We start from the raw sequence: 70,039 nt of genomic DNA on the forward strand, positions 1-70,039 counted from the left end.
GCCAAGCAAAGGGGGAGAAGAGCTATCCAGACAGGAGGATGAACCCTTAGGAGACATGGCAATGGGAATAAAGGATCAGTAACACAAGGCATGACTGCAGAAGGGGTGAGACTGGAGAGTTTTGTAACCATCTCAGGGACATTAGCTTCAACCTAAGTGAAATAGGAAGTCCTTGCTGGGTTTTAACCATTGATAGGTAGTGACAGGATCAGAATAAATTTTTAAAAATCTACACCAGAGGCATCACCAATGGAGACAGGGATAATGGTTTGGAGATTATTGGACTAATCTTGGTTAGAGAAAGTGAGTGCATGGGTTGTGGCAATGGGGATGGAGAAGAATGGATATATATGAGACATAATTAGGAGGTAAACTCAATTAAGTGTATATTGGGAGGACTTGGGGAATGAGGAAAATGGGCCATCTCAGATTTCTGGTTGGATCAACAGGATGAATGGTGGTGCCATTCACTGGGAAAAGGGCAGGTTTACAGAACATAAAGTCAGATTAGAATTTATGGGTGTGAAGTGACTGAGTGAGGATGTTCAGCACATGTCTGGCCATATTGGCTAGAAAACTGGAAGAGGGTTTGGGATGGGAAACCATCTGCGTCCATATGGTAAGATGCCATAGGCAGCATTCCTTCTTTCCTCCCGACCTTCGTTCAACATCTGGTTAGGATATACTATATGCTGGATGTTGGGGATACAGCCAGCAGTGAACAAGAAGACTGGGTTTCTGCCCTCAACCAGTTCACCATTTACCTTTCTCTACTTGTTCTTAATCTGTAAACTGAAGACAATGAGATTAAGTGAAATGAGGTGATGTGACGACACCTGCTCTTCCAATTTTTATATTTGTTTCTCGTCCCCAGAGCGGGAAGAGAAGGTACCTCGGTTACTTTTACTTTCGTATCCTTCCCCGCTAGGCTCTTCCGCGCAGGCGCCTTGGAAGGCCCTGGGTGGGGGTGGGGCGGGCCCTAACCTGGGTCTTCTTCCCCGGGGCCAGGACCCGGCCGCGGGAAGGAGCGGGCTGCCCGTGACGTCATCAAACTGCGCAGCCCGCAGGGCGGGACCCGAGCGCGACAGCGCGGCCGGCGGACCTGGCTGGCTTGTGGGGGAAACGAAACTGAGGGAGGAGGCGGCGGCTCTGGCAGCGGCAGGGCCAGGCCTGGTGGAGGAGGCGGCGGCAACGGCGGCCTGACCCCCCCGCTCTCCGCTCCCAGGCAGCTCACCCTCTCCCCTCAGCGTGAGTGCCGACGCGCGGCCCGGGGGGAGCGAGCGGGCGGGCGCGCGGGCTCAGCACCCCTCTCCCCTCCACCGCCGCCTCGGCCACGCACCGGCGGTGGTGACCCTCGCCGCCCCTTCTCTCTCCCCTCCTCCTCTCCACCCTCCCCCGCTCCCCACCCGCTCTTCCAGCTCCCGCAGCCCGAGCTGCCGCTGACAAACGTTTCTGCGCACACATTCACACACGTTGTTTTCAAATGAAAAGACTGGCTCGGAGAGATGGGAGCTCATCTCCTCCCTCAGTGGATAGGGGTGGCAGTGCGAAACCGACACCCCGGGAGAGAAGACTGGAGAGGGGATTTGAACCCGTCCCTTGGGGGAGCAGCAGGTAGAACCAGGCCTCTTGCCTTCCACGCAGAAGTTCCCTGCCTGGGCACATTCTTCTGGCCTGTGTCGGTCACTGGAGCAGGGCACTGGTTAAGGTGTGCGGCCTTCCCCTCTCAGGCCTCGGTTTTTTTCCAGTGGAAAATGAGAGCGCTGGAGTAGATGATTTGGAAGGCCCAAATCTAAGATGGTTTGGGGAGGAGCATCAGTGTCTCCTGCCTTTCACACAACTATGTATTCTTTTTTTGCACCCACCGCGACGCAGTCCACGTTGAATTCCCGTTGCTTACCATCTCTCAGAGTCGCTAATAATCAGATGGCCCTTTTACTTTTGTTATGGGCCTTTGGGGGCATTTAAGACGCTGGTTTAAAGTGAAACGTGGTCTTGCTTTCTCTTTGTTCAGTGTCTCCCGTTTTTCTTCCCTGGGATAACCCCTGCCTGTGCCTAGTAAAAGGCTGCTTCCTTAAAGAGGATAAGATTATGCATTGGGTTGATGGGCTCATCCTTGAGCTGGAGAGAAGTGAAACATGTGATTCAGGGTTTTGTGAGATTGAAGGGATCAGTGATATCTGCATTTCATTGCTTTCTTCCTGCTGTGATTCATGTTAAAAGACCATTTTGTGCCTCTGCACCTCCCCTTCCTCAAGGAATTGCAGCCCAGCTGGTCACCCACCTGTTGGCTCCTATGTTTTGAGTTCTTTCTCTTTTCTGAGTCTTAACAGACAGTCAGTGGTGTGTATACCACACTGTATTCACTACTACTCTTGCTTGCTCTTTGACTTGATCATTCCTTAAAGTTTCTAGATGTAATAATCACTCCATTCCATCGCGTTTTTCCCCCCCTCATGCTTACCTCCTGTGCCTTCCTGTGCCTACACATGGGCATGGGTGATGGTGATGTGGTGCCTGATTGTTTCCATCCTCTTTTCACGGAGGTGTGTTCGTGTTCTTAAAATTATTTTTGTACCTGAGTCCTATGACGTGGCTACTTCTGGTTTCAGTAATTTTCCTACTCTTCTGTATCCTCAGCCCTGAGTCAACTACTGTTTCCATTCCTTACTCATTAAAAACTTTCCCAATTCTTCCATGCTTTCAAATATCCCGAAATAAACCAAAGCCAGTATTTTTATCATATTATGTAATCCGTTAATTGTCTTGCTAAAATAATAATGGTGATGGAGCAGTCATTCTGGGGTGGTCCCTTCACCTTCTGGAATGGTTGATACTCATTAGGTCCAGTTTACACTGTTGTCATGCATGGCTAGTGTTGCATGAAAAGTATAGAATGATAAGTTCCCAAGGCTTTTTTTTTTTTTTTTTTTTTTTTTTCTCTCCTCCTTGTGGCCTGTGGAGTTGATCCATGACTTTTTGGTATCTGACACCCTTTCCCTGAGGCCTCTGGGTCTGTAAGCACCACACATTATCCAGTAAAATTAACTGCTATTATTGAAGACGAGCTTGGCTAGCATCCTTCCTGGACTTCAATTTGAGGAAGAGGCTATTCAAGTGCTGGCACTGGAAGCTATTTAGAATTGCCAAATCCCATTCCATTGATGACTTTTACCTTGGAATCCCTGCTCTGATCCTAGTGGCTCTGACAAGGGCAGCTGACTCTCTGGATTTATGGTTGCAGTAACAATGAGGAGGAGAAATGATCCAGAATGCACTGCCCCTATCAAGAAACAGAAGAAAAGAGTTGCAGAGCTTGCCCTGAACCTCAGCTCTACGTCTGATGACGAACCTCCCTCTTCTGTCAATCACGCAGCAAAAGGTATGCTTGCCCATGTGATGTGAGGCCACTGGCCATCTGGTTATTTGAATCCCTGGTGCCTGAATTGGGCAGAACACAGTCCACTGCCCCTTGAGGGAAATTAGGCAAGTTCTACAGAGAGTTGTTTGCTATAGCTTCTCTTGCTTCTGCCATTCTTCTACTAGGAACGGGCAACTTGTTTTAAATAAAAAAATTGGAATTTTGACAGTAGTGCCTTAGTTCTGCTGCTGGCCTTTCAGCAGGTGGCACTCTTTTGCTGCCTTAAACCTGTTGGAAGTAGTGGTGAGCATTGAGTGCCCTGTGCTCTTAATTGCTGTTAATGATCCTGGGGCTCTTTCACAGGGGATGGGCTCTTTGCTGCAGTGATCTGGCCTAATTCCCCTCAGGTTTTTGTATTCTGTTTTCTCAATTCCCTCAGCATGTGTGACCAGAAACACCTAAATGAATCGGAGCATCCTGTGCTCACTATTGACGTTAAACTCAAAAGATTTCACTGATCTGGTTGAAACTGATGTTTGCTTTGCCTGTTTTTTAGGGTTATGGACATTCACAGTTTCCATAGGTAACTTTCTGTGAGAAATTGTAAGGTGCCTACGAGCTTGCCTCAGATACCAAGCAATTAGAAGTAGTTCCACTTACATTTACCTTGACTTGCCAGCTGTATTTCCTAGGGCTACTGTAACAAATTACCACAAACTGGGTGGCTTAAGACAACAAATTTATTCTCCATAGTTCTGGAGGCTCCATGTCTGAAATCAAGGCGTCGGCAGGGCTGTGCTCCCTCCTAAGTCTCTTGGGAAGGATCCTTCCTTGCCTCTTCTAGCTTCTAGTAGTTGCTGGCAGTCCTTGGTGTTCTTGGCTTATAGCAGCATAACTCCAGTCTGCCTCTGACTTCCCTCTGTGTGTGTCTGTGTGCAAATTTTCCTTTATAACGACATCAGTCATTGGATCAGGGCCCACCCTAATCTAGTATGACCTCATTTTAATTTGATTGCATCTGCAAAGACCATATTTCCAAATCTCACATTTCCCAGGTGCTGAGTGGATATAGCTTTTTGGAGGGACGCTAGTCAGTCCAGTATACCAGCCATCTTGGATTTTGGATCCTTTGCTGGATCACTGGTAAATTAGAATGAAATTTGGTGACAGATTGGTGACTGAAAGGGTGTGAAGCATCCTTTGAGAGTGGTAGGAAATACAGTTTACAAGTGGTAGACTAATGGAAGGACAGTTACTCATCAGTTGTACTGAGAAGCTGGTTCCGAGAGGAGAAGCTTGACTGGCAGTAGAGCTGAATGAAGCGTTTGGTGCAGCTGTGGTCCCGGTTGAATAAGAGACTCATAACCTTGTGTGTGGAGATATGTTTGCCTTTAAAGTTGTCATAGTAGCTTCCATTCCAGGTAGCTGAGAAAGGCTGTATGTAGTTGAGGTTACTAAGTGGGAAGGCAAAAACATGCTGGGTGCGTTGGTTCTAGGGATTGTTGAAGAAAGGCAGTTTTGCTTTTCACCTGGGGTTTGAGCAGCTTGGTGAAAGTAGAGTCTCCTTAGGTAGAACTGTGGGTTATTGGGAGAGATGGCCTACAAGAGAAGAAGGGAAAGCACATCTGTGCTTTCACAATTTCTCAAATGCTTTTCACGTTTCTCAGATGTGCTCAGGTGCCGGCAGTATTTAGGTCTAAGCGGTTCTCGGGGGACACATCTCTTTGAGGTAAGGAGAGGGCAACGCCCAGGTAGAGGAAGGTACATGGTTAAGGATCTTATAAGGGAACCCGTCTGATTTAAATTTCAAGCTTTTAAAATGGACTGAATTGAGATGACCCAACTCCCCCCTGCATCCCCCTTAATTGCACCAAATAGCTTTAACCTTTTCTGGAAGTAGCGCCATATGATTCAGTTAGGATTGACTATTGCTGTTGTGTGTACAGAATGGAAGTCTAGATGTGGCCAGTACCTTGTATGTGTCTGGCAGTAGGCCATTTGGTCCTTTTCATTTTTCAGGAAATGAGGTGGGAGGCAGAGGCAAAGAAACATTGTGAGATTTCCCTGGTTTAGCTTATTTTAAGAAGGGGCAGCTCCACGTCACAAAAACTGAGGGCTGGAGTCTGGTGTCTTCATCAGCAAGATTGCTTTCTGTGCTGCCCCCACCCCACCTCCCGCATGGAATAAATGCTTAATAGATATTCACTGAATAGAATTGACAGAAGTACCAGTAGCATCTTTTCCAAGAAGCTTAAAATGCTTCACCCCTTTCATTTTGCCTGTCCTCCTCCATTCTGTAGAAGATCATTTCACTAAGTACTTAGCATTTATATCACTTCTGTTCTGTATTGGCTTTTCTTAGGTGTCCCCTGGACGGTGTGCCCTGGTAGTTTACTGTCTCTCCAGAAACTACATTTGCTGGGGTTTATATACAGCTTTCCTAGTGAGGTCATTGCATTAAAGCAAACGTGTTTCCTTTTGCTTCAACCACTTGTACCCGAACATACTGTTGAACAGATGACTGAAAAATGCTCTTTAGGGAGTACAAATAGAAAAACAAAAAATAGTAGTTACTGTTTTTGTCTTTCTGTGCTTTCTTGTGCTTTCTGTCTTTATTTGTGCTTTGTCTGCTACTTCAGTGCAATGACTCATTAATAGATCTATTTAGTTTAATCAGTGTGTTTATTTTACTTTATTGACAAGGTAACTGCGTTGCCTGGTCAGAGATTGACATTTGACCAGAGTAAAGGAGAAAAGGGATGTTATTGTAATGGCCACTCTGGCATCATGTGTTCTTTTGAGTTTTGTTTTGTTAAGTTTATTCATTTTTGAAAGAGGGAGAGAGACAGAGTGTGAGCAGGGGAGGGACAGAGAGAGACTGAGACACAGAATCCAAAGCCGGCTCCAGGCTCTGAGCTGTCAGCACAGAGCCTGACGTGGGGCTCGAACTCCCTAACCGCGAGATCATGACCTGAGCTGAAGAGCTGAAGACGGACGCTCAACCAGCTGAGCCACCCAGGTGCCCCTCTTTTGAGTATTTTAAGAGGACTTTGAAGGATTTTTAAGCCTAAATAAACTCTTGGAAATTTGCTATTAAGTAACAACCTTTTGAAGTAAGAAGAGGCAGGTGGAGGTCATTTTGTTCTTTTTAGTTGTTTCTCTCAGGGAAAATGCGGTCTAGGCTCCAAGACAGTTTCCTTTTCTCTTTAGCTGTGTGTGTATCCAGTGCGGGCTCCTGGCCCTCCCACAGTGTGTTGCTCTGGATGTTGCCAGGCCCTTTTGCTGGCACCACGCTAGTAGCGTCTTCCCCTCCACCAGGTTTAATTCTTCCCTAAATAGACTATTTTCCCTGAAACACCATCGCTTTCCTGTCAGCCCAGATTCATGACCTTAATCAAAAACTTCCTTTATCGGTATCTGCTTAAATTGCTCTAACGAGTTACCATTTGTCTGGCATGAAGGAGAAATTGAGTCTTTAAACAGGAATGAGTGTATTCCAAAGCAGTTGTTAGGCAGGATGTGATATTTATTAAAATCCATAATTTATTCTTCTGTATCTGTGTGCTGCTCACCTTGGCCGTTAGTGGTTGGAACTGCCTCTCTATATGTGTTGTCACTCTCATTTTTAATCTTGGCTTGTTTGCCCTACTGTTCTATTGCCATGTAAAAAATTCTGCCCTACTGTTGTATTGCTATGTGAAAAATTTTGAACTTTTCTTCTTTAAAATGACTTAAGAGTAATGATTTCTATCAGGTAGAGAAGAATTCTTAAATGAAAACTCTAAATAATGTTTTGGGTTCTCTGCTAGGTTTTAGAAGGGGAGCTCCTGGGGAGGTAAATGGGAGTGCCACCCAGCTTTGGCAAGTTCTTAATGAAACTAATCATTTTAATAGACTGACCTTATTACTCCTGTTAATTTATATCTTCATTACAAAATTGCCCAGTGTTTGCTAAATTCTTATCAGTCTTGGGAGGCTAAATCTCCTCTTCAGTTACTGCTGCAGCAATGACAGTTGTCTCCTTTTCATCTGAAAAGAGTGGCCCCAAAGGCCCAGGGGTAAAATGGGTAGTGACTGTGGCAGTCTGTGGACATCAGGATTAATCCAGGCAACTTTATCTTAAATCATGGCAGGCTAAGAATTGGCTCCAAATACTGCATGAAATAAAAGAAATAAGGCTTATCCAAGACACTTCTTGATCTCACAAATGCCTGGTAAGGTGATATTTTAGCTCCCGTTAACCTCACTCTCAGAACCATGTAGACAGCTGCATGCTAGGTAACGCCTAAGGAAGAGGAATGGAGTGGAAAGGTAATTTGTGCCAGAATCTGGCGCTGGTAGTTTGCACCAGAGTCACCACTGATTTGCCTGATAAGCCTTCCACTCAAATTTGGTTCTCCCTGTCATTTTGGTCCAAGAATGTTACGAAGACAAAAAAGACAAAAGATTTCTCTTTGAGATTTGAGGGTGGTGTGTGCCCTGCATGCCCAGGAATGATATTCGTACCATTGATGAGTGACCACAGATGGGTCCTCAAGCAAACCTGAGAGCCTGCAACTCTAACTGGAGCTAGACCAAGGGCACACTCTCCTTTGGTGAGGATACCAGGTTTTCCTAACTTGTCGTAGGTAGGCCTATGAATCCCCAGAGAGCTGGTGAAAGGAGTAGTAACTGATTTAACATTGTAGCCTCTGGTTAGTCAGGACCCTGAGTCCCTGGGCTACACAGAAAGAAACTTAAGGGCTGTGCTTAGGGACCTGCCCACATACCACCTCTTTCTGTGTCATTTGGTACAGGTTGAAGGCATGGAAACAATTGAGTAAAGAGAATTTCACCTTTGGAAGCACAATTCTTTAGTATGTGGGCACTGTGCTGTAGAGTGTATCTGTTTCCTCTGTATGTGAGAGAATAGATGAGAAACCCAGGGTTAGTCTTGAGCCACTTGAGAGGTCTTCCTCTTTAGATCTGCTGCCCTCTGAAGATTGGTCTGAAAAGGAACTGGCTTTTTCTCAAGGTGTGGAATGGTACTTTATTTCTTTATAGCTTTATTTGTTTTTTTTAACTCAAATGTATTCTTTTTTTTTTTTTTTTTTTTTGAGAGAGAGAGTGTGTGTGTGCAAGTGAGGGAGGGGCAGAGGCGGGGCTTGGCGGGGAGAGAGAGAGAGAGAGAGAGAGAAAATATCCCACGAGAGGAGGAGAGAGAGAGAGGCAGGACTTTTTTTTTTTTTTTTTTTTTTTTTTTTATTATTACCCAAAGCGGGGTTCGTGTTCACCTCAAGCAGGGCTCATGCTCACCCGATGTGGGACTCGAACTCACGAACTGTGAGATCATGACCTGAGCCGAAGTCAGATGCTTAACAACTGAGCCACCCAGCCGCCCTCTAATGAATATATTCTTATTTCTCACACAAAATGTAGACAAGTGCAAAACAGAAAATAAATATAACCTCACCTCACAGTTTCCATGGTTACTCATTGTTCTGGGTCTTTCCCTTCTGAGTGGCATTCTCTGGCACTCTGTGACATGTGCTGCATTGGTCTGTGTAAGCAAGTCAGTTCCTTTTTGAGAGAATTAGAGAAACCTTAAGAGGAAAGGGTAGATTTGATAACCTCTCATACAGGACGTTCTCAACCAAAATTTCTCCTTGCTGACTGCTTAGGAACCAGAATGTTGGTTTTAAGTTTATTCTATTTTTTTCGAACATGTTCATAGGACTTTTCTTTATTTTGCAAAATGCTATATCCTTGAAAGAAAAGAAATGCATATTTAGTTATCTGATTTTTATTTATTATTATTAAATTTTTTTTTTCATGGACCAATCTCAGTTATTTATTTAAGCCATCCCCTGCCATAAGCAAAGGGACTCAAGATCAGTGTACCAGTCATCATCTGATACAAGTAAGGAAGGTGGGCTTAAGGTCCTATATCCTTTTCTGGTCCTTGTGCTGAGTCATGGTCTAAACCAGTGCTGTGGTCCCCACGGGGCAGTGGTCCAGGTTCTCTTTATTCATCTTCATAGCTAGTGGGAAGTGAATTCATGTGAGAGTTATGGAATAGAGTATGATTACCATCTCCCCACGGAAAGGGCTTGGACCTGATGTGGAAATGGGGGTAGGTGATGAACTCCCAATCTCTCGTGTTCTCCATGAGATGACTTCAGGAAGATGTTCAGCATGCTCACTTCCACAATGGGGAGCCCTACAGAGTGGGTGAGGGCCTTACACGTGCAGGCTGAGCCCTCTTTGCCATGTGTGCCATCTGACATGGACCACCCCAGTTGTGCCCTGGACCAACCCAGTGGCCTAGAAACCTGTACCCAGCTGCTGCCACCATTTTCAACCAGGACCTTAGCTATCTGATTTTTAAACTTTGAGGGTAGAGTTATTACTTTCGGGGAGTGCCCCGTTATATATAGCATGGACCTTTTATAGAACAGGTTCTGAACCAGAGTGGTTGTCTGATCAATTAAACAATACCAGTGTTTTGTTTTCTGACAGATCTGACACATGTCCTATTTCAGCCTACTGGTGGGAGCGGTGGGGGAATAGGCTTTGTTAATAGTCCAAGGAAGGCCCAATTCTCTGTTAAGGTATAGGCATTTCACACTCATGCTTAAACTTTTTGTTCTTACTTAACCTTTTTTAAACAAAAGTTTAAAGACTTAATTTAAAAAATTTTTATGGCATTAGGTCATAAAGCAGCTTTTTTAAAAACCATCTTTGTCAGAGTTTTAACGGTAAAACAAAGTTAAATGTACCTAAGTGAGACATGAAGCCATTCTTGGCAATACTGTACATTTTGTCCCGTGGGTATTACTATTTTCAAGTTTTCTCCTCTATATGAAACTATTGAAGGGAAAATTTATGTTGCAATTTCTAGATTACTTTGTACATGTCTCATTCTATAGACAAATGTATTCGTAGTTAATACATTAAGACCATAAATCAAGGCTTAAAATTTTTTTTTAAATTCACTGCGGTGAGTACTTAATTTTTGTTAAATGGAAAGATTCAGTCCAGGTGTTGGAGATGGGATGTGGAGTGTGACACAGTTCTTGCTCTCTGGGAGTGACCCTGTCCTAGTATTTGTGATGAGTGCTGGGCTGATAGTGCTGCTGCTGCTGGGGCGCGGTGGGAGGGAGAATCAGGCCTGGGGTGCTGGAGGAAGGCTTGGCTCTTCTCAAATGTTCACCCTTAGTGAGTTTGTGTTCTCATGGGGAAGTGGGCGGATCAGTGCAGATAGGCTTTAGAATTATGACGTCATTGCAAGTTACGAATACCTGAATAGTAACCATCTTGGGTTTTTGAAGAATTGTTTTACCCGAGTGCCTTTCCTTAACAAGTAGCCAGGCTTTGACTCCGCATCTCTTCTCCGGGACTTCCTTTCTTCCTTAAGAGAATTGTGTCAGTCACTTTCTTTTTCACATTTATTTTAAATTTTAATAGGTAATATATTCACATGGTTCATAAATCAAAAATATAAAAAGATAGTATAAACTCCAGTGATATAAAATGTAAATCAAATGTCATGTCTTTCACTTGTTCCAAGTAATCATTTTGGCATTCTGTCTCCATGCCTCAACTCCGCATATGTGGATAATCACTTTTATTGGTCTTTTTGTACATCTTTCCTTCCAAAAGCTCTTTGTGCAATTACAAGAAATATAAATATATATTCTTATTTTCTCTTTAGTATAGACTTAGGATGCCATGTGTCATGCATATGGTCTAGCTCTTCTGTTACTCATTTGACAGTATGTCCTGGTGATCTGTTCATTTCAGTACATAGAGCAGAGACTCCCAAGTGTTTTTTTTTTTTTTTTTTTTGATTCTCGGCACCCTCAGTGTTCCCTTAACTTTTTTCACCATGCTCCTAGACCAAAAGAAATACCTAAAAGTTTGTGTTATTAATATTTAGGTCTAAGTAACAAGCATTTCTAGTGTAACAACTAGTACATGTTTGAAAGCATAATACATGTAAACTGGAAAAAAAAATTGTATTTTATTCTTAAATAAGTACAGTTACTTATTAATGAAATGTGTATACCGTTGAGCACTGTACAGCATCTCAAGCCTTGGGATGAGATTAGACACCACCACCCTCATTTTCTGTCTTGCATTCTTCCTGGCTTGCAATTTATACCATTTTCAATGGGAATATGCAGAAATCGATAAGTTTTTGAGATACGGTCCATTTCCAAATTTGGTTGGGTTTGTCTGAGAAACTATCTGAATAAAATTACATCAGGTTGAAATCGCTTTCAATTTAAGAAATTCATGTATCTATAAAAGAGAGGGTAAGAGCCAGACAGACATAGTGAATAGAGTGTGAGTCATCCCACTTTGAGCCAGGATACAGGTAACCGACCACTTCTGGCAGCTGCTAAGGTGGGTCTTATTTGGAGTCCTTTGGTAACGAGGTGGTTGACCATGAAGATAATGGTTTAGCTTATTTAGGCCACCAGCTTCCTCCTGAAGCATTTAGGTGTAGCTCCTCTGCTGTTTGCCTTAGTTGATGCTGCTGCATAAGCACCTTTCCTCTTCCCTGTCCTTCCTTTCTTTTCCCCCTTCCTGCTCTTTTTCCTTCTTCCCACCCTTCTCTTTTCCCTTGCTCTTCTTCTACCTCTTCTCTGGGGCAGTGCTGTAGATCTGCCCTCTTACCTATATGTTTGAAGGACTGTGAAAACAGAGGAAACCAGGAGATTAAGCAATCAGAAACTGTTAGTCCCATGATAAAATTGTTGAAAATGGAGCTAGGTATCAGTGTTTGGAAGTTGATGTTCAAATAATAAATAAAATTTCAATAAATACATTTTATATTTGACAGTGTACTTCCAAACACTGGTTTCATTTAACTTTCATACAACCCCATGAGGTAGGTATTATCATCTCAGTTTTGTGGGGGAGAAATTGAAAGGATGGGAAAGGACACCTGTTATTTCTGAGCTCCCGTCGTGTGTCAAGTACTATTAGGAACTTTGAGTGACTTGCTCACGTTAACATAGTAAGAGGTAGAGAATACGTTTGACCCTGGGTCATTTAATGGACTTTATGTGTGTGATGCATAAACTGAACACTAGTTGAATAAATGAAACCTGGACTTCTAGAGGATACTTCGTGCCATAAGCTCACCTAAACAGTTTCTTTTCTTCTTTTCCAGCATCTACCACGAGCCTAAGTGGGTCCGACAGTGAGACTGAGGGGAAGCAACACAGCTCTGACTCTTTTGACGATGCGTTCAAAGCAGACTCCCTTGTGGAGGGAACTTCTTCTCGCTATTCCATGTATAATAGTGTCTCCCAGAAGCTTATGGTATGTCAGTGCTCGGGTTGGGTTTCTAAAGCTCCACCAGCAGAGTAAGAGAAGGGAAATTGTATTGGTATGAAAAGAAGAAAAGCTAGGGCATGAGTTTTTCCTCTGCTTTTCAGCCACTGAAATTTAGTAGAGAGAGCGTGGCCCCCTTCTTAATAGAACTATCTGTCACATTTGAATCATCCATGGTAAGTGGCTGCACAAGCCTGCTTCTTCTGTCCAGAGCTGGATCACTCTTTAGTCTCCCTAGTAATGAAAGCTTATTGTAAGTACATGTGAACATACTTCCCTACACATAGATGTATATGGATGGGTAAAGAGGCTTCATGCTGTGAATTTTTGCTCTAGTGAGTAATCTCAAGAGAAATGACTAAAATCCTGCTCACTCTCAGATGCCTAAAATAAGTGGGAGAACAGTCTTTTATATTATTTCGAAAGAAGGTCCGGTTCTCCTTCCCAATTTCTATACTCCATTGATATATCAGAAGAAGGAAAGTGACCAGGAAGACCTGCTTGCTTTCCTTACCAAACGTTAGTGCACAAAGGTTAGGGAAATTCAAGTTTGCTTTCTGACTAGAAATATTAATATTATAGTTAACCCCTCCATTTTCTTTTGGATTCATTTAAGAGTAAGAACTGCAACTTCTGAAGTCATAGTCCGGATTCTAGTCTGGGGGGGCCACAAACTTTGGGGAAGTGGACAGTGGGGAGGTTTGTAGCTCAGTCAGCCTTTTTGACCTGGGGAGAGATTTGTGGCTGCTAAAGGAATTCTGTCCAGTTCTTGAGTTGGTAATGCTCCTTCCAAAGGGAATATAGACCCTCAAGGAGGAACTATGTTTTCTTAGGACTGGAGTTCTTTTATTAGATAAGGGTGCTTGGGTTTGGGATTTGGGTTTCTGATTTTGGGGGCATATAACTGGGCCCAATGACTCAGGGGATTAGTGTGAGCTTATGGACAATGGTGACATTTAAAAAACATTCCTGTCCAGTATCTTATGGTACCTTCCATACCTCAGTGTTACATGAAGTGATTTTTCAGTTAATATCTTGATTAAGTGGGCTCCTGCAAGCCCTCATTGTCTTTACCTGGTAAGGCTGTTTGAGTGGCTGAGAGTAAGGTAGAGTTGCTGCTTGAAGCATTTCCATTTTAAATTACGTTCTCTTTATCAACTCTACTCTAGAGCTACGTTTCAGTTAATCAGACAAATTAGCTGGAAGGGTAGTTGTGCAAATGTCCAATGAGATTTGTTAAGTGCTCTTGGTGCTTTTAATTACAGCTATGAGGTTCCTTCTCATTTCTCCAGCTTCTGGTTGCCCTAGACTTTCACCTCCAGAATAGACAGCCACTGGACCCACAGTTAAACTGCAGTTACTTTTTGTGCTTATTTTCTTCATTAGGCCTTTCCTAAAGGAAAACTTCAGGCCTTACTAAAAAAAAACTCATGTTTTTTCAGAGCTTAGCACAATGTCTGACACGTGATAGGGGCTAAGTAAATGTCTGTTTATAGAAGTGCTCCCTTATTATCTGTTTATTTATATAAATGCTCTATCTTATTTCTTTTTCAGGCCAAGATGGGCTTCAGGGAAGGTGAAGGATTGGGTAAATACAGCCAGGGTCGGAAGGACATCGTTGAGGCCTCTAATCAAAAAGGTCGAAGAGGCCTGGGTCTGACCCTGCAAGGTTTTGATCAAGAGCTGAATGTGGACTGGCGAGATGAGCCAGAGGTAACTGGTGAGGGAAGGAGGAGACAGGAAAGCCAATTTGTATACATGGCCTTAAGTAGCCATATTAACAAATTAGAAGTCTCCAGAGGCAGTGGGGATTGGAACTGGTTTTTTTTACATGGACTTGTACTGGGGATGTCCATAATGGAAACAGAAGAGATATACTGAGGGAGATATGATAGGATGTGGGTTTGTTTTCTATTAAGGACCGGTGGGTAGAAGATGCTGGAAGACAGAGTTTGACTTCACAAAGAGCTTAAAAAAATTGTTTTTAACGTTTATTTTTTGAGAGAGAGAGAGAGAGAGAGACGGAGACAGAGACAGTGAGTGGGGAGGGGCAGAGAGAGAGGGAGACACAGAATCCAAAGCAAGTTCCAGGCTTTGAGCTGTCAGCACAGAGCCCTACGCGGGGCTTGAACTCACAAGCTGTGAGATTATGACCTGAGCCGAAGTCAGATGCTTAATCGACTTGAGCCACCCACGCGCTCCCACAAAGAACTTTAGTAAATAGGTATACCTTTCCACTAGTGGTTAAGGTACCTCATGAGATAGTGAGGTCCCTCTCTCTGCTGAAAGGATTCAGAGGCGCTGAATGAGGACCCGTTTACCCGTTGTGTGAGTGACTGGATTAGATGCCCTCTAAGGTCTTGCACCTCTATGGGTTTATGACACCCCATCTCTACCTATGTAGGTGTTTGTTTATACTCCATAAGTTACTGTTTGGTCTGCTTATCTGGTTGGGTACCAGTTGTTCTAACCCCAACTACCAAAAGGGACTCCTGTCCTTTTTCATGGCACAGCTGATGTTGAGATTTTATTTTTATTCATTTATTTATGTCCTATCGTATTTCACAGAGGATTTGAAGTAGATGTGATAAAAGCAACTAAAAATAATGATGAAATATTACCATTACGGAGTTGAAACTAGAGAAAATAGAACACAAATGTCTAGTCTTCTACCTAGTTGCTGTAGTTGAGCTTCACATGTGGCTCTGAACTCTGGAGAATTGATATTTTGTCTCCCTGATATTCCAGTTCAGGAAAGAACTCTCGTGAATGCACATGATAAAAGCCTAATAAGGCTTCAGAATAAGATGCTGACAAGTCAGGAGCTAATGGTTTCTGGAGGTGGTCCTGCTGTGTTGCCTTGTAGTTGTGAGGAGACGAGACCAGCAGAATAGCAGATGACGCAGTGCAGAATAGGGTAAATATTTGTAATTGGGTGCTAGATAGAGGTTTTTACCTCAGAAATACTTGGTGCTTTCCATGTCTTCATTTGTATGAAAACCAGTAAAGAGTCTTGATTTGATTCTCTTAGTGGGGCAGAATTAGAACTAACTTAACTCAGAATCTCAAATTTGCCTGTAAGATCTCTGTTTTTAATGGACACAGGCTATTGAAATTCCTTTCTGAGGCAAGGCTGTCCTAATTATCACTTACTGTGATTCAGTTTTTCTCTTAAAAGAGATGCCCTATTGTTTAAGAGTTTGGCCTATTAGTTGGTGTCCACTTCTTTAAGGTAGATGAGTCTGGGTTGCCTTGGGGGTGACTGTCCGATCCTGGAGTCGCTGCAGAGAAAGTGCTGGGTGCCTGCTGCAGCCCAGGAATGTGGAATGCAAGGTTTGACCCTTCGGACAAAGTCCTCTTTGCGGTCCATTTTTGCCCTTAATGTTCGCACTTCTGTGGGGAGATTGAGTCTGCTTATTTTCTCCAAAAGGACATGCCAAGTGTATGTGAGTTTTCTTCCCCCTAGAGTTTATAATGTATAACCATTTACAAATGGATTTGACCGGGGTGGGGGGAGGGGGGGAAGCCATGATTCACTGCCAGATTCATTGACAAAAGGCTTCAGTAACTTTTCTTTGAAACTTTCTCTCTCTAGTTGATGGTTGGCTTGCTCTCATGACCTTGCATTGCGTTACTATTTTATGCTTTTCAGAGCATGGAATATTGCCTTTAATCACATTGCTTCAGTTTGCAGTGGTGAGTCTCTTCTCCACACTTGCTTGGGAGGCAGTGTGTAGTGTTGCCACGCAGGTTAGCCACCTGTTTAGGTTTTATAATCCAGTGAATGTAGTCCTGGTTGGACATTAGAATCATTTGGGGACAGCTAAAAAATGTACTTAGAACCAGATTCTGCCTCAGACTGATAGAATTATATACTCTGAGGGTGGAGCCTAGCTATCGGTAGTTTTTAAAAGGACCGCAGGGGGGTGCCTGGCTGGCTCAGTCAGCGGAGCACGCGACTCTCGATCTTGGGTTGTGAGTTCAAGCCCGACGTGGGGTGAAGAGATTACTTAAAAATAAATAAAATCTTAAAACAAAACAAAACAGGACTGAAGATATTTCTAATGTATAATGTAATTGAAAAATTAAGAGAATACACCATTGAGGAGCCAGTTTCGGCTTTGGAATGAATAGGTGAAGAATCTTATTTGTTCATAACACTTTGAAAGGCATCAGGAGGTGAGACACATTGCCATTGGGTCTTCCTGGTATAATTACCTTTTCATAGACTTATATCCTATGTGTGCTTCCCTGTGTCCCTACTGCTCTGATTGTAGGCCCCTTGGGTCAAGGACCATGTCTTTTTAACTGCATTCTGAGTACTTAGCCCATAGTATGTATTTTTGAAATAACATTGGAACAAATAAAAGAAACTTTGAAGTTTTGGGAAGTTTCTAGAGATTCAAACTAGAATTGTTGCTGGCCTTCAGAAGTTAAACTTTAGCATCATGGCTCTCAATTCTCATGTCTGACCACTGCATTTGGTCTCAGCTTTCTGAAGGGACCCTTCCTAGTCTTGTCTGAGTCCCTTTTGATTGTTTTGGGGGAAACCCTAATGAGTTGGGGCATAGCCCTAAGGGGTTGTTTTACTTGACTTACTTGCCTCTTTTTTGTTTGTAGCCCAGTGCCTGTGAGCAGGTGTCATGGTTTCCAGAATGTACCACTGAAATTCCTGACACTCAGGAAATGAGTGATTGGATGGTTGTGGGAAAGGTAGGATTTCAGGAAAATACACCCTGAATTATTGGCACTTATCTCCTGACTTTTCTCCTTGAGTCTAGTATGTATACTCATGGTTTAAGAAAAATGTAAATCTGCCATTCTGGCAAGAGTAAAGCTGTGTCAAGATGGTGTGTCAAGGGCTTTACAGATATTCTCCTAGGAGATGTGACAAGGTTTTTTTCTCCTAGTCATTTAACTTGCAAGGCAGCACAAAATGCATAACTTCTGTCTTCCTCATGGATGCTTTTTAGAGTAGCTGATTATACATTTGTGTATATTCTGGTCACTGCTGGGCACTGTTCCAGGTAGATGAAAAGACACCGTCCCTGTCCTCAGAAAATAATGAGGGAGTTGTTACAGAGGGAATTTGTTTAATCTCCTTCTGGAAAATTGTAAGAATAAAGTAGATAGCCACCAAATCAGTATGGTCTGGAGAACAGTTCTCAAAGTGTAGGGCCCCCTGGGGATCTCCAAGACCCTTTCAGGGGCTCTGCAGGGTCACGGTTATTTTCATAATGGTACTGGAAAGTTACTTGTCTTTTCACTCATTCTCTCATAAGTGTCCAGTGGAGTCTTCCAGAGGCTGCACCACAACCAATTGAATGTAAATGTAGAGAGGAGAATCTAGCCAGATATTAAGAGATTTGTAAAAATGGAAAATAGTGCCACTCATTAAAAGTTTTTTGGGGAAATATAGTTACTTTTCATAAAAAATGTTATGTTAACACAATGTATTGCTTTTTTACACTGAATGACATTTTAGCATTTTCTCAGTTTTAATTTCTAATAACGTTGATACGTATATATCCCCCACATAACCAAAAGCTCTTTGGGGTCCTCAGTGATTTTGAAGTGTGTAAAACCTGAGAACACCCAAGTCTGAGCATCGTTGGTTTAGAGGTAGCCTCACTCAGACCTGAGGTTGGATTTGACACCCATGTGAAGGTCTCTTGAACCCTTGTCTTCTCTGATGCTACCAGCTCCTACCTGGTGCCTGGTGTCCTACCTTTGTACTCATCATCGATCAGGAGGCTTCCTGGTTGAAGGAAGAACAGGCTTCTGTCATTTAGGGTGGTCCCCATCCGTCTGCCTCCATGCTCTGGGGGCAGACAGCTTGAACGTTTCCTTCCTGTTTGCTTTTCTCAGCCTCAGCGTTCATGAGTCTTATATCCATATGGTGCTCTAGTCAGAGCACCCAGGGGGCTGCTTCATCTCACAGCCATCTGGAGTGTAGCCAGAGGGATTTAAGGTTTTCTCTTTCCCTTCCCCCAGGGATTGATGTTCCTTGGCAGACACTCAAGCCCCTTCTTGCTCTACTCACTTGGAACCCTCGTTTCTCCATTCATTCCCCTAAATGCAGTCACACGTGGTCGTTATTGATTGTTTTCTTCTTTCTGTAGAGAAAGATGATTATTGAAGATGAGACAGAGTTTTGTGGGGAAGAGCTGCTTCACAGTGTGTTGCAGTGTAAGGTAAGGCCTGTGGCTAGAGCTGGGGTTGAAAACCTTGTGTGAGGGGATGTTCTGGGCTCTTCCAGTTCTTTTGAATTGGTTGTGGGGCTGAAGTTTAGCTGAGGTTTTTCCTGGAGATCAGATGTGTGTCTTGCTACATTTCTCTGAGATAGTATCCTTTTTCCTGGTTCCCTGCAGTAGTGCGCTGTCCCTGTGGTCCCTGGTTCCCTGCAGTAGTGCGCTGTCCCTGCCGGGAAAGGATTCACTTAACAACTCAGTGGGTCCGTTCTTTACCATCAGACCTGAATTCAAATCCTTGTTTTTCAGGTTTTTTTTTGTTGTGTGACCTTGGGCCAGTTGCTTTAGCTGCTCTGAGTTTGAGTTTCCCCATCTATAAAATGGGGAGAGAATACTTTCCAGGATTGTTATGAGAATTAAATGAAATAATCCACGTGAAGCTCATGACACGCTGGGTGAATGTTAGTCTCTCCTTGATACTTTTGGAGTGATTTTGTGTCAGGAAGTACATTGCCTGGGGCAGAATGAGCCAGGGAACCTCTGAGGAAGAAATGGGTTGGAGAAGAAGTAATACCTCAGACCAGCCTCACTGAACTTATGTTTTTTGCCGGCAGAGGGTTGGGAATATCCTTAAGGTGACTGGAACTCCGGTGAAATGAGGCTTTTTGTTCCCCAGGGAAAAAATTGGGAGAAGGAAGAAGGGGTCTCCGTTGTGTATTAGGTGCCATCAGAAAACACTGGTCTTGGTTTGTTTGCCCTCTCTGAGTGAGCTCAACATCAGAATTCTGGTCCCTGGAAAGTTGCTGTTGGAGTGGAGAAACAGATATGCTCTAAGGATTTGTGATGCCAACAGGTGGCTTTCTGCATAACCACAGGTGCCATTTATTAACCACTTACCATGCAGGGATGTGCTTACATTTTCTCTTTTCCACTTAATAGGTGAGATAGTGGAGGGTCAGAGTGATTGGGCAACTTGTCTGGGGTCACACAACCGGTCGTTTCAGAGCCGAGATGCAGCAGTATTCTACCTCCTCAGAGGGCTGAGTTGGGCTCCTCTAGCACTTGAGTCCCCTGTCCCATCCTGGAGGGTGATGCTCACCTCGAGGTTCTGATTGTCTCTGGGCAGAGTGTGTTTGATGTCCTGGATGGGGAGGAGATGCGGCGAGCTCGGACCCGGGCTAATCCCTACGAAATGATCCGTGGAGTCTTCTTCCTAAACAGGTTTGCGGACGTTCCCCTCCCCTGCCCTGATATGTACTGTTGCACATTTCATCTGAGCCTCAGCTTTCCATACATCTGGTGTACTGAGTTGCACTTTTCTGTCTTTGTTGCAGGGCGGCAATGAAGATGGCTAACATGGATTTTGTGTTTGATCGCATGTTTACAAATCCGCGGGACTCTTGTGGGGTGAGAACAAGATTCTGTGTGTGAATTTATAGCTTAAGCTTCAGCGGCCCAGAAATTGCCATTCGTGCAATGCTAAGAGAGTATTCCTGCTATGTGGTAGAGATAGATTTTGCTTGGAGCTCCTCAAATTGGGTCCCTCAGTGCTTCCTCTGGTCCCAGGGATGCTCCACAAGGCAGTTGTGCCTAGGGCTTCAGGCCCAGAGTTCCAGCCCCCAACTCTGCAGATCCTCCTGCCCACCCCAAGTGGAGGAGGGCAGGGCTTGCAGCAGTGGCAAAGGGACATTTCTGGGCAAAGTCGGCAGTTGTGCTACCTACAGGCCTAGGGAGCAGGGAGGTGAGGCTATGAGATAGGGCGTGGGCATCCGGTAAACATGTATTTATCCTACTATGTGCCAGGTACCAGGAATATAATTTTAAATGAGATAGATGTGATCCCTTCCCCCGTGGCACTTAGGTTCCGGATGTTCTGGTGGATTTGAGAACTGGTAAGGGTGCAGGGTTGAGATGCTTGTAAAGCCTTTCTGGGCTCATTGGTGTGTGGAGGGCAGCTGCGGCCAGGGAGCTTTAGACTGCTGCCTTCCTACCATGGATGAGGTGGAGTGGTAAGGGTGAGTATGTAGTCCTTACAGTGAGCTTATTTTCCAAATTCAAATTTGTGATATTGTCTGACTTCAGTGCTGTTGCTGGTATGAGAAGGGAGTGCTCTGGCAAATGTGATGTGAGTGTTGAATGAAATGTGGGCATCTGGGTCCTTTCACTGGTCTATTTAAAATCAGTATCACGTCTGAAAATCTAGGCTGTGTTTTTCAGTGAGGGGTCGCGGGGGGCAGGAAGTACAGAACGTCCATCGCAAGTAGTGTCACTTAAGTTCATCCCTTCTTTGGGGCTCGGCTGCCTCATCTCTGGAATTAGTCCTACTAACCTGCCAGAGGGTTGGACCAAAGGCCCTTAAGATTTGTTCCAGATCTAAGATCTGTGATTTCAGATGTGGCCACTTTCCCTTTCTGCCTTTCTGAACCAGCTTTGCGTGGGATCATAATTATTAGATTTTGGCCCTTCTCAAGAAAGTGGTAGAGCAGAATGATTTTCTACTTTGCTACATCTCATTTATCTGAACCCAGACACACAATAATTATAGAGAAAGAAAAAAGGAAATTTCATTCTGGCATTTCCTTTAGGGTTTCAAAGCATTTTTGCCCGGTCCTAGAAAGTTAGTTCTCTTTGACAGTGAAGGGTCAGCAGCCAGCTGTTCCCAAACCTGTTTCTGCTTCACACTCTGTCCTTCCAATAGGCCCCATGATTATCCACCTGCTAAAGGAACTTATCTTCCAAGTTTTTTAGTGTTTCAGCTCCACCTCCCTTACTGCTTCCCTCAATGCTGGCAAAACTGGCATGTAGACCCCTCCAGCCTGTAGTCATTTCTCTCTCCCAGGTCTCCCTCCCTGTTTGCCGGGACCAGCAGGCAGCACAAAAGGGCTCTTGGAATTAGCATCTTGAGAAAATTAGGTTGATATAATGTTGGTTTAATTTTCTGAGTTCCAAATGATTTCCTTTAAACCCCTGCCTGGCAGAGGAGCTCTGTCAAGCTGATGGGAAGTCACAGCATCATTTTGGGCTTTTGAATGTAAACGCCTCCAGCAGCTGGTATCTGGTTATTGTCTTTTGCTGTCAGGAAAATGAAGTAGGCGCCAGGGTTGTACCATTCAGGTCAAGGGTGGAGATGTTAGTTACATAGGAAAAGGCAACTGTGTTTGTAACGCTTCAGGCAGCTTCTTGACCTGAATTGATTGTTAGTGGCCACGGAGAATTGCCCTTTCTGAGATGTTTCTCTACACTCTGCTATAAAAAGGGATTTTTCTCCAGCCCCTAGTGTTTTCTTCCCTCTTTTCATCTCTGTTTTCCCCTGAGGACCAGAGTGATAGCCAAGCCCAGTAGTCTTGGTGTGTTTTTCAGGCGAGCAGAGACACTCCAGAGCAATCCCCAGCAGAGATGGGAGTGGCTGAAGGTCCAGACACACACTGGGTTTGCTAGAATCTCAGTGGCTCTGGGATCACACAAACTTTAGAATAAGAGCATGGAGAACTTGAAGCTTAGATAGGTGTGAGGAGGTTCGAGGTGGGAAGCAGAGGGGACTGTGAATTTTTTTATTGGGTTTCTGGTTCTGTGGGTTGTGGTAAAAGGAGAAAAGAGACTAGGGAAACAAATTGTAAATATGAATTGGAAGAGATAAGGGAAAGAAGAGAGTTTAAGATTCTTTGGGTATATGCTAGCACGTTATGTGCAGGCTCTGTGTGCCTGGGGGTATTGCTGAGGTAGTAAACATTGTGTAGCCTCAGGAGACAAAAATTGAATGTAGATCTTTAAGTTTCAGTGCTATCTTAGAGGAAATTAGATAGCACTTATAAAGTGCCTACTGAGTGTGGAGTACTGCACTAGGCATTGGAAAAGGAAAAAGATGGGAAAAGACAAGAGTTTTGACTCCAAGGAAGTTGATCAGTTGAATGTTGTGTCATCTTACATTTAGTATTTACAGTTTATAAAGATCTTTGACATACGATACTTTAATCCTACAACAGCCTTGAGAAATTAGTTACATTAATCCCAGTTTACAGTTGAGGGAATGTGAGCTTAGAGGCATAAATCTTATGCTTGCCCTTAACTGCGCAGCCAGTAAGTGGCAGAGGTGAGAACTCCAGCTGTCCTTTCTATGAAAAGACCTTCTGGCCATGACCTGTGAGGTCTTGAAATCACAGATGGAGATCATACTTAAGTGCTCTTTTTGGAGGTGAGATTCTTTCACTGATTCATTTTCCTTCCTCTGCCTGGTCTTCCTTTGGGCCAGTGGCTCACCTGGAGAGCCTAGGGCCTAGGGCTAGGGCATAGCCAGTGATGAGAAACATTGTTTTTCCTCTTTCCAGTGTGTGCAGGCCTTAAACTTGTGACCCCTGCCTCATTACCACTGGGCTGCCTAGAAAATGCTACATAATGTTCTCAGCAAATGCCATTAGGCCTTTTTTGTATGTGTGCAAGTGAATATAATCCAAAAATATGAATAATTGACGGCTCAGAAAGGAAGAATACTGAGGCCGATTGGTGGGAAAGAAGAGAAGGAACTGATACATCTCAGCATGCCTGGGTAGGCTTGTCTTAGGATGATGAAGTTTATTTTTAGCTAAAGTCCAGAGACGACTTCAACTGTTTTGGTTAAGCAGGATAGCTATCATCAGAGGCTAGGCCCTTTTCACCCAGAAAGTGACTAGATTGTGAACATTAGTATTTTCCATTTCTTTCTTACAGCTCTTTCCCTGAAAGCTTTCTGATCTTTATCTAGCAGTTACAGAACTCTGGATAAGTACTCAGCCAAGACAAACCTATGGAGAGGGAAGGCTGAGCTGCCTAAGCTCCTTCTAGCTGGATGTTCCTCAGGGTCCTCTAGTTACCTGCTCTAGAGCTCAACCTCTTGTTGTCACCAGTGTGCAGGTGGTATATCCCCTCTGCCTTGGAGCCAGGTCGGAACAAGTAGAATTCACCCTCCAGGGCCAGGTGTGTAAAAGATAAACACAATATGGGCCAGTGCTGGTTCAGCGTAAATTTCAGATTAAGGGTTAAAAGCTACTGGAGGGTTAAAAACTATAATCCAGTAAAAATTCAAATACTTGTTGTAATTTAGTTATTCCTAAGGTGTGGGTGGGTACCCTGGGGGCTGCCTGGAAGCTCCACGCCAGTGTCTCCTTCCCCCTCTGCCTTGTCAGCCTCCAGCTCTGCACTGCCCTGTACTCCTGGCTAGCAGAGGGGCAAAGGCAGGAGAAGAAGGGAGTGCATAAAAGGAGGAGACTCAAAGCACTGTGATATATTGGACTGGATCTTGGAACAAAACAAGGACTCTAGTGAAATATGAATCAAGTTGAATTTAGTTAATAGCAGTGTACCAGTGTTGGTTTCTTAATTTTGACAGATTTTGTAAGATGCTAACAAAATTGGAATCTGGACGAAGAGTATATGAGAACTCTGTCTTTGCAACTTTTTTGTAAATCTAAAATTATTCCAAGATAAAAAGTTAATTGGAAAAAAATAGGGAGAACCAAGAAGGAAGGGGAGAAGGGAAGCAAAGGCTATGGTTTGGAAAGGTAGGCCCTGTGACCAGGAGGGAGACATGTTAAAGCCTCTCAGACTTTGTTTTTGTTTGTTTTCTTAATGTTTTTTATTTATGGTTGAGAGAGAGAGAGAGAGGCAAAGAGAGAGGGAGACACAATCTGAAGCAGGCTTCAGGCTCTGAGCTGTCAGCACAGAACCCGACACGGGGCTCGAACTCACAAGCTGTGAGATCATGACCTGAGCCGAAGTCAGACACTCAACCGACTAAGCCACCCAGGAACCCTGACCTCTCAGACTTTGGATAGGAAGACCGGAGTCCAGCAGTCAGGCCAACTGGATTCTGATTGAGCTTTGTTGCACACAGGCTATGAACAGGTTGCTTTGTGTCTTGGTGTCTTTTTTCCCTGTCTGTAAGTGGGGGATACAGCATCTATTCTGCTCAATGGGACTCTTAGAGGCAGGATATGGTAAGGAAAGGACCCAGAAATAAAAACGAATACTCAGATTCCCATTAAGATGTTTTTATTAGGAGTCTGAGCCAGGCCATGTAGTTGAAAGGCATTAGGGGTATCTTGAAGCACGGATGGGCAACTCCAGGGGGTGATGATCACAGAGGATACATATCCTGGGTGTCGTGGCCCTGGCGGGAGTTCTGCGCTCCGCTTGCTGAAAGGCTCGTTTTACCCCCCCTGCATTCTCCTTCCTGTTGCCCGTTGAGCCAGACTTTTTCCCTTTCTCCCCTGTCCTCCACTTACCTTTGCAGAAACCACTGGTAAAGGACCGGGAAGCTGAGCTTCTGTACTTTGCTGACGTCTGCGCAGGCCCAGGCGGTTTCTCTGAGTATGTGCTGTGGAGGAAGAAGTGGCATGCGAAAGGCTTTGGAATGACTCTGAAGGGCCCAAATGACTTCAAGCTGGAGGACTTCTACTCGGCCTCCAGTGAGCTCTTCGAACCCTACTATGGTAGGAACATGGAGGAGGGTGATGGGCTTTGAGAGAGTCCTCTGTGGGGACTTTAGGTCAGATGCAGTTATTATCCACTTGGCATGCTTTCTTTCCTAGGTCTCTCAGCCTGGGGTTTCCAGTCCTTGTCCTGAAGATCTCCGTTCCCTCTAGACCTTCCCTTTTTACCCCAGGCCTGTAGGATACAGGTTAAACACTCCACTAGGCAAACTCTCATCAAAACCATATTAATTCCCCTTTTCTTCTCTTGTGGTGACAGGAGATAATGAAACTGCCTGATCTCCAGCTGAGAAATGACAGGGTTATTAACAAATACAAACTCCATGCCCATCTCCAGCCTGTGCACGGGGTGTGGAATTCACTGGATAACGGACAGCTCAGCAGCCCCACAGCAGTCCCCTCCACTCTTTCTTGATTGTTGTGATTTGGCAGAAAGTCCCAAGTTCTTTCTTAACAGTTCTTATTTAAAAGTGGATGTTGGTTCCTAAATATAGGTGCTTTAAACACAACTTGAGTCTTGAAGAGGAAGGCCCTCTACTTCAATTGATGACTCTTGGCTGGACAACTCTTTTTGAATTCTGCTTTATCACAACAGGCCCTGTTTTTGCCTCTTGGTCCATCACTGTAAGGCAGCCTTGCAGGTTGGATCCTGCATTGAGTTGCTCCTCACAGGGCCTTTTCTCCAGGTCCTTGAGGAGAACCTGTGTTCACAGTCCCAGGGAGCTTGTGTTCCGGCTCCTGGGATCCACAGGGCAGATGAGCTAAATGTGAATCTTGTGTCCTGCCAGGTGAGGGTGGCATCGATGGAGATGGGGATATTACCCGCCCAGAGAACATCACTGCTTTTCGGAATTTTGTCCTGGATAACACAGATCGCAAGGGTGTCCACTTTCTGATGGCTGATGGGGTAGGTGATCTGTTCTCCATAGAGCGATGCTTTAAGGATTTATCATGTTAGAAGCTTGAGAGTTGCTTTTGTTTTGTTTTATTTTACTTGGTCCTTTTGGCTGCCTTAGAAAATGGTAGTTCACTATTCAGATAGTAGGGATATGTGATACATTTTTTTATTCTTTCTGCACATATTTTCAATGATAACTTTGTCAATGCTGTGATTTTGTGGACACCTTTGCTTAGAGCAAGTGGACCTTCTGAGCTCACTTCTTCGAAGGGCCTCGGTTGGCTGTGAGAAATGATAGGGGAGAACCATGACTAAGATGGACTACGTAAAACTGACTGGAAAGAACATTTCCATCGTTGGTCACCTGGGTGTGGCTCCTGGTAGAGGCTGTCCTTACATGACCATACCTAAGCCTCTGGATGGGCTGAAGATGACCACATAACCAAAGGCAGTGGCTCAGGGGAATCCACTGGAAGCCCTGTCAGTGATTGGGCTGAAGTGAATATTCAAGGAACCTTGTTCTTCGGGCAGCTGCTTGAGGCACAGAGGGGAGCCCACTGTAGCTTTCTCACCTAGAAATCTGATGCTGCAGGTAGTCTTTTTTGGAGGAAGCCACCACTCACTAAGAGGAAAGACAGAATGTGGCAGTTGCTCCAGGGTCACATGGCTAGAATTGAGAAGAGCCTCTAGAGCTCCTTGGGTGGCCTCTCAAGCAGTAACCATGTGGAAAGGTGAAAGAGTGTGTAGGATGTCAGCATAGGCTCTGAAGATGCCTTGGCTTTCCACAGCACCGTGCATGGCAGGGAACAGCAGATAGGCTTGGGGGAGAAGAGGGAGGGGCTGCTCCAGCTGAGCAGATGTGAGGGCCTGATAGTGCTTGGGGGGCTGTTGTTGCATTGTGGCAGCTAGAGCACAAACTCAAGGATTGTCTTTCTGTTTGGGCATTGGAGCCTGATGACTTGGGATATTTATTTATTTATTTATTTATTTATTTGGCTCTGTGAACAGGCATGCATTTTGAGAAACATCTACAAATCTGGAGGACATTGTTAAATAATTTCTGATTCTGAGTCATTTAGCTATTACCTTTGTAGGACTGAGGCAGGGAGACCTGGCCTGGCTGGTGCCAGCTTAACAGTCATCAGCGTCCTTTACATTTTAAGAAAGTTATTGTTAAAACAACAACAACACACATACAATTTACCATCTCAGCCATTAAAAATTTTTTTTAAATTGTTTTTAATTTTAATTTTTTTATTTGAGAGAGAGTGCAAACAGGGCAGAGGGAGAGAGAGAGAGAGAGAGAGAGAGAGAGAGAGAATGAATCCCAAGCAGGCTCCATGTTCAGCGTGGAACACAATGCAGGGCCTGATCTCACGACCCTGGGATCATGATCTGAGCCAAAATCAAGAGTTGGACTCTCAACTGACTGAGCCACCCAGGCGCCCCCCCCAATTGCAACCATTTTTAAGTTCAGTAGTGTTGAGTATGTTCAAATTTTTGTGAAACAGATTTCCATGCTTTTTTCCTTTTTGTAAAATTGAAACTCTGTAGTCATTAAACAACTCTCCTCTCCCCCCTCCTCCAACTCCCAGCCTCCTTTACTTCTGTGCGAGCTTGGCTCTCTGCTCCCTGCTGGTATCTCACAGAGAGGGAGACCACTCCAGGGGTGGCAAGGCACATTCTTTGAACAAACACCCTGGCCAGAGACCCTGCCAGCTAGAGGGAGAGGCTCCAAGGTCTTGAGACAGGAAGGGGGTTTTGGTTAGCAGAGAACGAGATTACTGTGACTGTCAGTTGTGTTAACTTTTCACCTATCACCATCCTGGGGCCTGAATAGTGGCTAAGCCCAGGCAGAGTATTCACACCACTCTCAGGGTCTTGGACTGACCAGGGCATTCTGTTTCCTATCTTGTAGTTGGCCTGTGACCAGCCAGTATTTTGCCTCTGCCCTGCCTTACTCTTCCCCTGGGTTCCCAAATGGGTTTTAAAATTTTCTGGACCATCTCCTTGGAAAAGTAGTCTTGGTTGTATCCCCTGGGAGTGATGGAGCAGAAGAGTGGCCCTGTGCTAGGAGTCAGGCCTGGGTCCTGGTACTGGCTCCGTCTGCGAGGAGCCATATGACTGTGCAAAATAATCTAAACGCTGAGCTGTATTTTTTATCAGTCTGATGGTGGAAATCAATGGAAACGCTTCAGGAAATCTTAATGAAGATGTAGTAGGGATGAACGAGGTCCTCATCACTACTCTTTCCTACTCCCGATTCTTATACTCTCATTTCAGGGTTTCTCAGTGGAGGGACAGGAGAACCTGCAAGAGATCCTCAGCAAGCAGCTGCTGCTCTGTCAGTTCCTCATGGCGCTGTCTGTTGTCCGAACAGGTAATGCTTCCTCAGGTGTCTCCCCAGCCTGGGGTCCGCTAGAGGCCCCGTTTGGACACGAGCCACGTATGGGGTTTTGGAGTAAGAAAAAAAAAAAAACCTGCTTAAATCAGGTGTCAGTTGGCTAAATGAGGAATTTAGGGAAGTTAGTGCAATAGAATCCCCCAGAGTCCCCTCTAAAACTGAGACTACCCCTTAAATTGCCTCTTTTAATGGACCCGAGTGCTGGGTCCCTGGCTTTGTCACATTTACTCCTTCAGACTACCTTACCACTGGGTAAGAGCCCACTGACGGCTGTTGGTGTCTTCACTCTAATCTAGGAGGCCACTTCATCTGTAAAACCTTTGACCTGTTCACACCGTTCAGCGTGGGGCTCATCTACCTGCTGTACTGCTGCTTTGAACGAGTGTGTCTCTTTAAGCCGATTACCAGCCGTCCTGCCAACTCCGAGAGGTAAAGCCTTCCTCTCCATTCTAATCAGACTAGTTGACTAAATGTTAGAACAGAAAAGTGCAGCTCTCTGGCATAACTGCTCAAGCTTGTACTCAAGCTACATTAAAACCCTGATTTTAAGGAAGTGATTAGAGCCGAGAGGAGTCAAGATTTGGATCTTACTGGTTCTGTGGTGTGTCAGTGCAACTTCTGCCTCCTTCTCCACAAGCCTTATTCCTCACACTTAGGTCGGGGATCCTTGGCTTGGTCCGGGAAAGAGAAAGTGAAAAGGGGCACCTATGGGCTGGGCCAGGGCAGGAGGGCCACCAACCAGAGGCACTGTTGGCATCCTAGTGGGGACACAGTGCTCATGCATGACGTGAGAGAAGATGTGGCCAGTCTGAATTGCTAGGTGGCTTGTTAAAAACACAGATTTCTGGGCCCTGTTCCTGGGGAGTCTGATTGACAAGGTCTGTAATTTAACAGACTCCCTAGTGACAGTGATACAGCCAGCCTGGCACCGGGCAGTTGGGAACCACTGCCACAGAGAGTAGAAATATAGCCCAACATAAAAAGGAAGGAATTGAATTGAACTTTTGCAGCACAGAATTGGTACTGTTCTTTGTGCATAGACTTAAGATTCTTTAGCTTTATGACTCAGCAAGGAGTTTGGGGAGGAGGAATGTGGGGGAGAAGCCCTTGCTCAGTGGAGTGACAGGGTATCTTCTGCCAGGTATGTGGTGTGCAAGGGCCTGAAGGTGGGCATAGATGACGTGCGCGATTACCTCTTCTCAGTCAATATTAAACTCAACCAGCTGCGGAACACTGATTCTGATGTCAACCTTGTGGTCCCCTTGGAGGTAATCAAGGGAGACCATGAATTTACTGACTACATGATACGGTCCAATGAGAGGTAAGCAAACCCAGTGTTTTTTGCTGATACCACTGTAGTTATCAAGGAAGACCAGAGATTGAAGGACTGAATGGCTCTTAGTATCACTTTGTCGATTCCCAAACATTGGTAACTAGGATCGGTGTGCTTGTTCCAGGGCTCTCTGGGACGTGGGGGACCTTGGGGACCCTTGTCCTACTCCCATGCCCTGTCCCTTGGGTGGCCAGTGGGAACCTGGTTGGTGTTGCCCTGCCCATGGGAGCCTGAATATGATAGTGGAACCTGATAGAGAGCAGCCTTGCCCAGTCCCTGGAGGCAGGAGTAACTCTATCTGCTTCTGTTTGTGAAAAGCCATCATGGTTGTTGCCTTGTGAAACTCCCTGTTTGGAAACAGGAGATGGCTAGAAAGCAAATATGCAACATGCTTTGGAAATTTCTGGTAATAAAACTTTTTTGCCAGTTCATGAATTCTTCAGATGTGTGATCTGAATGCTGGGGTTTTTTTTTTTTTGTTTGTTTGTTTTAAGCCTTTTTTTGGTTTCTGCCCCCTTCTTGTTATTGGTAATAATTTAAAGTTGACAGTGGACTCAGTTTTCTAAGGGAAAACTTGGAGAAAAATTTTTTGAGGTAAGTTGGAGAGTTGTATAGTAACAGTGGATCAGTAGAAGTGCTTTCTCACAGGGCCAAACAGGTGTTGGTGTCATTTCTAAGGGTATAATCCTGTCTCCCATGGAAGTTTGAACGTATAGGTGGCCCTGGAGAATCACAGAAGGATAGAACGTCTTTACCCATTTGCCCACCATCCTACAGTGTTTTAACTTTGCACAGTACTGCCACATCAGCGCTTTCATCTTGATGGTAATGCTAGGCACCACGGTGGAGAAGACACTAAGCTTTGGCATGTTATACATGAGGAAACAGGTCCGGGAACTGGTCTAGAGTCAGCAACGCCAGGGCTTTGTAACATTTCTGTTTGCTGAACTGTGCTCCCATCTGCTATGAATGTGTGTGGACGCATGGCGGAACTGGACTCTGCAGTGCTCCCAATAGTGCAGTGTTTAAGCAGACCTACAATGAATCAGTTTGCTTTTTTTTTTTTTTTAAAGATTGATGGATAATTCCATAATTGAAATGCAGATCTTATGTGTATTTTTGACAAATGCATATCTTCATATAGCCTACATTCCTATTAAGATTAAAAAAAAACAACCTCAGGAAATTTCTTTGTGCCCCTACCTAGTCAACCTGGAAGTAACCACTCTTCTGATTTTTATCTTAGGCTGATTTTGCCCGTTCTAGAACTTAGTGTAAGTGGAATCATATATACATACACACTTATGTGTCTGTTTTTTTGTTTAATTTGTCTTTTTTCCTTACCGTAACATTTTTGAGATTCTCTCATGTGGTGTTAGTTTGTTCCTCTTTATTGCTGAATAGTATTCCATTGTATGGGCATACCAAATTTATTCTTCTGTTAATGGACACTTTATTTCCAGTTTGGGGCTATTCTGAATAAAGCTGCTAAAACATTCTTGTACAGCGATTTTGGTGGACAAATGTTTTCACCTTTCTTAGATAAATACCCAAGAGTGGAAATTGTAGGTCATAGGTTAGATGAGTACTTTTTAATAATGCCATACAGTTTTCTCAAGTGCTTATATGAGTTTATATTCCCTGTAGCAGAGTGTGAGAATTCTGATTGTTCTACATCTTTGCCAACATTTGGTATTGTTAGTCTTTTTCATTTTAGCTATTCTGGTGGGGGGTTCTATTTTTGTTTGTGTGTGTGTGTGTGTGTGTGTGTGTGTATAGTTAATTAAGTACCTGTGTTAGTTTCAGGTGTACAACATAGTGATTCAGCATTTATATACATATATGAAATGGTAACTACAATAAGTCTAGTTACCATCTGTTACCGTATAAAGTTGTTACGATATTGTTAACTATATTCCCTGTGCTATATGTTACATTCCCGTCTCTCATTTATTTAACTGGAAGATTGTACCACTTGCACCACTTAATCTCCTTCACCTATTTTGTCCATTCCCCCTCCACTCTTTCCCTCCTGGCAACCATCAGTTGGTTCTCTGTAAGTCTGTTTCTGTTTTGTTTTATTTGTTAATTTGTTTTGTGTTTTAGATTCTACGTATAAGTGTTTTTGTCTTTTTCTTATTTTGACTTATTTCACATAGCATAATATCCTCTAGATCCATCCATATTGTTGGAAATAATAAGATTTCATTCTTTTTTGTGGCCAAGTAATATTCCATTGTATATATACATTTTATTTGTCCATTCATCTGTTGAACATTCAGATTGCTTCCACATTTTGGCTATTATAAATAATGGTGTGATGACTCTAGGGGGACATATGTCTTTTCAAATTAGTGTTTTTGTTTTCTTTTGATAAATACCTAGAAGAATTGCTGGACCGTGGTAGTTTTATATCTTTAATTTTCTGAGAAAATGCTATACTGTGTTCCATAGTGGCTGTACCAATTAACATTCCTACCATCACTGCACAAGGGTTCTCTTCTCCACATCCTCTCTAGCACTTGTTATTTCTTGTCTTTTTTTGGGGAGGGGGGGTTGGTTTTCAGTTTCTTTTTTTTTTTTTTAACTTGTTTTATTTTTTATTCTTGATAATAGTTCTGTGAAGTGATATCTCATTGTGGTTTGGATTTGTATTTCTGTGGTGACTAATGACGTTGAACCTCTTTTCATGTGTTTATTGGCTATTGAACATGTGACTCATGATCTCACGGTTTGTGGGATCAAGCCACACTCTCAGTGCAGAGCCTGCTTGGGATTCTCTCTCTCCCTCTTTCTTATCCCTTTCCTCACTTTCTCAAAGTAAATAAATAAACTTTTTTTAAAAAGTTGATTTTTTTTTTTTTTTTTTTTTTTGTAAGAGCACAAGCTGGGGAAAGAGAATCCCAAGCAGGCTCCATGCTCAGCATGGAGGCTGACATGGGACTCAATCGCATAACCCTAGGATCATGACCTGAGCAAAATCAAGAGTCAGACGCTCAACTGACCGAGTCACCCAGGTGCCCCTCTTTTTATTAAATTGTAATATATTTTCTATTTTCTATATTTTGAATACAAGTCTGATTTCAAATATGTGTGTTGTGAATATTTTGTCCTAATGTGTGGCATGCCTATTCATTTTCTTAATGGTATATTTTGATAAACAGAAGTTAAAAAAAGTTTTTTTTTAAGTTTATTTATTTTGAGAGAGAATATAAGTAGGGGAGGGCCAGAGAGAGAGAGAGAGAGAGAGAGAGAGGGAGAGAGAGAATCCCAAGCAGGCTCTGTACAGAGCCTGCTGACAGCACAAAGCCCATTGCAGGGCTCCAACTCACCCAGGTGCCCCCTACTTTGACCCTTTTTATTTGTTTGTTTATTTTTGAGAGAGAGTGCAAACGGGAGGGCAGAGACACACACACACACACACACACACACACACACACACACACACACACACACAGAATCCGAAGCAGGCTCTAGGCCCCGAGCTGTCAGCACAGAGCCAACCGTGGGGTGGGGCTTGAACCCACAAACCGTGAGATTATGACGTGAGCCGAAGTTGGAGGTTTAACCAACTGAGCCACCCAGGTGCCTCTATTTTTAAAATGTGTAATTCTGGGGCACCTGGGTGGCTCAGTCGGTTAAGTGTCTGACTTCAGCTCAGGTCATGATCTCACAGTTTGTGGGTTTGAGCCCCACGTCGGGCTCTGTGCTGACAGCTCGGAGCCTGGAGCCTATTTCAGATTTTGTCTCCCTCTCTCTGCCCCTCCCATGCTCACTCCCTGTCTCTGTGTCTCTCAAAAATGAATAAGTGTTAAAAAAAAAAAATGTATAATTCACTGGCATTAAATACATTCACATTGTTGTGCAACCATCATCACTGTATATTTCCAGAATGTTTTAATCATCCAAAACAGAAATTCTGTACCCATTAAACAATAACTCCCCATTTCTCCCACCTTGAAGCTCGATGAATTTGCCTGTTCTAGGTACCTCATATAAGTGAAATCATAACGACATTTGTTCCTTTGTGTCTGGCTTATTTCACTTCGCATAATGTTTTTAAGGTTTATATCATGTTGTAGCATGTGTCAGAATTCCATTCCTTTTAGGGCTAAATAATATTCCATACACACACACACACACACACACACACACACACACACCACATTTTGTTTACCCATTCATCTGTTGTTGGATATTTGGATTGTCCCCACATTTTAGCTCCTGTGAATAATACTGCTTTGAATATTGGTGTGCAAGTAACTGAGCCCCTGCTTTCAGTTCTTTCATGTATACACTTAGTGGAGTTGTTGGATCCTATGGTAATTGTGCTTAAAATGGTGCAGCTACAACTGCCATACTATTTTTTACAACACTTGCCCTATTTCACGTTACCAACAGTCATGCTCAAGGGTTCCAGTTTCTCCACATTCTCACCAACACCCGTTGTTGTCTCTCTGTTTTTGTTTCTGTTTTTGTTTTTTTTGGATAATAGCCCTCCTAATGGGTGTGAGGTGGTGTCTCATTGTAGTTTTGAGTTTTGATATTGAGTATATTTTCGTATCGGGCTGTTTGTGTATCTTTGGAGAAATGCTTATTCTATCTAGTCCTTTGCCTATTTTTAAATTGGTGTTTTTCATTGTCAAATGGTAGGATTCTTTATTAATATTCTGGATATTAATCCCTCATCAGATATATGATTTGAAAATATTTTCTCTCATTATGTGTTTTTTTTCCTGCATTGATTGTGTCCTTTAATGCACAGATTTTAATTTGATGTGGTTCATTTTCTTTTTTTTCTTTTATTGTTTATGCTTTTGGTGTAATATTCAGGAAATCATTGCTGAATCCAGCATCATGAAACTTTTCACTGTGCTTTTTTCGAAGTGTTTTATACTTTTAGCTCTCATCTTTAGGTCTTTGATCCATTTTGAGTTAATTTTTGTAGATGTTATAAAGTAAGGGTCCAACTTCATACATTTGCATGTAGACAACCAGTTTTCCCAGCACCATTTGTTGAAAAGACTATTCTTTCCTCATGAAATGGTTTTGGTACCCTTGTTGAAAATCATTTGATCATATATGCAGAGGTTTACTTCTGGGCTGTCTATTCTGTACCTTTGGTTCTGTATGCCTATATTTATGCCAGTACCACAGTTGTGATTATTCTAGCTTTGTAGTAAGTTTTGAAACTAGGAAATATGAAACCTTCAGTTTGTTTTTCTCGTTCAAGATTGTTCTGGCTATGGGGCCCCTTGAGATTCCATATGAATTTTAGGATGGGTTTTTCCATTTTCGCAAAAATTGCCTTTGGGATTTTGAAAGGGATTACATTGAATCTGTAGATTGCTTTAGATAATATTGTCTTGTTAACAATACTGAGTCTTCCAATCCATGATCACAGGATGTCTTTCCATTTATGTCTTTTTCCATTTTTGTCAGCAGTGATTTGTAGCTTTTAGTGTACAAGTCTTACACTTCTTTAGTTTATTTCTGAGTATTTTATTCTTTCTGATGCTATTGTAAATGGAGTTATTTTCTTCATCCTTTCAGATTATTCATTATTGTGTAGAAATGACTGGTTTTTGTGTGTTGATTTTGTATCCTGCAAATTGGCCAGATTTGATTATTAGTTGTAATAGTTTTTGGTGGAATCTTTAGGGTTTTTTTGCATGAAAGATTATGCTGTCTGTGAACTGAGATAATTTTACTTTTTTTTTTTTTTTTTTTTTCCAGTTTGGATGCCTAGAACTTTTAAATTTTGATAATGAAATCCAGCTTATCAGTTTTTTCTTTTTGTTAGTGATTTTTCTTTCTAAACAGTCTTGGCCTAAAGTCATGAAAATACTCTTCTCTTTTCATGTAGACATTTCTTTTGTTTAGGTCTATAGCCCACCTGAAATTAACTTTTTGTATGTGGTGTAATGGTAGGGGTTGAAGTTCTTTTTTTTTCCTTAGAGATACCCAGTTCTAACACCATTTGTTAATACTTTCCTTTTTCCATTTAATTGTCTTGGCACTCTTGTTGAAAATTTATCTAGAGCATTCTGTTCTGTTAATCTGTTTGTCTTCTGCCATATTCTCTTGATGACTGTACCTTCAAACAGGTCATCTTGAGGTCAGGTAGTGTGTGTTCTCCAGCATTGATCTTTTTCAGGACTGTTTCAGCTTAGTCTAGGTGTGTTGTTTGCAGTTCTATGTAAATTTTAGAATCAGTTTGTCAGTTTCTATAAGATTTGATGAAGATTACATTGAATTTATGAATCATTTTGGCAAGAAGTGACATCTTAATACTGAATCTTTCTATCCATAAATTAAACAATACCCACTTATTTAGTTTCTTAAATGTCTCTCAGCAGTGTTTTATAGTTTTCAGTATAGAGGTCTTACACATCTTTTGTTAAATTTATCCTTAAGAATTTTGTGTATTTGGATGCTCATATAAGTGGTATTTTTATTTATTTATTTATTTATTTATTTATTTATTTATTTCTAAGTTTGTTTGAGAAAGAGGCAGAGAGAGAGTGGGGGAGTGGCAGGGGGAGAGAGAATTCCAAGCATGCCCCACGCTCAGCTCAGAGCCTGACACAGGGCTTGATCTCATGAGACCATGGCCTGAGCTGAAATCGAGAGTTGGATGTTTAACTGACTGATCCATCATGTGTCCTGTAAGGGGTATTTTAAAAATTTTGTTTTCCAGTTGTTCATTGTTAGTATGTGGAAATACAGTTGGCTTTTGTATATTGACTGTGTATCTTGTGAGAATGCTTAATTTACTTATTGGTTCTATGAATTTGACTATTTTAGAGAACTTATATAAGTTATGGAATCATGTAGTATTTGTCTTTCTGTGACTGGCTTATTTCACTTAGCATGATATCCTCAAGGTTCATTCATGTTGTCTCATATTGCTTAATTTCTTTCCTCTTTCTTTCTCTTTCTTTCCCTCTCTCTCTCTCTCTTTCTTTCTTTCTTCCTGTCTTTCTGTCTTCCTGTCTTCCTGTCTGTCTTCCTTCCTTCCTGTCTGTCTTCCTTCCTGTCTTCCTTCCTTCCTTCCTTCCTTCCTTCCTTCCTTCCTTCCTTCCTTCCTTCCTTCCTTTCTGTCTAAATACTCTATTGTATGTAAAGGGGTGCCTGGCTGACTCAGTGGGTAGAGCGTATGGCTCTTGATCTTGGGGTTGTGAGTTCAAGTCCTACATGTGGTGTGCAGTTTACTTAAAAAAATTTAAAAAGATATTCCATTGTATATATATTACCACATTTTCTTTATCTGTTCATCTGTCAGTGGACATTTAGGTTGTTTCTACATCTTGGTTACTGTGAATAGTGCTTCAGTGAACATGGGGGTGCTAATATTTTTGCAAGATCCTGATTTCAGTTCTTTTGGATAAATACCCAGAAGTGTAATTGCTGGATCATATGGTAGTTCTGTTTTTTTTCTTGCCTTATTGAACTGACTAATTCCTTCAATTTGATGTTGAATTGAAGTGATAAAAGCAGACAGCCTTGCCTTACTCTTAATTTTAAGCATAAAGTGTTTAATCATTAAGTGTGGTGTTGGCAATAGGTTTTTGTAGATGTCCTTTATCAGATTGAGTTTTCTTCTATTTTGAGATTGTTGAGCGTTTTTATTTTGAATGGATGTTTAGTTCTGTCAGATACTTTTTGTATCTATAGAAATTATTATGGTATTATTCTTTATTCCGTTAATACAATGAATTACATTGAATGATTTTCAGATGGTAAACCAGTCTTGCATTTTTTAATATGCTTTGGTTATGAATATCATTCTTATATATTCTGTATTTGATTTACTAATATTTTATTGAGTTGAGTCTGTGTTCATAAGGGTTATTAGTCTCTAAATCTGTATTCTGTTATTCTTAATGAATTGACCTTTTGTCATTATGAAATATCCTTCTTTATCTCTAGTAATACTCTTTGTCTTGAAGTCTACCTCATCTGGTATTAATATAGTCACATCAACTTTCTTTTGCTTAGTATTGATTTGTCTTTTTTTCTTCAATTCATTTATTTATTTTTGAGAGAGTGTGAGTGAGCAAGGGGCAGAGAGAGGGGGAGAAAGAGAAGAGAAAGAGAATCCTATATAGGCTCTGCACTGTTAGCACAGAGCACGGGGTTTGAGCCCCGTGTCAGGCTCTGTGCTGACAGCTCAGAGCCTGGAGCCTGCTTTGGATTCTGTGTCTCCCTCTCTCTCTCTGTCCTTCCCCTGCTCGTACTCTGTCTCTCTCAAAAATAAACATTAAAAAAAATTTTTTTTTAAATCCTCTTATCTTGGTTGTTTAGTATCTCTTTATCCTGTTTTCCTTTTGTGTCTCAGTTCCTTCCTTTTTTGGGGGGGGCTGGTTGGTATTTTTTAATATTCGTTTATATATCCTTGGATTTTTTCTTTTTTATGTCTTTTTGTTTTATATTTTAGCTAATTTATTTATTTATTTAATATATGAAATTTATTTTCAAATTGGTTTCCATACAACACCCAGTGCTCATCCCAAAAGGTGCCCTCCTCAATACCCATCACCCACCCTCCCCTCCTTCCAATACCCCATCAACCCTCAGTTTGTTCTCAGTGTTTAAGAGTCTCTTATGCTTTGGCTCTCTCCCACTCTAACCTCTTTTTTTTTTTTCTTCCCCTCCCCCGTGGGTTTCTGTTAAGCTTCTCAGGATCCACATAAGAGTAAAAACATATGGTATCTGTCTTTCTCTGTATGGCTTATTTCACTTAGCATCACACTCTCCAGTTCCATCCACGTTGCTACAAAGGGCCATATTTCGTTCTTTCTCATCGCCACGTAGTACTCCATTGTGTATATAAACCACAATTTCTTTATCCATTCATCAGTTGATGGACATTTAGGCTTTTTCCAGAATTTGGCTATTGTTGAGAGTTATTTTAGCTCTTTTAAAGATAACAGTATTCATCTTTAATTTATCATGGTTTACTTTCAAAGAGTATCCTGCTTTATGAACAATGTAAGAACCTTATTACCACAGTATATATGCATTTACAGTTCTGCCTTTGTGTTCTTGTTTTATATAAACCCTACTTTAGCTTGCTATTATTTTTATTTTAAACCATAAAGTCTATATCATCTTTTAAAGAGATTTAAAGTATATCTGCCTGTACAGGCATACCTCAGAGATATTGCAGGTATGGTTCTAGATCACTGCAGTAAGGTGAATATTGCAATATGGCAAGTCAAATTAATTTTTGTTTCTTAGTGCATATAAAGTTGTTTATACTATAGGTTACTAAGTGTGCAGTAACACTGTGTACAAAAAACAATGTACAAATCTTAATTTAAAAAATGCTTTATTGCTAAAAAAAAAAATGTTAACCATTGTCGGGGCTTTTAGTGAGTCATAATCTTTTTGCTGGTGCAGGGTTTTGCCTCAGTGCTGATGGCTGCTGACTGATCAGGGTGGTGATTATTGAAGGTTGGGATGGTTGTGGCAGTTTCTTAAAATAAGACAATGACATTTGCCACATTGATTGACTCTTCCTTTTATGAATGGGTTCTCTGTAGCATGTGATGTTTGATAACATCTTACTGACAGAACTTCTTTCAAAATTGGAGTCCATCCTCTCAAACCCTGACACTGCTTTATCAGCTAAATTTATGTAATACTCTCAATCCTTTGTTGTCATTTCAACAGTCTGCACAGCATCTTCACCACGAGTAGATTCCATCTCAAGAAACTACTTACTTTGCTCATTCATAAGAAGCACCTCCTCATCTGATAAAGTTTTATAGCAATTCAGCCACATCTTCAGGCTCCAAAGTTCACTGATCACAGATTACCATAACAAATATAACAATAATGTAAAAGTTTGAAATATTATGAGAATTACCAAAATATGCCACAGAGACATGCAGCGAGCAAATACTGTTGGGAAAATGGCACCAATAGACTTGCTCAACACAGGGTTGCCACCTGCAATTTGTAAAAAATGCATTATCTGTCAGGTGCAGTAATGTGAAGTGCAATAAAACGAGGTATGCCTGCATATGTACATTTACATTTTTTACAAAGGTCCTTTGTATCTACTGACCTATTTACACATTTTGGTGTTCTTCATTTCTAGTTCTTGCAGAACTGGGTTTCTGTTTGGAATCCTTTCCCTTTGGCCTAAAGAATTTCTTTTAGCCTATTTTTATTGTGCAAGTATGCTGGAGTAATTTGTCTTTTGAAAATGTATTTATTTCCCTCTCCTCTTTGAAGGATACTTTTATTGGATATAGAATTTGAGGTTGGTCGTGTTTCTCTTTCAGCACTTTAAAGATAATGTTCCATTGTTTTCTGCCTTCCTTGTTTCTGATGAGAGAAGTCAGTCATTACTGTTACTGTTTTCATGCATATCATGTGTCCTTTTTCCTCTGAGTGCTTTTAAGATTTTCCCTTTATCTTTTCAACATGTTGACCACAGTGTGTTTATATATGGTTTTCTTTGTACTGATTCTGCCTGGGGTTCTCTGACCTTGGATCTGTGGATTGATTTCATTTACCAGTTTGGGAAAATTCTTGGCTATTATCTTGTTAGTATTTTTGTCTTATTCTTTTTTCTGCTTCTGAGACTCTACTTATTTATGTTTAACTGTTTGCTATTGTCCTGTAGAGTTCTAATACTGGTATTTTTTTTTTTTCACTTTTTTCTCTCTTTATGTTTTGGTTTGAGTTTCTGTTGACCTCATTGTCCCCAAGTTCACTGATTCTTTCCTCTACTGTTTTCAGTCTGGTGATAAGCCCATCAAAATCATTCTTCATCTCTAATATCATAGTTTTCGATCCTAGAATCTTGGTTTTTTAGAAATATGGTTTCTGTACCTCTGCTGAAATTCTCTATCTTTCCATGAATGTTGTACATCTTTTCTACTAGATCCTTTAATATGTTTTTCAGTTATTTTAAGGGCCATGTCTGATAATATGAACATCTGGACCATTTCTGGATCTTCTGCTATTGGATTGTTTCCCCTCTTGTTAGCTGGTCACATTTTCTTGCTTTATCACATGTCACACACTCTTTAATTTAACGCCAGACATTGTATAAAAGGATAGTGGGGATTACAGTAGCAAGGGCAGCTGCTAGTGTAGGTGGGTTGAGTCAGTTCAGTCTGCAGCTGAACTGGGTCTGGGCTTTGTCGTTGCTTTATTTAGAATTAATTCACTACTGCTTTCAAGTTTTTAAGGATGGGATCAGAACTTTCCTTTTAGCAGGACTTGGGAGCTGGGTGTCTAGCGGGTTTGACTCAGTTCTGCTTTATTGTAAGCCTTTAGCAGGCCCCATGTAACTGTATCTTGGGGTGTAGTCAAGGGGGTTCTCTTTCAGTTCTCCCGCCCCTCTCCCCCAAATGTAGATGGCCACTGCTCTGGCTGAGCTTCTCTTTTTTGATATCTTTTGCCTTTTTTGGTAATCCTTCTGAAATTAAATCTTTTTTTTTCCCCCCCTCTCTCTAGCCACTGTAGTCTGCAGATCAAAGCTCTGGCCAAAATCCATGCCTTTGTTCAAGACACGTGAGTGTTGCCCACTCCCCAGAATTATTTTATTTCAAGGAAAGATCTTTTCATTTTGCTCCTTCCTCTGAGCTCTTTATTTCATTTCAACAAACATTTAAAAACGTCTATTTTTTTTTTAATCTTTTACTCTGCTGTGGTCTGTGAAGCATACCAGAGAAGTAGATGGCATGAACCTTGCCCTCAAAGACTTTATGTTTGTGTTTAGGCAGATAAGAGTACCCCAGGAAAAGGATACAGGAGGAATGTAGAGGGTGCATCAGAGGGTGTAGAGTGGCATAGTATGAGTAGAATGCCATACCAACAGTCCCCTGTTGAGGGGACACAGAATAAAGAGTGATCAAGAGAGGGGAGATAGGACTGGTCTAAGAAAACCATTCTTCTGGTAGGGGGTCAGCATAAGCTGATAAAGCTTTCTGGAGCATAGTGGCATCCTTTGGGATGGACTTAATGTGTATCAGCAGAGGAAAAGCCAGAACATGCTCAGAGAGGAGAGTGTGTGGGGAACTCTGGCATTCAGGGTGATCGGGAGGGTAGTCTTCCTTCCCTTTGTGGTGAGAAGGGGAGGTCATCCATTTTGTCTACATCTGATCCCCCTTCTTTAAGGGGCAGAGCCATGTGAGTGTTGTAAGCATCCTGGGCTAATGGCAGCATGGCCTCTGTGTGCACACACGTTTATTCATCTGGGCTTCCTCTCTTGGGAGTTCTGAGGGGTGCATGGGATGCACACTCCTTGTACCTCCTAGAGGTTTTAATCACTTGTTGGTTTTATTTTCCCAGAACCCTGAGTGAGCCTCGGCAGGCAGAGATCCGGAAAGAGTGCCTTCGACTTTGGGGGGTGAGCATCTCCCTAGCCCATTATTACTCCAGAGCAGGGAAGCTGTAGAGAAGAATGGATTGACCAACCCTGTCTACTTAGGGTTTCTCCTTACATGTAAACGTCTCCCTACCCTCACAGGGTTCCAGAGTTAGACGTCTTAGCATTGTCAGGAGTTACCTTTTTGGCCCTTTCACTGACATTGTGGTCCTGCAGTTGGGTCAAAAAGGACAAGGGTGGTGGGTGACCAGGCCTCATTTTGTTGCCAGCGCCCTATACAGCAACTCTCTGCCCACAGAGAGTCCCAGACAGAGGGAAGGGGCCTTTGTGGTGTGCAACCACAGGGCTTGAAGTGAGGTAGTGACCGGATTATCCACTCCCATCTCCTGCTTTCTAGCCCCCTTTGTTGGGGGCCATTGCCTCTTCCCCTGTCTGGACCTGTCCCCTCGCCTGCATGTGCATACACACAGCTTTCATTGAAAGTACATTTGCAAATCAAAGCTCTTTGCTGTCTCCTTTCAGATCCCAGACCAGGCTCGAGTTGCTCCTTCTTCCTCAGACCCCAAATCTAAGTTCTTTGAGCTAATCCAGGTGAGTTTGGTATCTGTTGAAAATAAAAAGTCAGAGAGGCCTAACTTCAGATGTGGAAGGTATCAGACCCGTGCCATCCTCCCTCCAGATGCCTGGCCTCCAGAGGGCTTGTGTAGGCACCTCCTGGATTCTGAGGGGCTGGGCTTCATTTAAATCTAGCCCAGATTATGGGGCCGTTGTGCTGGTTTTGTGAGGTCACGGACTGGAGAATGAGGTTCCAGATGACCTCAGAAGAGTAGCATGTGTACATATTTCTGAATGGGGTGGAGCGGTCACTTAACTGCTCTCAGACCAACTACTGATGAGTCCTCGCCTTCAGTTTTATTGAAGGGGTGGCTTTTATATTCTGGCGGCATTTCGTTATAGCTCTGGTAAATTGATCTGTACTCAGGGAGTTGGTGTTCTTTCCCTTCCCAGCCTCTTCTAATAGGTCCTAAAGGAACACTCCAAGCAGATGGAATTAGATCCCAGTTAGTGCATGGTTAGGGAGAGCGGGGGGGGCATGTTTCAGAGAGCAAGTGCTTCCTGTCCCTCGCCTCTCCCAGCCTGCCCCCATCCCTCATACAGGCACCCATACTGAGCGCCTGTCCCTTCCCCCAACCCAGCCATGTTTTCTCTGACCCGGGGCTGCAGGGCACTGAGATTGACATCTTCAGCTATAAGCCCACGCTGCTCACCTCCAAAACCCTGGAGAAGATCCGCCCAGTGCTTGACTACCGCTGCATGGTGTCTGGCAGCGAGCAGAAGTTCCTCATCGGTCTGGGGGTAAGTCTGCTGCTGGCTTCCTCTCTACTGTCGGGGTGGTGGAACCTTGCTCTGTGTCTGTGGGAGTCTGGACAGCTGCCTGCCACCCTCGGTGCGTGTTCTCTTGGCACTAGGGAGCTGGGGCTTTGACCCCAGGGAAGGTATTTCTTAAAGCTTCACTTCCTTTCTGTGAGTTAGCCAAGTGTCATTCATCCATTCAGTTTTTCATTCATTCACATTTGCGTATTCATCTCTGTGCATTGTAAAGGGAACACTGCTTCTTTTCTTGTGATATTAAGCTTCCTAGGCTAACAGGATTGTCAGCAGGCTACTGTGGCTTGAATCCATGCAGCCATTTCTTTGTAACACCACCCCCATCGGGCTCTGTGCTGACAGCGTGGAGCCTGCTTGGGATTCGCTCTCTCTGCCTCTCTCTTTCCCAAAACAAATGAATAAACTTAAAAAAAAAAAAAAAAGTGCTCAGCCAACTGAGCCACCCAGGCCCAGGTGCTCCATAAGCTTGATCTTTTTTGAGGGTCACTAATCATGGACTTGGGCCTTTTTTTTTTTTTTTAATGTTTGTTTATTTTTGAGGGAGAGACAGAGCATGAGCAGGGGAGGGGCAGAGAGAGGAGACACAGAATCTGAAGCAGGCTCTGAGCTGTCAGCACAGAGCCCGACACAGGGCTCGAACCCTTGAACCGAGAGACCATGACTGAGCCAAAATTGGACACTTAACCAACTGAGCCACCCAGATACCCCTGGACTTAGGCCTTTTGAATGGTGCCCTGGGCCTGTTCCCTACCACCAGGACTGAGCCAGATCTCTGTCGCTGAAGTATAACACTAATCTCTCCTAGACATTTTCTTCTGACATTTCCCAGCCCCATCAGCTTATAACCGCCAACTGAAAGCTCTTTTGAGCGCTCACCCCTCAATCTCCATGCCTGCCTCATGAGGCCCTTTCTCTCTGCCTGTAGAAGTCCCAGATCTACACGTGGGACGGCCGCCAGTCAGACCGCTGGGTCAAGCTAGACCTGAAGACAGAGCTACCCCGGGATACTCTACTGTCTGTGGAGATCGTCCATGAACTGAAAGGGGAGGTCAGAGGTGGTTCTGCTCATGTGTTCTGGCCCTGCCAGCTAGGGAACTGGGGCACAGCTGAGCCTGGCCCTTTTCCCCCCAAGTTAACTGGGTCACACTGTGGTGCTTGACAGGGCCCAGAGCTGGGGGAAGGCTGTGAAATGATTCCTCCTCCTTGGGTAGTTGCTCGAAACAATGATACGTTTAGGTAGGAAGGATCACAGTCCCCATGTGTGCAAGAGGGAACCTCAGTCATCTCTGGGCATCCTGGGCCCTAGTGGGCCTGCTGGGTATTTTTTAGCTGCTGATTTTGTTTTTACCAGGGATCCCTTGAGCTTTGGCCATGACAGCCATACAGATGACTTTCAGAACAGTCAATGGGAACAGTGGACAAGATTGGGAAGCTAGGCCCCGAATGGAGCACCATGGCGGCAGCCTCACTGAGTTTGAGGTTCAGGGGTGCTCATCACCTAAAGCCTCAGATCTCTGGCTGCTCGGAAGTCTGGGCTGGTGTGGTGCTGAGAATGATCTGGGAGGGAGGCACAAGAAAGTTCTGTGTTTGGAGTCCTTCTCTTCCCCCGGTGATATATAGGTAGAACGGAGGCCAGCATGCCATGGTGGGCAGTGGGCCCCAGGCCGATGCTTGGCAGGATGGGCAGCGCACTTCTTCTTCTAGGGGAAGGCCCAGCGGAAGATTAGTGCCATCCACATCCTCGATGTCCTCGTGCTGAATGGCAGTGACGTGCGGGAGCAGCACTTTAACCAGCGGTTTGACCTGGGTCCTGGGGAGGGAGGGCAGGGTAGGCCAGGTCAGCTGTGCGGCAGCAGCCTCTGAGGCTTGGTCCCTCACCCAGGCCTTCTTGCCTAAGGCTATCGTTAGTTTTCCTTCCCCACCCATGGGCTGGTTCCAGGGCCAGGGTGAGGAATTAGTATCTGCACTGCAGAGTTTGCTGGGGCTTGGGGGCCTCCATTGCCACAGATACCAGCACACTCCGTTTGGCCACAGCTGTTCAGATCAGAAGTGATGTTTTGATTCAGGTTGAGCAAGAGGATAGGCTTATGGAGAGAGGGAGGGTCTCTGAAGAACATGTCTTGAGCATGGGTGGTCCCGTTTAAGTCTGTTCATCTGGATCCCACAGCGGCCCTTTTGCTTGTGGATGGCTGACTGATCAGTTGTTAGAAGGGGGGTGGGGGACACAAAGGAGAGACCTCTCACACTGCCGTGATACTGATATGCCTGTTGGTTCTTCTGAGTGGGTGTGCTGTGGCATCAGTGGTTTGGGGTGAGTCGACATACACGATACAGATGACATTTGAAGTTCTAGTGGAGGGGACTGAGCACAACTCAAGGCACACTTCAGAAAAGCCTACCAACATGTAGCAAAACTGGATGTCCAAATCTACAGAGGGAGGGCGTGCACAAAGATGTTAGTGGAGAAGGGCAGGGTGGGCTTCCTCAGGCATAGGAGTGCTGCCTCTTGGAGCGGCTTTGCTCCACATTCAGAAGTGTTCCGTCTCTGGTGCCACGCAGATGCCCTGGGGGCAGGGGTGCTAGTGGAGGCGCCTTGGCTCACCTCTGAGAGACTCTGTTTGTGCTCTAGAATTCAGCTTGCTGAGAAATTTGTGAAAGCTGTTTCCAAGCCCAGTCGGCCTGACATGAATCCCATCAGGTGAGCATATGGTCTCCCTCCCAAACCCCCATTCCCCATTGCTTCTTTCTGGCCAGTGCCTGCTTCCCCATCCTGTGGAGGATGGGAGGGCTCAGTAGAGAGGACCAGGCAAAGTTGTGGTTAGAGATAAGACTACCCTTGGTGAATGTGAATTGGGGTGGGGTGCTGGGTAGGTGTGTCCGCCCCAGAGTGTCTCCCCATCCCGCCTGTCATGGTGGGCCAGCCTCCACAGGAGATGCATTCCTAGGGGTTAAGGTGTCATTGAAGATGCACATGCTTCTCAGGGCACTGACACACCTTGCACATTCACACTCATTAGCATACCACCTGGCCTTTTCTTTTTTTTCAGGTGAGAAAAGGGTGCTAAGGGAATGGGAGTTTTTGAACAGGAAGAAGAGAGTGTTTGTTGCCATGTTAGATGGTGTGAAAGTTCCAGGCCCTGGGGTAGGAGAGGAGGATGAGGACAGTCAGGGAGCCCACATAGGGAGACCAGACTTTCTAGGCTGTGCCCAGGTCAGAGGTTATTACCTTTGGGGCTTGGAGACCCAGACTATATGACTGGAGACCGAGGTGTCTCTCTACACTTTTTATAAAATGTCCTGTCTGCCAGGTCCTGAGGGACACCTTCTGGGGACCCTCCCTGTGTTGCTTGTTGTCTAGTTGCTGGGTCCCTGGAGACCTTACCCAGCAGTTCCAAAGATGTGTTCAGAGGCCCCCAGAGGTGAAGGAACCCTGCACCCTGGGTAGAGGTCCCCCTACCCCCTATGGTAAAAGGCCCGTTAGGACTGTTTGGAAATAACTCTGTTACAGGAAGCCCTAAAATCCATGGTGACCTACACAAGAGCCTGGACCTTGGTATTTGGGCCCCTGGTGACAGTGAAGATGACTTGGGTGTCTGCCAGATCTTCCTCTCTCCCCCTTCCTCAGTAACCATAGTTGTGCTCCTCCGTTGCCGTGGGGCAGGCCCAAGGGGGTGTGTGGTAGCTCTGAGCTAGGGCATCTGTGTTGGACAGCAGCACACGGGGCTGGAGGTCCTCATTCTGGTGGGTTGGGGTACTGGGGCCAGAAGAAGACAAGGACAGGCACAGCCTCCTGCCTCCAGCTGCTGCTGGGTAAGAATATCTGCGCCCCACACCCCAGAAAACCTTTGTCCTCTCTCTGTCCCTCTACACACAGGGTGAAGGAGGTGTACAGGTTGGAGGAGATGGAGAAGATTTTTGTCAGGTGAGTGACTCAGTCTTAGTGCAGGATCTGAGGAGAGTTGGGGTGGGGGTGCAGCAGCGTTCTCTTTTTGCGGAGGTGTGTCGTGGGGGAGGTGGTGAGTTGGCCCTGGCAGGCTGCCTTTAGCCCCCCTGCCGCAGCCAAGAGCCCCCCCGGCTGAGAGCTGATTCAGCACCATCAGGAGGGGAGCAGGGCGGTGTGTGTCAGGCAGAAATACGGGCTCATTGATGCTGTAATAGTTACGATTGTCCCTGCGAGGGGCAGAGCAGCAAGCTGCTTGAAACACTATAAATCCCAGCTCCTGGTGCTGACAGAGAGATTGAGCCTGGAGGGGCAGGGGGGCGTAACTGCTTCCTTGCATTAGTGGTGTGCAGGGTGCTCTCATCTGGGGGGTCTCATCCTGGGTTTGTGCCTGCTGCGGCCATGGGAGCTGGGCCAGGTCTCCGTGGTCTCGTGTTAACTCTTTAGTGGCCACAGTGATGCCTTTGGTGGGGGATCGAAGACCCAGTGGCACCTCTGATCTCAGATCTTAACCTTACTTGTGTCACCCTTGAAACACCCCCCCCCCCCCACCTGTCCCCCAAACGGCAGCAACAGAGCAGCGACATCTGTCACTTTCCTGACTCCATTGCTTAGAGTTTAGAGCCTGAGTCCTCCATCCAGCTCTGCACAGACTCCCTCAATGGGTAGCCTGGAGCAACTCACATCTCTGCCTCAGTTTCCATTTCTTATGTTGAACTGAGATAAAATGCTGTGGGTGGTGGGATTTTAATATTAGCCGGAGAATAATGTGAGGGCTCGCTCTCATGCACAAAACCACACTTGCTGTTTACTCACCTCGGGGAAATTAGGTTAGAAATGAAGATCATCAAGGGCTCCAGTGGCACCCCGAAGCTCAGCTACACAGGGCGGGATGACCGGCACTTTGTGCCCACTGGCCTCTACATCGTCAGGACGGTGAATGGTAGGTGATGGGTGATTGTTGCCTGTCCTCTTTCCTGCAGCCAGGGTGACTGGCCCAGACCCTGTCTGAGCCGGAGCTGAAGGCTGCCTACTAAGGTGCGTGGCAGCCAGGCTGGCGTTTCTATGAGGTGTGGGGTTGGGGACTGTTTCCCGAGCCTCTTCTGTTCCTTGGTGGGTCCTGGGGGTCGGGTTGGGGCTGAGAGAGAGGAGCCCAGTTGGTTTGTGCACACACAGTGTCCTCATGCAGGTAAAGGGCCTTCTCTGGGGGTGGCAGCAAGTCAGGCTTGGCCATTTGTATCCTCTGTACAGTCCCTTTTCTTCAGCGCCTTCTGGCTAAAGAGCCTTCCCTCTGCCAGGGTCCCAGAGTTGTTGCCCTGGTGGCAGGTTGGCAGGACTGGGGTGGGGTTGTTGAGAAGTAATTATCTTAGTCGTCCTCCTTGAGCCCCTTTGGGCTGGTGATAAAGGCTGCATCCTCCTCACAGGCTGTTCTCTGCCTGCTTTTTGGGAGAGAGGGCAATGGAAGAACACAAGTGCAGAAAGGCACACCCCTATGTTGGTCTGTTCCTGTCCTGCATGAATATTTTGTGTCCTTTTCTGAGCTTTCCCCTCTTCCTTCTGTCAGAGCCATGGACTATGGGATTCAGCAAAAGCTTCAAGAGGAAGTTCTTCTACAATAAGAAAACCAAGATCTCTACCTTTGACCTCCCTGCAGACTCCATCGCCCCCTTTCAGTAAGTGGCCCTCCTCCGTGCCTGTCCCCTCCACAACCCCAGGTGCTCCTGCCAGGATGCCAGCCAGCCCTCTTGGGGCATACCCCAGGTCCTGAGAAAGATGGCTGCCCAAGCAGGGGCTCCCCTAGCATAGACTGGGCTCCTCCCAAGGGTGGGGCTATGCCCCCTCTAGGGCGTGGCCCCCAGTTCTGGATAGAACCTCAGTGAGAAGCAAGTGACACCAAGACCTGCTGTGATGGCTGGGGGTCCTGGGTGGGAAGAGCCTCATCCAGGCAGGGCATCTGTCTGCCCCATGGAGCAGCCACTGCTTATGTGACCTTCTGACACTGGCCTGGTGGTGCAAACCTACCAAGGGCCTGCAGCCCTGCCCCTTGGGATTCAGGGGTCTTAGGTGTCTCTCATGAGCACCCAGAGTCCGTTTGCCAGACTGTTACAGTCATAGGTTTTGACAGCAGCCAGTAGCTCTAATGCGCCTGTAATTAGCCACTGACACCAGTGTCTGTTGCTACACTAATACTGTTTTATTAGAATGGCACAGACAGATAAACCAGGAATATCAGTAATTCTAGGAATCTAGTTGGACACAATTAGCATCAGCATCTGTTTGTTGGAAAGGAGCTGGGGCCTACTGGGTACCTGTTGGCTGCTAGAGGGAAGACCCTCAACTGGAGTTAAATGACCCACCCCTTTAAGGATCAGTCCTCTAAGTCATGGTTGCCAGGGTTGGGGTGGTGATCTCTTGGTCCTGCTCCACCCGGGTACAGCCCTCTGACCTCCTTTCTCTTCCTTCTCCCCAGCATCTGCTACTATGGCAGGCTCTTCTGGGAGTGGGGGGATGGCATCCGTGTTCATGACTCCCAGAAGCCCCAGGACCCAGACAAGCTGTCCAAGGAAGATGTCCTCTCATTCATCCAGATGCACAGCGCCTGAGGGTGTGGGGATGCCCACCCCTGCTGAATGATCTGTCATTCTCTGAGTCAGGGCGCTCTGCCTGGGGCTCACAGTACTGGTTTTTTACCCCTTCTCGGAAAGGGACTGGGGAGCACAGTCACTGCAGCCTGGCCATAAGGGGTGGGTGGTCTCCTCTCCATTCTCCCTGAAGAACTCAGTCGGGGGCCTTCTGAGGACTCTGACGTTCCTTCTGGGACACCTTTTGGACTTCCCTCCCCAGAGACCTGCCTGGGAATTGTCTTCCCTGCCAGGAATCAGCCTGAAGGATGCTGCTCCTACAGGCGGGTTTGAGGTCAGGGCCGAGGGCATGTGTGGCCAGTGGAGGACGTGTCAGAGAACAGCAGGGCTTTGTTTCTGCCATTCTCTCTTGTATCCTGTAGACTCACTTTTCTGAGTTCCGTGCACTGCCCTGAGGGCGGCCATGCCCGTGCTCTGCCCAGCTTTTTATTGGGCCGACCCTGAGTGGGTGTAGGCCAGGGGCAGCTGCTGTACAAATCAAGGTTTTGTTTCTTTGAACTTGCTCTGTTTTGATGCCAAGTTGGAGATGATTTTATCTCCTCCCTGACCTCTGTCCTGGTCTTCCCTGGAGTTCGTCCCAGCCGGACCTCTGACAGTCCCGCAGGCCGGGAAGGGAGGCACGTGGGCCATACTTCCCTGCCACTGCATCGGGACACAGTGCTGTCTCGATAGCGGGCATGACTGCCTCCTGGGGTTGTAGAGCCTTCCTGGGCCCCATTCCCTTTTGTTCTGAACCTTGGGCAGCTCTAGAAGAGGAAGCAGCCTTTAAAGACCTTTTTCTATGCCCCAGCAGCAGTGGCCCCCTGGCAACAGAGGTACCTCGGGTTGGGTCACACCCAGCCTTCTGGCAATCACGGCACCCCCCCCCCCCCCCCCCAATTTGCCACAGCCACCTTGCTACTCACCCCCTTTTTCTTCCCCAGTAGGAAGTACAGTCACTTTTGTTTGTCCTTTTGTGGTCACTCCATTTCCTCTGTCTTGGCAGAGGGGGAAGAAGGGAAGCTGGGCAGTAGCTTTGGGTGGGGGAGGGTACTTGTGGTTGTTTTTAATGGGAAATACCTCTCAGAGATGCTCTTATGGGCTCCCTAGAGCCCCATCCCAGTGCTAGGCTGGTTTCCATGGCGATAGGCCACAGAGACTCCCTGTGAGGTTGGAAATGACTCTACTTGGGGGGGGGGGGGGGGGGGGGCGGGGCGGTGTCGCCTAGCCAGCATCCAGCCCCTCCCTCCCCCCAGGTTGGTGGCAGCACGGCTGAGAAAGGTGTGTTTCCACCCCGTTCTGGGTATATCCGTGTGTCTTGCAGAATCTTGGATCATTAAAGATAAACATATTTTTAATGCCTGTGTGGCTCTGTGCTGGGGCTAGTGCTGTTTGTCCTTGGTGCTGTGTGGTCTGGGATTGGCTTGGATGAAACAGTTTGGGCTGGAGAAGGGGAGGAAGCTCTACTTAAGAAGCGGGGAGGAAAGCAGGTTTGTTTAATCAGAGCCTCTACAAGCTCCTGGGCCTCGTGGGCCCTGCTGCTAGAGAGGGGCCCCACCTAGGAAGAGTCCGGAAATTATGCAGCTCCTGTTGGAAGCAGGGACTGGAGAATGAAAGAACCTACTGCCCAGCAGGGCAGGGAGGCACCTTCCCCCTTACATAAATCACACGGCTCACCCCATGGTAGCACTGTGACAATCCAGGATCAGTTTGTGTGACTAAAATAACAGAGGTGTCAGACCAATTAGTGTCACTAGACCGGAGGGAGAGAGGGAGGGAAAGACGGTTGCACTGACCCCTGGCCAGCCTCCCCTCCGTTCTGTGCCTGCACCGGTGGGGGTGGGGGGGCAGTGCTTGGGGTGAGGTGTGCAGGTGCTGATGGTGCCTCCCTCTCGGCCCAGGGCTAGAGCTGCTCCACCAGCTCCACAGCTCTGGTGCTGGCCTCCTCTAGCCTGCTGTACTTTGGCTCCTTCCTTCACCCTGGCCCTGAGGGTCCTTGATGTCTCACACCCTGAGCTCCTAGGGCAACTCCACTTTCCTAACTGGTGTAGTCTCCAGGCCAAGCCCCTGATCCTTCTGGTTGCCCTACTATGCTCGGCTTTGCTCAGCCTCCCACTCCTGCCCCTGGTGCTGGGAGCAGAGTTGCGGGGTGGCCATGTTTGTTGCTCCTGCCCTCACTCCAGCCAACCCTGCCTGATTTGCTGCCCACTGTCACCGTAAGTCTGGTCATTACCATGGCTCTTGCCGCCTACTCACTCTGCCGGGCCTCACCAGCCCTGCTTGACTCTTGAAGATGGGTTAACTCTGTGGTACCTCCACATGACCACTTCCCTGGTCACCCTTTGCTGCATGGCATGTGTTTTTGTTTTTTTTTTCATGCCACAATTACAGGCAGTGACCGTGACTGGAGGGCAAGAAAGTGTGTTTGGTGGGCACGGTGGACTGGTAGTGCAAGGCCTAAGCCCTGGAAATGGCTCCCAGAATAGTTTTGGCTTTTATATGCTTCCTCCTGTCTCCTTATTCCCCACTTAAGCTGGGGACTCACCTTCGCAGCCCTGCCTTCCCCCTCCTTTCTGAGTTCTAAGCTGAACACTTCCCCTTGAACATCTTTTCTTCCTTGATTCCCGAGTGCCACCCCCACTGCCCTCCAGCTGCAGTCAGACCATGACATTTACTCAGCAGACAGAAGCAGCCTGGCTGTTCTTTATTGCCTCTCCCTTGGGCTGAGAGGGGAATCAGCACAAAGTCCTTCTGGAGACCCAGGCCCCACAGCAGGACCAGGAGTGAAGAGGGGCTGGGCTGGCAGCCCTGATCCAGTGTCGGGGTCGGGGAGAAATACGCCTGTACCTTGGTTGTCTTGAGGCTTGAAGGGCCTGCTTGGTTGTGACCAGGGGGCCAAGGAGGAACCCCGTGCTGACTCTGGAGAAGTCTCAGGCTCACATGGTCCAGTAGGTGTAGATGAGGGTCAGGAGAATAAAGATGGCCACAGAGAGCAGCATGTTCTTCTGGTTCTCCTGCCGAAGCAACTTTAACTCCTTCTCTGGGAGGAAACAGGAGTGGACAGGTAGTTTGGGCCCATATGCTACTCTCCTCTGTCTGCTTCTCTCACAAATGGGCACATACATTGCTCTGAGGGGCAGACGTGTTCCTTCCCAGCTTCTCCACTTCCTTATCTATAAAAATGACTGTCCTTGATCTGCCCAGATTCTCACAACCTTTTGGCTACAGATCCTGGCCCAAAGGAATCCCACCACGCAATGCTGCTCAGCCGTTTCTCTTCAAACGCAGTGAAAGTTGAGGATGGAGTGTGTGAGGGGGTTATCAAAAAGGCCACACCTGAAAGCCAAGCCAGGTGTTGTTGGCATGGCATCACCAGGTGAGTCCTTTGGGCTGGGGGTGGGGGCTACGTGGTGCTCATCCTTTCAGGTGTTCTCATCTGGCCAACTAGAGACTCGGGGTAGCTGGGACTTTTGGGGCCTGACGCTGGAGCCAGTACAGGGTGGGGCCACACCATCAGGGCTTCCAGTCCTGCCCCCTGCTGGACACCCAGCTAAGCAGGAACCAGGGACAGTAAGAGAAAGCAGTTTGTACCCACAAGGTGGTTGGGCTCGCCTCTAGAGGAGGCCAGTCCTATGGCCACACTGAATCCATTCATCTCCTCGTGTGACATGCAGGTGGGTGGTACTGAGGTATCGTACCTCTCAGGGAAATGGGGTTGATGCTGCGGCTGTAAGAACTGCTAGGCTTAAGGGGCACCTGGGTAGTTCACTTAAGTGTCTGACTTCGGCTCAGGTCATGATTTCACAGTTTGTGAGTTCAAGCTCTGCATCTTGCGCTGTTAGCGCAGAGCCGGCTTCAGATCCTCTGTCTTCCTTTCTCTGACCTTCCCCGGCTCACACTCTCTCAAAAATATTAAAAAAAAAATTGCTGGGCTTGAGGCAAAATGGATATCCCACTCCTACTTGCATAAAAGAGTGGGTATGTACCTGTAAATCAGCGCTGGGCAGGCCAGACTGACATTGGGGCCCACGCAGGGGTGTGTATGTGCTTACAGTGTTGATTCAAACTGGTCCCTCTGGGAGGTTCCCTGTCACCTGGACTGTTCTGGGGCTGATTCTTGGCCAGGTCTGGTCTCTCGGGGAGGACAGAACAGAGAAGTCTGATGAGCCTCTGTAGACCATGTTCCTCTGAGGTTGGCTGGGGCAGGGTGGGGGTAGGGGTGGTACCAGCCACCTTCCCGCTCTGCACCCTACCTGGTTCTACCTGGCTCTGCCCCCAGTGCCCAGAAGGTGGCAGCATTGCTCCACCCACAGTAGCCCTTCCTGCTGCCCAAGTGGGAGGTTCATCCTGGGATGGAATGGAGGGGAAGGGGGTGGGGGTGGGGGGTCGGAGAACAGATGTCCTAAGTCTGGGTGGATATGAGAGTCCTTCTGAACCTGACTACAGCCATTCCCCTTCATCCCACAGAGGAAGAAGAGGCCCGTAGGCCCCTCCATCTCCCCTGGAACAAAGAAACAAACCTGCTCTCCTTCCAGGCTGCTGGGCCTACAGTGGGTTCCTACAGCCTCGGTGGAGGAGCAGGGGGGATGGCTCCCTCCCAAAGAACCCTCTCGATCCCCATCACCCGGTGGGCTCCCTGGGCCTGGAGGATGGGGCTGGTAAAGGAAGGGAACTTTCTTACCATAGTTAGAGGCTTTGTTCATCAGGCTGTTTTTCTCCTTCTCCAGAGACTTCCTGTAAGGGGAGAAGGAGTATTATGGCTCAAGCCCTTTTCCTTCCCATCTGAGGGGCAGCTGGCACACCGGGGCAGGATGGACAAGGAGCCCAAATCTCCAGCGGCAAGGAGTAGGGCAAATGGAAGCTCAGGGCCAGGTCCCCAGGATGAGAATGAGGGGCCAAGGGCAGATGCCTTACCTGGCCTCTGGGCTCAGCTCCGTCCCACAGAGCCTGGAGTTTACAGCTTCCAGGTCTTTCCGACACTGTGACAGCTTCTCCTCCAGCCCATCGATCTGAAACACACAGCACATGGGCAGATAGAGATGGGTGACCGAGCCTTTCAACTTTCAAAACAGTTGGGGTCCTCGGATGGGGAGGAAGGGGCCTCTAGGAGTCTTCCTGGACGGCACCCCGTCCCCCCAGCATCTTTGTTTTGCCGTCCTCTACCTCCACACAGTGCAGCCTGAGCCCCACTGCAGACAGCTATGGGTGTGGTGCGGTTCCCACAGTTGCCCTGCTTCTCTGGGCCAGGCATGGGTGGGGGGCCGTCGGGAGCAATCTCCCTGTCTTCCCAGGACGCATGCCGGCCAGGCTGACAGCAGAAGTGACCTGAGACAGTCCTGGTCTAGGAGGGAACAAGGCACTGCTATGGGAGGCCCTGCCTTTCCCCAGCACTCCACACACATGAGGGATGGGGATTAGACATATAGGGGCCCAGAAGCAGAGGTATTTCTTGCGTTGACACACTTAAGGTAGTTTTAAGTTGTAAGTATATATATATATATATTTTCCCATGAGAATCAATAAAAATCACGGACTATAAAAAAACACAGCTCAAAAACTTGTTTCTGACTTGGTTCTTGTGCAAAAACATTGCCTATCATCAAGGTAGCTGTCGCTTGTGGGGCAAAGTAGCTAAGCTCCTCAAAGGCTGGCTGACAAAGGTATCAGTTTCCCCCCCCCCCCTTTTTTTTTTTAATTTATTATAGTTTCAGAATCATGTTCTTGGGGAAATAATGTGAGTTATAGGAAAATGTTTTCTAAAATACTGGACTGGATCGTTCAAGCCTGATTCCTGGTATCATGTATGTGGCTTTGAAAGTTCATCTCTGTCCATCTGTCTCCAGGTGTCTAATCTGCCACCTCTCTGGGCCCAGGTCTGTTCCTGTACCTCTGCCCTGCTGGAGGCAGCCTAGATCTCGGTCGGTGGGAAGATTCAGAGGGCCCAGTGTCCCTCAGTGGCAGGTGACTGAATAGTGCCTGGGGTCCCATGATGCTCAATTTTCCATCACATCCCTGGAGAGGGATAGCAAATATGACCTCTATATGGGAGGCTGGGATCCCCAAAGGGAAGGACTTTTTCGAGGAGTCAGACTGGAGCACCCCTCTCCTTAACTGGTCTCAGCCAGTTCTCTATCCAGTTCCTCCCGGAGAGGCCCCTGCAGAGACAGTGATCAGTGATTACAAGTGCAGATCCCAGAGTCCCAGGCAGGTGTTCTGAGGCCTGTGTTAGGAGAGATGCACTTGAAGCCTTCTGCCCCTCTCCCTGGCCAGCACCCATCCCAGCCACTTCTGGGTCAGCCACTTTGCCTTGTCCCAACGCCTAGCTCTAGACATACCATCTATTCCCTTCCCTACAGCCTCAGCCACCTGCCAACTGCAGCTCCAGAGGCAAGGCCCTGTGGGAGGGAGCAATTGAAGAGCCCTGAGTTGATTGCCTGGTTAATTGTGTCATTTCTCTGCTAATGGGCACCAAAGGAAGGACTGTCCTGGGGAACAGCCCCAGCCACGAGCTGGGGCCTGTGCCTTGGGAGGCCGAAGGCTGTCCTGGAACCTGCACTACAGGGAAATAAGCACTGGGCAGTCAGGCTCGGAACAGCAAGAGCGTGACGTGATGGTCAGTGGAGCTGAACGAGAACCGCAGGTGGTGTGGGCCACCACGCAGCCCCCTTTTCCAGCAGCACCCTCAACACACACAGCCCAGCTCCTGGGGCCCTGAGACTTGCTGTTTCCATCCCATGGTGTGCAAACCACAATCAGGGCACCAAATTCCACGCTAGGTCCCAAAGCTTAGTTCTTGAAGTGCTACCCCCTCCACAGGCCTTCTCTGCTGCCCTTGACTGGAGCAGTATCACTTCCTTCCCTTGTCTCTCCTAAGGCTGACTGCACATGATGTCATCCCAGCTAAACCTCACCTTCCTATACTCTGGGAACCCCTAGGGCAGATGTTGTAAACTTGTACCCCAGGGATCAAGTCTAGCCCAGACTGGCCCATTCCACTTGCAAATGTGACTGCCCGGCTCCTAAGGATACCTGACTTTGTAGCTCCTATCCTAGAATGGCAGCCGTCTGTCTCCCCTTTGTGATCACCACAAAGCCTGTCCTGCTGCAGTCTTTGTGTTTGTAGCCACGGAGGAAGGACTGCAGTTGAACGTGGATGGGGCTGAGGGGCTACAGATAGATCTAGGCCTCATGTAGAAACTAGAGCCTGAAATCCTCCCTTAGAGCTCACTCCTGCGTCAGATGTCTTCCTGCCACTCCTTGGGCCAAGTCCTGGTTCAAATGTCCCCAGGCAGGCTCGGTATTTCCACGCCTAAACATCTCTGGAAGGCTACCGGGTGCCCAAACAAGTGGTAATTGGCCCAGAACAAGACCGGGAACTCACGCTAAGCAAAATCGTTAAATTGAGGTTGGCAAACCACAAGTGGCCAAGCCAATCTGCTGTCGTGCTCTGGGCAGGGCGTGTGGAGCTGGCAGTAGGAGGCCTTTATCTGAACAAGCCCAATTTATCTGCAGTTCCACTGAATATCCCCACTTTCATTTACCACTTTTTAATGAGGCTTAAACGGACGAACACAAATCAAGGTTTTAGGGACTCAAGTTCTAACCTCCCTCAATGAATATTTATGTCCTGCTGACAGCTCTCTCTGATTCCCTTCTAAATAGCAAGTTCCCCCTTTTTTTTTTATAACCCAGCTGCTTGATGTGGGCCAAGTGAGGGGAGGCTGAGACTGTCAGGAAGCTCTTCAGTAGGCCACAAACCTGTCCTCAGTAGGTGACTCTGCTGGCAACCACCCTGCAGCATTTGCTGAAGCAGGAGGCAGCTTTCAAGCAGCTTAATAATAGGTGCAAAGATCCAGGGTGACCTGGCTGCAGAGAAGGCAGGGAGGGAAGGTCAGGACGCAGCTTTTAGTTATGACTGGGGTCAGGAGTGGTGGCTACAGAGTGGGACTGACTCAAGATGGGCCCAGAAGTGGGGGAGAGGACCTAGAAAGTGGGCCTTAAAGGAAGCCTCTCATTGGGTTTTCAGTCAACTCACAATGACACTCTCAAGGTGGATTATTCACCTTGCAGATTCCCCAGTGCAAATCTATAATCCTTGGTTAGCTTTCTCTGCTGCCAGGCTAAAGGCAATAGAGGACAATACAGCCGGGACAAGAGAGAGGACAACAGGGTTAGGACCAGAATAAAGAGATGAATGTCAAGCAGATTCTAGAAACACAGGGTCAGAGCTGGACAAGCAGTTGGGAGTCCAAGTGCCCAGAAACCTGAAATTGTGGTTCCTGAAAAGTGTGGTAGTAAGGAGTGTGGGCTGTGATCAGGTGCCTCAGCTGACTGCTCACTTGCCCTCTAAAGGACTTCCTTAATTCTGCACCTATTATTCATGTGCAAAACAAAGTTAATGTTTCATATTTCAAAAAAAGCTGTTGTCAGAATAAGAGGCAATACATGTAAGGTGCTTAGAATAGTGCCTAAAAGTTAAAGAAGTGTGTGCTATCACTATTAGCAGAGAATGGCTTTCACTGGATCTTCGGAGAACAAAAAGGAAAGTGAGTTAATGGGAGGTGAGAGTAAGAGGAGGAGACAGAAGTGGGTGGGGTGTGTGATGGAGAGGAATCTCCACTCCTCACTGGCTGGCAGCAGTGGGAAGGGGAGACCCTCTAGCTGGGATATGGCCATCCTCTGGGTCTGTGGTGGGGTTCGGTGGGGGAGGGGGGGCCTGCAGCACAGACCATCAAAACAGCACTGCCTCTAAAGGCTGGCCCACCACGCTGGCTTAGGACACAGCATGCTGGGAACCTCATGTTCCTGTCTGAGGATGAAGCCGGAAGCGTGGGGCTCTGGAGCCAGCACCAGCCTGCTGAGGCTGGGCCCAAGGATGAGGCCAGAGCAGTGCCTAAGGGCAGAACAGATTCAGGTGTGGTGTGGGCACAGATGGGCCTCTGAGGAGACATGAAATGGCAGGCGGACCCTGGCAGTTGGAGACCGTGTTTGGCCACACCATGGGCCTGGCACCCAGTTAAGCCGAGAGCAGGAATGTGAAGCCCCGGGACTAAGAAAGGGACCGTCAAAGAGACTGGACTGACTCAAATAGGAAGAGAAGGTTACACTCTGGAGGCCATAGTGTCTCCTAGGACTCCTGCCCAATGGACGATACAGGGTCAACTGGCAAGAAGAGCACGGCTGGCCCGAGGCAAGCTCAGGTACTGGGGCTTTTCTGGAGCTAAAGGGGACAACATTGCTGGCTGTGACTGTCACAGGCAAAGTGGTAACAGCCAGGGGGGACTCAGACAAGGCACTCATTTAGACACAGTGTGGGAGCACAGAGTGGATACTGATGTAAAATTACATTAAAAAATACAAAGGGGCGCCTGGGTGGCTGAGGTGGTTAAGTGTCTGACTCCTGATTTCAGCTCAGATCATGTATGAGCTCACAATTCGTGAGACTGAACCCCGTGTGGGGCTCTGTGCTGGGCGAGGCGCCTGCCTGGAATTTTCTCTCTCTGCCCTTCTCCTCGCATGTGTGTTCCCTCTCAAAATAAACATTTAAAAAATGCATTACGTTTATATTCAGAAGACCAAGTGTCCATTTTCATACAGGGAAAAAGAATATTGTAAGTCTTTGAGATGACGGTCAGCCAGTGAAGCACAGATATAAAGGCACACCAGAAGTCAGAAAGGTGGCGGTGTGAGCTATCATTAGCTGTGACCTCTGGCACTTCACGCAGAGTTGAGGACCTGGAAGGTGTGAAAACCTGTGTGCAGTAGTTCAGTGGACAGAGAAGTAGGTGGGGAGTGTGCAGGGTGTCCTGGTAGCAAAGTCTGTTCTTATCCCCGAGACGAGACCATGGGCACTATGGGTCTGAGCCCAGGCAGGAAGATGCAGGGGAGGAGGGAAAAAGAAGTATGTAAGGTAGGGAGGCAGAAGGATACAGGAAGGAGTTGAAGGTCCCAGAGGTGGTCCTGGAACCAGGGTCCAGGAAGGGTGTACTTGAACAAGAAAGCCCACAAGTGATTCCATCGCCATCAGGATGAGAACCGCTGTCTTTCTGATGCCCCAAACATGGATTGGGGCATCAGAGCCCAGAGCCTGGGGGGCGGCTTCGAGAGCGGGCGGAGGAGCAGGCTCAGTGAGAAGTTTAGGACCAGGGATTCTCCACAGAGCAGGGGATGTTTCCTGCACAACAAGGTGAAGATCTGAAGTCAGCCCAGCAGTCAAGGTCAGCAGAGACCAAGTGGGGCCACTGATCCTGTTGGCAGGTGCCAAGGGAAGAAAGGGCTTCTTCGTTTCCAGTCCTTGGGGGGCAGAGTTCCTGCAGCCTCTTCCTCAAGTGCCCTTCAGATGCGGCTGAGTGCCGTGTGCTCTGTGTGCCGCCCTGGCAGTTCAGGAGCCCTGAGCCAGCTAAGAAAAGCCCCTCTGCCACCTGACTTGGGGAATAACACCTTATTCTCAGAGCTTTCGGGAAGTCTCCCTGGGGTCCTATAACGCCATAAAACCACTGTGTTAAGAGAAACTGTAAAATTCGTCTGAAATCCCGTGAGGCACTTTTTTCAGGAGTGTGGAGCCTCCTGGAATCGAAACCCTGAATAAAGCCTCTTTGGGGACGGTGAACCCGGGTGCCAGCTCACGCATGGGTAACTGCCCAGCACGCTGGTCGGGTCAGGCCCCGCAGGGGTGGGGGAGCAGCCCCAGGTCTGGCTGCTGCTGGGCCCTGTGCACAGCTCATATTCTGCTGACAAGCTTGAGCCACAGGCTGCCGCTTCCCTGCTGCAGGTATTCCTACTGAAGGTGGCTGAATGGTGCTCCCATGAGCATCTTGATGGCCTGGGAGGTGACTCCCTGCCTACCCCAAACCACCGTCTAGGGCCAGGCTTTCTTCTGGGAAAGGGCAGAAAGCACCCTCAGGGCTTAGCTCTGGGTTACAATGCAGATCACTCTACTTTCCGGTTTGGGAAGTTATTTCTGGTTTTCCCAGTCTTGCTCTCAAGAGCTTCTGGCCAGTGACTGACAGAAATTGCCAGAATAGGTTAACCTCCGAAGTCAGACAGTGGTCACGGGGCATATCCCACACCTGCCTGGCCAGGTACTTGCTAATAGAGAGCATGGTGTCAGGGTATGAGATGGCACAGCAGGAGTCAAAGCAGCTTCTGGAAGCCAAAAGTCCATGCAAAACTAAATCACACTACCAGTACAGCCAACACTTCTATAGCATGAGCTATATTCCAGGTTGTTCTGAGCACTTCACTCACGGAATGCTTACGATAACCCTATGAGGCGGTCCCCCCTGTCTGCTGGGAACACGCTCCAAGGCCCCCAGTGGATGCCTGAAACCACAGATACTACTGAACCCTATATATATACATATATGGTGTTTTTTCCTATCCGCACATACCTATGATAAAGTTTAATTTATAAACTAGGCACAGTAAGAGATTAACAATAATAGTAAAACTATAATAAAAGTTATGTGAATGGAGTCTCTTTCTCAAAATATCTTACTGTATGTACTGTATTCACCTTTCCTGTGATATGAGATGACAAAATGCCTACGTGATGAGAATGATATGAAGTGAATGACGCAGGCTTTGCAAGGGAGCATTGACCTGCCTGCCACCTTTTGACAATATGTCAGGGGGAGGATCATCTGCTTCCAGACCGAGTTGGCCGCAGGTAACTGACATCACGGATAAGGGGGATCTCCTGTATTCACCTTTTGCAGATGAGGAAACTAAGGTCATGGAAATGAAGCCATTTGTCCAGGGCTACCCATAGGGGAACTGGGCAGTCGGAGTCTGTGCTGTTAGCTGCCCCCCCCCAACCCCCAATGAAGACAGCAGAGAGCTACCAGCCCGAAGCCACTCAGCTCCTGGGCGTAACCTCCGCTCCTTGTACCCCAGGCTAGGCAGTCTGAGATGGCTTCGTATATGCTACCGATGTCGGCATCAGCTCTGCAAGGAAGGGACTGTCCCTGTTGTAGAGGGGAGCAAACTCCCGGTGGGGAGATTTTAAGGTCATGTAACTGGGAAGTGGCAGAATTGGGGATCTGAATCTGAGTTTTTCTGCTTCAGAGCTTATGCTCCTTCCAATACTGCAAGCTCTTTCTCCAAAATCCCTCATGAAAACATTCATGACAAAGAAGGGTTCTGGGGAACAAAGTCATCCCACATCCCAGTCGAAGCCAATCTAAGCTTGTTGATCTGGCTTCAACAGATTCTCTACTCTGAATAATCTTGTATGAGGGCTTTGCTTGGTCTCTGTCCACGGAACAGATACTCTCGGTGAGGGAAGAACCTGACTGCAATCTGCTTGGAGACAGTAAGACAGGAGCAGAGCGCCTGTCCTCATGTTAAAGGCAATTACCCCCGCCCCCACCTTCCAGCTTCTTCAACATCCCTGGCACCCTCCCCCAGATTGCCTAAACTGCCACAGCACCCTCCAAAATTCACACAAAAAGACCCAGTTTCGAGAAGGAAAAGGTGGTCTAGTTGGCCCTGACAAGTCCTTCTTTCCCCAGTGGGGGGCAAGGCCTTTCTTTTCACTTGCCAATTTACAGCCCTGAAGAGGGTGTCAGTGGCTTCACCTCCAGCCCCAGTGGCCCGGGAACTGGATTTCTGGAATCATTTTCACACATCAGGGAGGCCCTGGGACATTTATTATAATGGGTAAAGAGGCCAGAACACCTGCACAGATGGTCTCTGGCAAGAGCACTGGGGCTTTCCATCTGAGGCCGTCAGACCACACAGCCAAGTCACATGGGGGTCACGGGCCTCGATTTTCTGGGTGACCAGCCTCAAACCCCAAATGGCCGGTTACCCTGACACCGCTTAAGGGGTGTTTTTCTGTGGAGGTGGCTCAGAAAACAAAAACCTCACCCATGGCTCCCCAAATCATCAGAAGTTTCTCTCCCAGGCTGAGCAGATGAAGACAGTAAACCCTCCGAGTTTTTAATCAACAAACAACTTCCAGGAAAAGCAGACAGCCAAAGGGCTTGTCGTTTCTCTGGAGAATCGCCCCCCACCCTGGGTCAGGATCACGAGGGGCCCTGCCGAAGCACACGGCAGCTCTGAGATGCCGCGAGACCTTCTGGCGTGCCGAGCAGCTCTGCGAGGAGAGCCACGTCAGTCCCGGCCTGAGGCCTTCAGCTGTCCCCAGGCCAGAACGCTGTTTGGGGTTTGTTTTCCCTTCTTTCCCCCAATATATGTTTTTTGATAAATTAGCAAAAGCTTCTTCATCGCTGAAAGGCTCAAAGCACTGTTCAAGAACTGGCATCCACCCCATGCCTTATGAATTCATTAATTAAGATGCTGGCAAACAGCCACTCCACACATGCTGACATCCAGCCGTGTTAGGTAATGAGGTTTTAGTCTCCTGACCCCCGTCAAGTGGAACGGAGCCAGACACGGGCTGCCGAGAGAAATCACCTGCCCAAAGGCAACCTGTCGCTTGCGCCTGGCAGCAGGTGAGGCTCATTTAATGGTCAGTGGCCCTTGAACAGTCTCCGCACGCCATGAGCCTCTCTCCCGGCCCCTGGATGGGAGGCATCCAGCTGCCTGCCCCACCGTGGCCTCCTAACCTCTGACCAGTGAACCACTCAATGGGGCCCAGACGTCAGGGGCGTGGGTTCAAGTGCTTCCTCCAGCCACTCAAGCCAATTCAGTAAATATATATTGATGATCCACTAAGCTGCTGCTTCCCCTTGTCTCAGAAAACCGGTAGGTTCCCCTTAGCCTTGTACACAGCCTATCCCAGTACTGTGTCTTCACCTTTGTGCCGCAGGAGGTAATGAAGGGAGCGTGACCGCAGACAGGTTGACCTGCGCGCAGGACTAGGGCAATTGGAGGCTCCTCACCCCTCCCCTGACCTTGGAATGTACGTTCTGCCCACTGTTCCCACAGTGGGAGCTGTTCTAAGGACATAGCCTTGAGAGACCAATGTGTTGTGGAGACCATCTGGACAGCATACATGACTGAACCCAGTTAAGGCCTCTATACAAACTTAAGATTTGGCAGGCGGGTGTGGAGGTCTACTCACCACCCAAGACAAGCCTCATATGTGAATTCCCTTGCTTATTAATTTTTTTAATGTTTTTATTTATTTTTGAGAGACAGAAAGAGAGAGAGAGAGAGAGAGAGAGAGAGAGCGTGAGCAGGGGTGGGGCAGAGAGGGAGACACAGAATCCGAAGCAGGCTCCAGGCTCTGAGCTGTCAGCACAGGGCTCAAACTCATGGACTGCGAGATCACCCAAATCGGGTGCTCAACCCACTAAACCACCCAGGCGCCCCTGTTCCCTTGCTTATTAAACCTGCCACCTACCAGTCTGGAGTGGCCTGCCCTTTCTTGGGTCTCTCTCTGCCCTCCAGGTCAGGGGGCTGTTTGCAAACCAACAACTTGGTGCTTCTGCCCCTCTATGCCTGCTGGGAGTTTACAGCAGTGGCTTATCATCGAACAAATAATTACAATGTCAAGGTTCTTTCCTCCTGGTGCTCATCCTGCGTAGGCCATTTTCTCCCCTCAATTTACCAACTCTCCTTACTCCTCAGTGATCCTGACCTCTTTTTCTGGTAAGGATTCCAGTGAATTCTAATGACTCCCATTAACTTTTCTTCCCTATAGCAGATACTATTAGTTGGCCAACCCAACACTGATTCCCAAACCCCTCTTCCTCTGCCCACCTCCATTACAGAGGTTAGAAAAGCTCAACAGGTGCTTTCCCAGACTCACTGCACCTAGGAGTGATCATGATCCAGTTCTGGCCAATGAGATGTTCCAGAAGTCAGCTGGAAGACTCCTGGGACAGCTTATGCGTTGCTGATAAAAGGGACAGTGTTGTAGTTCCTTTATCCTTCTTCCTGACTTAAAAGTTGGATATGATGACTGGAGCTGTGGCAGCTACCTTGTGACTATGAGGAAATAGCTAAGAGAATGCAGAAATACCAGCCTTGACTTAGCTGAGCTTTTGAACCAATAAATGCCAGGGGACATTTACCTCCAAATTTGTTAGAGAGAAAAAAGTATATTCCTATTTACTTAGGCCATATAGGTCAGTTTCCTGTACCTTGTAGCAAAAAGTTTCCAAACTGACAGATTTTTGTACTGGGGACCAGATCTAAGCCAGTTATCTCCCTTAAGATGTCAGCTAGGACACCACACATCTCTTAAGACCCACTGGATGGGGCACCTGGGTGGCTCAGTCGGTTAAGCGGCCAACTTCGGCTCAGGTCATGATCTCACGGTCCGTGAGTTTGAGCCCCGCGTTGGGCTCTGTGCTGACAGCTCAGAGCCTGGAGCCTGTTTCAGATTCTGTGTCTCCCTCTCTCTGACCCTCCCCCGTTCATGCTCTGTTTCTCTCTGTCTCAAAAATAAATAAACGTTAAAAAAAATTAAAAAAAAAAAAAAAAAAAGACCCACTGGCTGTTGAAACATCTAAAGACACCAACCTGAATGGACGGTGTAGCTACAAAAGAAAAGTACAGTGACCAACAGCTCATTACTGTCAGACATTAAAAAAAAACAGAAACAGGTTTTGTATCAGACAAAATCCTATCAGTTTAGACTGAAACACCACCTATCCTTCCTTCCACACATTAAAATCAATCTCATCTGAATGCTCTCTCATTATGCAGAATTAACTCTCAGAAGCTAAAACTCATAGCCAGTCTTTTCCAACTCTGAGATCTTGGAAAGCAGCAAATGGGTTGGACAAAAAGACCTTAAGAAGAGATACAAGCAGAGGCGGCTAGGAGGTGTCTTGGTTGTCCTGGGAGGTAACTGCCTGGTACAGCCCAGTACAGCTGGCCCAAGCCAGTCTTCGGGTGAGAACCACCAAGCAGGCAGTGGTAATTGGTTCATTACAACAAGTGGAGACTGTTTGCAGGTGCTGAGATCACTCACTTGTGGGGGTTTTACTGCACTCGTCAGATTAACAAACATTTTGATTAAATCACCACTTCACTGGCTCTGAGCACATGACTTTTAATAAGAGGACAATATCCCCTGCTACTGAATATCAGTGCACATTCAAAACTCAGATCTGCTGGGGGCAACAGAGGAACAGGTCGGGAGACAGCCAGATGCCAAGCTTTTCCTAAGGTGCGCAGTTATAGATCTCGAATCTTAGAATATCCAAGCAAAAAGTAACCTTAGAGAACAAGATCACATATGTAAATCAGTATCGACAAGATTAAAAAAAAAAAAAAAAGGCGAACGTGACCAGTAAAGACACCAGGAGAGCATATGCCCACCAAATTTGAAACATTTTAGAAACCTGTGTCAGCCAAACAAAAACATCTGTGATCCGTATTGGGATCACGGTCAATGAATTTCTAATCTCCGGTTAAGTTTAAGGCCTTCATGCCACAGAAAAGGAAACTAAAGTCCAAATGTGGGGCCTCAGCCATGATGGAAGGTTGCAAAAGAACTACAAAGGCTACTCGTAAGAGCGCTGTTTGTTGATTATCCACCCTGAGCCAGGCGTGAGCTAGGCATTTCACACATTATGGTCTCATGTGAGCCTCGAAACCACACTTGAGGCAAACTGCAATCTGCAATAGAGACTGCAGGCTGTTCACTAAACACACTAGGCCCTTCTTCCACAGTGATGGGGCTGTAGCTGGGCATGCGGCCTCCTGGCCAATGAATGCATTTCCCAGTGCCCCCTTACAGTTAGGTGAGCTCTGGAGTCTTAGCTCGCATCTTTGCCAACCGAAAGTGGGCGCTCTGGGCCCACGACTCTTAAGACAGTGATGTTTATGCTTCCTCTGCTCTCTTTCCCTGCCAGTGGACACATCAATGGGATGTGACTTAGTTTCATTCATGAGGTGAAATTAAGGCACTGAAGAAGGGCAGAGTCACAAGATGAGAGGAAATGGCAGAACCACTACTGCCCTGGTACTCTAGACCAGGGATTGGTAAACTGTTGGCCTGGGGGCCAAATACAGTCCCTGCCTTTTTTCATAAATAAAGTTTTATTGGAACACAGCCACACCCATTAATTCACATATTGTCTATGGCTGCTTTTGTGCTAAGACAGCCTGTCTAAGCATGGTTGATGCTCCTTATTCATGGTAGTTATGTTCTATTACAGTTACTGCCAACAATGAATTAGCAAATACTGAACCAGGTTAGATTCCTGTGAGCCTCTGGTCACAACAGTTTTATCAACTGATCAATACAAAACCTTGGTTTTTGTGTTTCTGTTTAGAGACCTTATTTAATATATATTATTGATTCATTAACATCGAACTCAGAGCCAACAGCACTATAACTCATCTCTGAACAAAGCTTATCTAACATATATTTTCTCTGGAAGGCAAATACAGCCTTCTTGTGCTTTAGGAAAACTAGATAGCACTTGGGTACTACACGTGAGGGCCATTTTAAACAACAAAATCACCAACAAAAAGCACAGAGACACAAAGAACATGGCACTACACAGACCACAAAAAAGACACATGTTTACAGCATAAGATGAAACACGAAGGCAGAACACTGCTTTGTTCGACCTTAGCTGGGCCTCAGGTGACTCCAATTTTTCACCGGTTTGTGTAGGAATTACTGCAACAGCATCGCAAGTACTGATCTGGGGGTTACGAATACATTTTAGCAAGAAGGCAAATTCACAAATACAGAATCCGTGAATAATTAGGATCAACTATAGTTGCAGCAGAGACATATGGCCCACAAAGCCTAGAAATGTACTATCTGGCCATTTATAGACAACATCTGCCAATCCCTGCTCTGTCCTATTAGAAAAAAATAAACTTTCTGAAGCCACTGAATTTTTGAATTTGTTACAGCAGCCTACTATGTCCTAATGCAGGTTATAAAGTCTATGCTCTTCCCACCACACACTGCTACCTCATTTTTCCAATCATATTTTCTTCTGGAGGGAGGTTCACATTTCCATCAACCTTTTTTTTCGTGCCACGTAGGCTAGTATTTCTCAAGAGGTGGTATAAAAAACCTTCTGCATCGGCATGGGTGTGTGTAGCTGGTTAAAAATGGAGCTTCCTGGGGGTGCCTGGCTGGTTCAGCTGGTAAAGCATTTGGCTTTCAATCTCTGGTTCATGAGTTCAAGCCCCCATTGGGCATGGAGCCTACTTAAGAAAAAAAAAAAGCAGATTCTTTGTTGAAAATACACACCCAAGTCCTACTGAATTACTCGGGGTAGAAGACAATTCAACTCTCCATTTTTTTTTTTATTTTTTTTTTTAATGTTTATTTATTTTTGAGACAGGGAGAGACAGCATGAACGGGGGAGGGTCAGAGAGAGAGGGAGACACAGAATCTGAAACAGGCTCCAGGCTCTGAGCTGTCAGCACAGAGCCTGACGCGGGGCTTGAACTCACAGACCATGAGATCATGACCTGAGCCAAAGTCGGATGCTTAACCGACTGAGCCACCCAGGTGCCCCACAACTCTCCATTTTTACCAGGCTCGACAAATTATTCTTAATACATTCTAAAGTCTAAGAACTACTTACTGGTAGTAAGTTCAGGAAGACTATTTATTACCCTGTATCTATCTCTCTTGCACTGGGACAGTAATCTAGGGAACTGTAACCCAGAAGAAACAAGATGCATTAGAGGGCAAATCACCTGTGCTGATTCTCAGCTCCTCCACTGCTTCGACCTGGCCTCAATCTGCAACCTCAGTTTCCCCACCTGTAAAAATCTCACAGGCCCATAGCGAGGACTGAGAACGCAAATGAAGTCAGTTGCTCAATATGCCTCAATCTTCTTTCCCTTCCATATGCAGTCAATTATTTTTAAGCTCTTTGGGAACTTCATCATTCCACAATTCTCTACAAAATCCCACAGATCGCCAAAGTAATTTTCAAGCTACAAGCTTCAGCACCCCAGAGGGAAAACTTCCTATCTCAGGAGATATTTAAGCCATTTAGTAATATAGTAAACGGTATGGGCCCCCTCACTTCTGCGGGGGTTCCCTCATCCACAGGCATGCTTTTGGGGTCCCCCTCACCTCCCAGTGCCCGCCCCTTTTACGTCCTCTTCAGTTACACGTTTTCACTACGGCCTCCTTATTTCCGTGTCCCGCCCTCTTTGGGGCTTTCCCTTCACCCCCACGTCTCTTTCCCCCTGGAGGTCCCCTCACTTCTGGTGCCCCCTCGGACTTTCCAACTTGCCTTTCCCTCAGCCCGCCCCTCATCCCCGGGCACCCCCTCGGACTCTCTATGGCCCCTCACGTCCCTCGCCCGAACCCGCGTCACCCTCACTTTCTCCCCTCACCCCTCCTCCAACCTGCAGCCGGGCCGACCCACTTCCCCGCCGCGGGGAGAAGGCAACGAACGACCCGGCCCACCCCCCATTTCTCCCCTCACCTCTAGAGCGACGCCCAGATTCTCCCGCTTCTTTTTGGTCATGTTACTCGCAGGGATCCCCCAGTCATTATTGGACGCACCCACTGGCGGCACCACGCATGAGCAAAAATCGTGCTTCTCCCTCATTGGCCGTGGCGGCGGCGGGGGGCGTGGGGCTGCTGGAGGTCACCATCTTATTGAGGGGCGTGGCCAGCTTGGGGCGGCCATGTTTATGAGGGGCAACCTCTAATTTGAGGTCTCAGGCTAGGGGCGTGGAGAGGATGGCTAGATTGGCCCGTGAGGAGCAATGGCCCACCCTCTAGGGATGGAGTTGCTCCTTTTCTTTCTAGTTCAAAACCATTTCGCATCTTTTTTCACCGCATTCCATTCTATTTCATTTTATTCTGTTTTTTTTTTTTTTTTTTTTTTTTTTTTTTTTTGAGAGA

The 70,039-nt window shown here is 46.2% G+C and overlaps 2 protein-coding genes and 1 pseudogene across 6 annotated transcripts; 1 reads left to right on the top strand and 2 right to left on the bottom strand.

Annotated features, from left to right (window-relative positions):
- The first annotated feature begins 1,039 nt into the window (after nucleotides 1-1,039).
- On the top strand, nucleotides 1,040-51,635 carry CMTR1 (cap methyltransferase 1). 5 transcript variants are annotated; one of them, XM_058733780.1, is made up of 24 exons: nucleotides 1,040-1,248; nucleotides 3,245-3,382; nucleotides 12,522-12,673; nucleotides 14,240-14,398; nucleotides 17,306-17,398; nucleotides 18,808-18,879; nucleotides 20,003-20,097; nucleotides 20,211-20,283; nucleotides 25,142-25,340; nucleotides 26,129-26,247; nucleotides 28,522-28,618; nucleotides 28,939-29,071; nucleotides 29,784-29,963; nucleotides 41,454-41,510; nucleotides 42,291-42,348; nucleotides 42,850-42,918; nucleotides 43,552-43,683; nucleotides 44,642-44,764; nucleotides 45,421-45,512; nucleotides 46,346-46,414; nucleotides 47,591-47,638; nucleotides 48,487-48,599; nucleotides 49,221-49,329; nucleotides 50,127-51,635. In XM_058733780.1, the coding sequence occupies exons 2-24, from the start codon at nucleotides 3,250-3,252 to the stop codon at nucleotides 50,257-50,259; spliced, it is 2,508 nt and encodes an 835-aa protein (XP_058589763.1). In that variant the 5' UTR covers nucleotides 1,040-1,248; nucleotides 3,245-3,249; the 3' UTR covers nucleotides 50,260-51,635. The 5 variants fall into 5 exon arrangements, with proteins under 5 accessions (XP_058589763.1, XP_058589761.1, XP_058589764.1 ...); XM_058733778.1 differs by lacking the exon at nucleotides 1,040-1,248 and having other exon boundaries at nucleotides 3,226-3,382; XM_058733781.1 differs by lacking the exons at nucleotides 1,040-1,248; nucleotides 41,454-41,510 and having other exon boundaries at nucleotides 3,226-3,382.
- Nucleotides 9,269-10,656, bottom strand: LOC131514810 (cytochrome c oxidase subunit 6A1, mitochondrial-like; annotated as a pseudogene).
- Nucleotides 51,636-52,947: 1,312 nt separating the features above from the next.
- On the bottom strand, nucleotides 52,948-69,735 carry CCDC167 (coiled-coil domain containing 167). The gene is made up of 4 exons (XM_058733784.1): nucleotides 69,615-69,735; nucleotides 55,192-55,286; nucleotides 54,959-55,011; nucleotides 52,948-53,317 (listed from the first exon to the last, which is right to left on the bottom strand). The coding sequence occupies exons 1-4, from the start codon at nucleotides 69,654-69,656 to the stop codon at nucleotides 53,214-53,216; spliced, it is 294 nt and encodes a 97-aa protein (XP_058589767.1). The 5' UTR covers nucleotides 69,657-69,735; the 3' UTR covers nucleotides 52,948-53,213.
- Nucleotides 69,736-70,039: the final 304 nt, after the last annotated feature.

This window comes from Neofelis nebulosa, chromosome 6, assembly GCF_028018385.1.
Source record: "Neofelis nebulosa isolate mNeoNeb1 chromosome 6, mNeoNeb1.pri, whole genome shotgun sequence".
NCBI lineage: Eukaryota > Metazoa > Chordata > Mammalia > Carnivora > Felidae > Neofelis > Neofelis nebulosa.

Coding starts and splice junctions, on each gene's coding strand:
- CMTR1 (XM_058733778.1), top strand. CDS start 3,235: ATGGTTGCAGTAACAATGAGGAGGAGAAATGATCCAGAATGCACTGCC. Junction 12,674..14,239: donor GTGTCTCCCAGAAGCTTATG/GTATGTCAGTGC, acceptor TTTCTTTTTCAG/GCCAAGATGGGCTTCAGGGA. Junction 44,765..45,420: donor TCCATGAACTGAAAGGGGAG/GTCAGAGGTGGT, acceptor TTCTTCTTCTAG/GGGAAGGCCCAGCGGAAGAT.
- CCDC167 (XM_058733784.1), bottom strand. CDS start 69,656: ATGACCAAAAAGAAGCGGGAGAATCTGGGCGTCGCTCTAGAG. Junction 55,012..55,191: donor GAGCTGAGCCCAGAGGCCAG/GTAAGGCATCTG, acceptor CTCCCCTTACAG/GAAGTCTCTGGAGAAGGAGA. Junction 53,318..54,958: donor GAACAAAGCCTCTAACTATG/GTAAGAAAGTTC, acceptor GTTTCCTCCCAG/AGAAGGAGTTAAAGTTGCTT.